This window comes from Platalea leucorodia, assembly GCF_965183815.1.
Source record: "Platalea leucorodia genome assembly, chromosome: 9".
In the NCBI taxonomy this organism is placed as follows: domain Eukaryota; kingdom Metazoa; phylum Chordata; class Aves; order Pelecaniformes; family Threskiornithidae; genus Platalea; species Platalea leucorodia.
In genome coordinates, this window is record NC_138831.1 from 51,839,077 (window position 1) to 51,908,933 (window position 69,857).

The 69,857-nt window shown below is 49.9% G+C and overlaps 2 protein-coding genes across 2 annotated transcripts; one reads left to right on the forward strand and one right to left on the reverse strand.

The window, feature by feature from the left end:
* Positions 1-2,260: 2,260 nt before the first annotated feature.
* On the forward strand, positions 2,261-47,355 carry PPIP5K1 (diphosphoinositol pentakisphosphate kinase 1; the record flags this gene model as incomplete). The annotated part of the gene is made up of 30 exons (XM_082321028.1): positions 2,261-2,407; positions 3,916-4,111; positions 4,203-4,293; positions 5,294-5,379; positions 5,616-5,770; positions 6,798-6,899; positions 7,183-7,344; positions 8,378-8,499; positions 8,957-9,058; positions 10,287-10,373; positions 10,822-10,897; positions 11,422-11,531; positions 12,519-12,604; positions 12,988-13,116; positions 16,278-16,399; positions 17,156-17,338; positions 18,258-18,399; positions 19,023-19,246; positions 20,263-20,390; positions 20,871-20,985; positions 22,433-22,540; positions 23,845-23,961; positions 24,274-24,438; positions 25,557-25,647; positions 30,852-30,974; positions 34,891-34,953; positions 37,501-37,680; positions 44,679-44,816; positions 45,250-45,363; positions 46,626-47,355. 30 exons carry the CDS (start codon positions 2,261-2,263, stop codon positions 47,318-47,320), a joined length of 4,359 nt encoding a protein of 1,452 aa, XP_082177154.1. The 3' UTR covers positions 47,321-47,355.
* An 8,962-nt stretch (positions 47,356-56,317) lies between these two features.
* On the reverse strand, positions 56,318-68,619 carry MAP1A (microtubule associated protein 1A; the record flags this gene model as incomplete). Its single annotated transcript, XM_082321505.1, has 3 exons — positions 59,904-68,619; positions 57,407-57,639; positions 56,318-56,473 (listed from the first exon to the last, which is right to left on the reverse strand). The coding sequence occupies exons 1-3, from the start codon at positions 68,602-68,604 to the stop codon at positions 56,318-56,320; spliced, it is 9,090 nt and encodes a 3,029-aa protein (XP_082177631.1). The 5' UTR covers positions 68,605-68,619.
* Between the last annotated feature and the right edge of the window lie 1,238 nt (positions 68,620-69,857).

The window sequence follows — 69,857 nt, forward strand, 5'->3', positions numbered from 1 at the left end:
ATCATGAGGCTTTCCCCGTTAACACAAGGGGATGCCTGATGCGTCAGTGGCCATCGGCTTCAGTGAGGCTCTAGGTTTTTACGTGGTTCGAGTATGGCACGTCACGGCCTCTAGAAATAGCTACCGAGCAAGGCAGAGGCTTTTTTTCTGGGATAGGAGCAGGAATGTAGAGAACTCATTGCTTTCTTAGTCCTTAGGGCAAAGGTTTTCCTGCTCCTTGATCTGTTTCTTCCAGGAGGGAGGGGAGAGCAAGGGATTGGAGAAAACAATCCTCCTCCTCTTCTTGCATGGTTTACTTCATTAAATCACCAGCCATCAAGCTGACAGTGTACTTGCTAAGGTCTCCTTCTGTGCTGGCGTGCTGAGGCGGCAGGGCACAGGAATGAAAATGGTTCCTGTGCACGTCAGGAATCCTGCTCTTGTCCTCGTGTGGAAATAGTAGGGCTATATGGAGCACAGAGTAAAATGCCTGTAGAGCCTGGTCTGCCAGCGCTGTTGCTCCCACTAGCAGAGAGCACTGGTGGGGAATTACGGCTTTAACTCTCGCTGATCGGGACGCTTTTCTGCACCGGGCGTGCGCTGTGCCTCAAGGTTTGCGCGGGAGCAGGCAGCGCTGGGCTTGGTGCGCGAGCGGAAGGCTGGCGTGAGCTGGGAGTCGGGTGGAGGAGATCGTCCTTGCTGCGGTAGGTGCAAAGTCCGGGCTTGCTGTGTCGCCCCTCTGGTTTCTTTCGGTTGGTGTCGGCTTCCCCAGTAGCTGCGGCGCTGTCGAACCAGTGCCTGGTAGTGTGGGTCTGGGACCTTGTCCGGTGCGCTTCTGCTCCAGCACTTTCTCCGAGTGCTTACATCTCCTGTCCTTTCTGGGAGCGCACAGCCTTTCTGCCTGGAGGCATGCTTTAGTTTTACCCTTATTTCCAAGGGGATTTCACAAGCAGCTGGATTGCTCTGTGTGTTTGTTTCTTTTGCCCGTTCCCAGCCTGCTGGAATGGATTAAGGCAATCTCCTTCCCTTGTTCCTGGCGAGGGGATTCTCACCTACCGTGAAACCGTGCTGGCAGCAGGCCGATGGCGTTTGGGCGTGCCTCCTCTGCTCGGTGAAGAGCTGCCAGAGGACTGGGAACTGACAGCTGTCTGTGGCAGCGTGGTCTCCTACGGTGTGCCGGCTGTAAGGGAAAGCATGCTCAAAAGAGGAGAAAATACCGTAACTCTCAGTCTGGGAATGCTGGAAATCATGTGAGCGCATGAGAAGCAGCGGTAGAGAGTGTCTCACGTCCGTTTTTAGGAAGTAATTAGTAACATGAGGTGTTCACAACATCCTCTTCTCAAGGTTGCACTTGGTTATGTGGAAGGAATGCTTTTCACCATTTTATAGTTGGGGAAAACACAGTAAAGGGCAACCGCTTGGCATTTATGTACGTGCAGCTGTGGTCAGAGGTGAACAGCTGTGTCCTTGGTGTGCACAGGTCATGCGTACTGTGTATTCAGACTGTCACTTCTGCGGCAGACAGTGCTGCTATTGTAGGTGACAGTGCAACATACTCCTTTCCTGGTGTTTATAAAGCATAGCTTGTATCCCGCTAATCGACTTCCCTGGTCACAGAGTAAATCAGAGCCAGCCTGCAAACCCAGAAGCCCTGACCTGCGACCCAAACTGTTGCTGATGCTTCCTCTGTGTCCTCTTTCCCCGCCAAAGAGTTGTCGCTTCTTCCTTTTCCCTCCTCCCTGCAAACTCATGCACGTCTCAAACTGGTCTCTCTGTTACTGTAGGTCTTCTTGAGCTGAAAGGATGAAAATTGGCGATTGGAAAGTCACCGTCCTAAGCTTCATCCTAACTTCTGGAGTCCCAGTTGATGTCTTTGGGTGTACGAGGCTGCGAGAGTGTCCACTGTCCCCTCCCATGATTTAGACAGCGGCTTGGAGCATGCATCATTGTAAGGTTTATATGATTTCAGCACTGGTGGTGACACTGTCCCTTTCCCAGTTGGTGCAAAGGGGTTAATTTAAATCAATCCCGAATCCCATCCCGGATCCAAGGGTCTCTTGGATCTCTCATCCATCCAAGGATCCAAGACCCACCCCAAGGGTCTCTTCCCGCTCCCTCCTTTTGTCCCTGGGCTCTCTCATGCCAGATCAGTCCCTGCCCTCCCCACCATCACCCACTTCCAGTAGCGCAGCCGGCCCCTGGCTCGCTCTGCGTCTGACCTTCTCTGTCCCTTTTTGCACGCTGTGATTCCAGAGCGGGATGGTCGGCCACCGAAGCTGCAATGTCGTCCCTGACGACCTCCAGTGAGGGAGAGAACTCCACTCCCCGGTTTGTTGTCGGTTCCAGGGATGATGAGACAGACTTTCTGGGATCAAACATGAAGACAGATGAAACTGATTTCTTTGAAGATGATGAAGAGGAGGAGTCGGTAAGGAAGTCCCGGCGTTCTGGGTTGGAGCATCTGGGCAGAATTCCTGGGTCTCAGCCAGGGTTTGCGCGGTTGCTGCTGAGGCCGCGGGCAGTCAGGATTTCAGGGGATATGGCACCGGGCTGTGTGGCACAGCCGTGGGGAACAGCAATGTCGTTTCTGCCAGGACATATTGCATTGTCATGCTGCCATACTCGCTGCCTCGTGCTGCAGCAAATCCTAGCCTTTTTGCTTGCAGGTCTTTTTCAGGTACGATAGCGGATTTCTTTTTCCTAGCAACTTAACCCTGACACTCCTGTAAACCTTTCTGTTTCACCAGGGAAATTGTTGAGGAAAACTCTGGGAACTGTGAAAAGGGCAAAGGTGTGTCTGCAGAAAGGAAGCATTTATTCTTTTCTGTAACCTCCAGGAGCAGGATGCAGAAAGGAGACTGATCTCCAGCTCCTGACTGCTTTTGGCCCTTGTTCAGTGTTATATTAAATGTTACATTTGCTGTCCTGCACGTGGGCCTTGGACGCTGCAGGGACATGCTGCTGGCTGTGCGAATTGCTGGGGCCCTACGCCAGCGCAGTGGTCATTTCCATTGCCTCTGCGCCCCGAGTCTCCACTGCAAGCGGGTTGTTGACCTAGGAGCCCTCATGGGCTTCCTTCAGACCCACGCAGTGTTGCGCACCTTGATGCTCAGCGAGGAGCTATTTATCAGGTGTGTTCTGAAGTCTCAGCTGAGTTTGAAGCCACAATTGCTTGTGCTGGGTAACCCGCGGTCCTGTGCGTATCGCTTCAGATGATCTCACTGTGTTTAATCTTGCTTGGGCCAGAACTAATCTGTCAGGAAAACATCCAGTCTGGGGTTTCTAGACGGTGATGGAAGGTCCACTACAAACCTTAGCCTGTTCCTCTGTTACGGTTACCGATGCTTTGTGAATGCACACCTTCTCTCTTGACTTACTCAGCTTAACTTTGTCCCACTGGATCTTGTTGTACCTTCGTCAGATATATGGAAGAGCACGTGGTACTGTTTCTTTTCTACTCGTAGCTACTTACGGTTGTAATCTCCCCTTCATTTTCTCTCAGATAAGACAAACAGAATGAGCTCCTGGACTTTTTTGTTATAAAACATTTGCGGCTCTTCTCTGAGCCTGCCTAAGTCCACCAACTGTCTTGGTGAGTTATGGGCCAGAGAACAAGATGTGGGTTTCCAGTCCCTGCTGCTTGTTCAGATGCCAGATATTTATTTCTGACCTTAGCATTAGTGCCCAGTACAAGGAGGAGGTACATACTGCCTGGCAAAGAGGCGGTTGTTTTGGGCTGCTCCTTAATGATGTCCCGCAGTGGACTCTAGGGGAAGCTGGAAGTGAGTATGGATTCGAGTCTAGCAAGAGCTGCGAGTGCGTAAGGCTGGGAGAAAATCCCTTGTTTGTTCTGCACGGCTGCGTTTCTACACTGTTATAGTTTAAATTCAGTAAAGTAGTTGTCCCTGTACTAAACTGATCTTTATCTTCCCTTAGCCACCTGAACGGCAGATTGTGGTTGGAATCTGTGCCATGACCAAAAAGTCCAAGTCAAAGCCCATGACACAGATTCTGGAGCGTCTGTGCAAGTTTGAGTATATCACAGTGGTGATTATGGGGGAAGACGTTATTCTGAATGAACCGGTGGAGAACTGGCCCTCTTGTGACTGCCTGATATCGTTCCACTCCAAAGGTAAAACGTCTGTGGCAGGCCTTAGCCTGCCTGAGATCTGGGCAAGGGAGCAGCACTCATTCTCACCCCCTGCCCCACCCCTGTGTTTCAGGATTCCCCCTGGATAAAGCAGTTGCTTATGCCAAGCTGTGCAAGCCATTTCTGATTAATGACCTTGATATGCAGTATTATATCCAGGACAGGTAGGTGCCTGTGATCCCCTAAAGCCCCTTCCCTCTTCTTCTGTCCGATTCCTCTCCTCAGCATGCTGTGCAAACTTTGTCTTCTTGGCCACAAGCAAAGCGAGGTGGGGAGGAAGGGGACCTTAGCAGTGGCTTTTAGGGGTTGTTTCTCCAAAACATGGAGAGGAATAGATTTGGGGGTAAAACCGTTGAGACTTGGCATGTTTCGTTTTCTGGTGCAAATGTCTGGTAAGGAATGGCTAGGTGAAGGAGGAAGTGGAAGAGCGCTCTCAGAACGGGACTGCCACGACTAAGACAAAAAGACTAGTCGCTGAGTAGGAGAGCCAAGGGATGGGGTTCTGGGACAGAAATTGGGAGCAAGGCCAGGTCAGATCCTGAGGAGAGTGTGTTGGTCAGACACTTCAAGAGCCTTCTCGGTCAGCTCTTGGTGGAGGCCACCAGCAGTCACGTACTTGAGTGCGCCCAGCCAGACTGCTTCGGCTGTGTGTGGGTAGGGCTCGTACCAGACCCCGGCGCTCCTGCCGTGTCTTGGGGTTGTGAGCGCTGTTCCTGCGGGTGCTGACAGGCACCCCAAGGTGTAACTCTAGTGAAAGAGTTGCGGTTTCCCCCCTGACAGAGGGTGAAAAGAGGCTCTGCTGCATCTGCCTGGCCTGGGTGTTGGGCAGCTTAGCGTGACAGGGCACCCTTCGAGAGGGCAGATCTGGGTACATGGCGTGTGCTGCGTGTGTTGCTGCGGATGGGGCATGTGCTAGTAAATGAGCATCCATGTTTAGGCCAGGTAGAGATTTTCTCTGGGACATCTCTGTCCGGAGTAGGACTGAGGCGTGCCCCATAGCCTGTAGGTCTTATCTGGAGAATGTGCTGAGAAGGGTTTGCACTCTGTCTTGAGGCTTTTTTGTGTTCATTTGACTTTGTTCTTCGTCAGTGGGAGTGAAGCCTTTCCCTTGGCATGTACTGGGGACCTTCTAGACTCTCCTGACACCGTTTCTGTCCTCTACAGGCGTGAAGTGTATCGGATCCTTCAAGAAGAGGGAATAGACTTGCCCCGCTATGCTGTGCTCAATCGAGACCCTGATAGACCAGAAGGTCAGTGTCCAGGCTCTACTGAAAGCCATTTTCACATACTGTGCTGTTTAAGATATTCTGCAGAGAACAGGCACTGATAATCAGTTTGAAGAGGCCCGATTCACAAGTCTGTTGTTTTTTGCAGACAGAGGTCCCAACAGCAAAGCTGGCTGACTGGCCGGGGCCGAAGGGCTTCGGCGCTGCACTAGGGCTGCCTCACCCTTTCCTAACACGCTGCTGCTGTGCTTTGTCTGCAGAGTGCAACTTGGTGGAAGGAGAGGACCATGTGGAAGTAAATGGAGCTGTTTTCCCAAAGCCATTTGTAGAGAAGCCAGTCAGTGCTGAAGACCATAATGTGTATATTTACTACCCGACGTCAGCAGGCGGGGGCAGCCAGCGGCTCTTTCGGAAGGTGAGGAGGGGGACTCCAGTTTTGGTGTTGGAACCAACAGATCTGTGGCTCTGAGACCCACGGGGCTTCAGGAGGGAGTGTTGGGGCCGGTGATGGGGAAAGGAAGGTTGTGTGTTGGGGAAATCTGGACCTCCTTAGAACTTCTAGTTCAACCCCATCTACCTGGGAATTGAAGACATATTTTAGTGGTAGTCTGACTTTGCCTTCCCCATCCTCTGTTTGACCTGTGTCCTGTCTAGCAGTCATGGAGAACTGTGGCCCTTATTGAATTGCATGCTGTTTTTTCCAGATCACTTCCTCAGTTTATCAAGATGATTTTTTTTTTTTTTTTAAACTTATGCTCCTGTCCTTTAACATCATTGTTGCCCTTCTCAGCTTAATGTAGCTTGCAAATGTGATAAATGCAGTATTTATTCCTAGATTCCACAGGGAATCTGCCCTTACTCACTTCCTCTGCTTTGCCAGCGAACAGTTAATAGCTGTGATATATCTTTTTTCCAACCAGTTATGCATCTGCCATTAATAATCTTAAAATGATTGTTTCCTTGGCTAACACACAGGCGTGCCACTTGAGGTTGTATCCAAAGCCTCACTAAAAGTGAAAACAACATCATCCTCTGTCCATAAGATCAGTTAGCTGTCCTAGAAGGAAGTTAAAGTGCTCTGCTTATCACTTGTCATCATTTATGTTCATTTGCTTATTAGCTAGGCTCCGTACTTTCTATATTTTTCTTTCTATACTTTTCTTTATCCACTGTTTTTTGTTCCCTATCCTTGTAGTGATTGGAGTCAACGTAATGGTCTGTAATAACTTTTCTTGTCTTTAAAGCCTGGAAAAGGACATACCTACTGTCTGTGTTTTGGAGCCTCTTTTGTCCGCCATAAATAAGTGTGCTGTAATAGCTGGGGCTTCTGAGAGGCATTCTGCTAATTCTCTACACATGGGGTGAAACTTAGGCTTTTTGTTCTTCCGTCTAAGAAAAGGAGCCCCATGCTCTCCCCTGAGGTGTTTGTTCTGTGCTTTCAGATTGGCAGCCGGAGTAGCGTGTACTCCCCAGAGAGCAGCGTGAGGAAGACAGGCTCGTACATTTATGAGGAGTTCATGCCTACAGATGGCACCGATGTAAAGGTAAGGAAAAGCCTGGAATAGCTCCTTCCTTCCCCAGGCCTGGGATGGCTGAAGGTTGGGCAGTCCTGCTTAGTCCTACTTAGATTCTGGAGTGTTTGTTTAAGCTGTGAGATGCTGACTGTGCAGCTTGGATCCCAGAGCGGGGAGCGGGCATTCTGTAGGTCGTAACAGGAGGAATGCGTGAGAGCATCTGATCTTCTCTCTGTGTCTGCAGTAGGAATACCTTCTGGGAGCTGCAGTTAATCTAGGTGGTTATCTCAGGTGTAACTGTTTCTCTTCCCAGGTGTACACTGTTGGGCCGGACTATGCCCATGCAGAGGCTCGCAAATCCCCTGCTTTGGATGGGAAGGTTGAACGGGACAGTGAAGGGAAAGAAATCCGTTACCCGGTCATGCTCACTGCCATGGAGAAGCTGGTTGCCCGGAAAGTCTGTGTAGCCTTTAAGGTCTGTTTTTTCTCTCTTATGTAAGCAGAACACTCCACAAATGTGTGATTCGAACCTCGGTCAGTGTTAAAGCTGGAGCTCTGTTACCCCAATGTGTCTCTGGTGTGGCGGTCTTCCACGCTTGATGCCAGTTGCCGTCTCTGCGGGCTGGGTGCAGCTGGTCCTGCTGGCCACGGCAGTTTACTGGTCTAAAATGGCTGGGAAGGCAGGAGGGCCTGCAGCAAATGCCCTCTGTGCTGGCAGGCGGCTGGTGTCCAGCATTTAATATCAGATTCTGAGCACGCTACTGTCCTTCTGACCTGCGCTCGTCCCACCCTTGCTGTTTCCTAGTTGTGTTTGTGTGGAAAGCTTGGTCGTCTTTTATTCTGGGGTTTGGTTTTTTTTGGTTCTGTTTTTGATCTGGCTTTGCTGCACATTTGTGTTCTATTTTACAGGTCGGTAGAGTGAGTGTGTGAGTCTAGGTATGGTTGCATGACATGTTCAGCAATGTCAGCAGAAGAAGCACTTGGCTACTTGTTCCTGCCCCCACTGCAATCTGCAACCCATGCAGTGGTGCTGATGCAGCTGTGGGCTTGTTCTGCCTTGTAGCCTTTTCCACATAGTGATGGATGTCTTTGCCTGCACCACTTATTGTCCGTACTTGCCAGTCCGGTTCAAAACGGTTGGATTTAGAGGCAAGAGCAGGAGAACCAGGAGCTGCTGGCTCTAAAGGCTCAGGAGCCTTTAGAGCTCTGGGAGGTAGGGGACGGCCCTGACGGCTTAATCCGGGGGCTTGTGAGTTGGGCCTTTTGTTGATAGAGCTGTGAGGGCGTACCTCTAAAGGGCCTGCGACTGCTGGCTAGTGGCTGTATTTTCACACTTCTTCAAGGCTCATGAGGTAGGCACAGAGTGGACGGCTGCAGCCCCAGTGGAGCCGGACTGGGCAGCGTAGGCTGGGTCTGTGTGCGCGCCCCGCTTGGCTGGGCAGCCCTGTCCCCTTGCTGCGCTCCCCCACCGCGCGCCTGAGCCCCGTGTCCTCTGCTTCCTCCTGCAGCAAACTGTGTGCGGGTTCGACCTCCTGCGGGCAAACGGCCACTCTTTTGTTTGCGATGTGAACGGCTTCAGTTTTGTGAAGAACTCTATGAAGTATTACGATGACTGTGCCAAAATCCTCGGGTATGTAAAATTAAAGTTTTGATAGCGGGTAAGGTAACGCATAGTAAAGTAAAATGACTGTGGAGTCCTGATCAGTATGTCGGAGCAGTCTGCAGGTGGTTCATATGGGGACATTTGTTCAGCAGGTGAAAGCTTGGCTCTGGGAGGAATGAGTCGATTATTTTTAGCCCCTGGAGCTCCTGCCTGCATTGGGATTAGCCGTCTCTGTCTACAGCGAGGTGTATCTTACAGGGCTTTTCACTGGATGCTAAGCCCAGCTGCGGTATTGGTGATGTGAGGGAAATTGGTGTCCCTTTGGGGTGCCCTAACTAGCCCATGGTGTGGTAGGTGTCTCTGCGAGGAAGGTGAGGAGAAGTTCTGTGGCTCTCTTCAAATCTTTTAACTGGACCACTAAGCGGGAGGTGGAGAACAAAGGGAATGGAATTTCTTGTGAGTTTTGTATTCTGATTTCTTCCAGAAATATAATAATGCGGGAATTGGCTCCCCAGTTTCATATTCCCTGGTCCATCCCAACAGAGGCAGAAGACATTCCCATTGTCCCCACAACTTCAGGCACCATGTGAGTACCTGCCATCTTCTCAAAGAATGCCGGTGATGGGACATGAGGGACAAGGTGCAAACCCTGCCCGAGGGACAGGCAATCACCCAGCAGCCTGGTGTTCTCCGGCGGCTGTGTTGGTTGCAGTCCTGAAATGCCTGTGGAAAGGCTTAGCCATGCACATGAAAGGGGTGAGGGATGGTAAATTAGTCGTGGGTTTGATGAATGCAGATGAGCAGTCATTGAAGGAATAACAGAAACTGCTCACGTGGCTTTCAGAAGGCCCAAATTCTTGGGCAGCACAAGAAGCAGGTTGGGGCATCGCCGCAGCTGGCTCACTGTTCAGTAGGCTGCTACTTGGGGAAAATGCGTCTTGAGCTGCCAGTGAAATGGGTGGAAAACAATTAGCTGAAGTATTCACGTTACCTGTACACTTGGCAGACCCTCATTTCATACTGTTGGCCTCACTCGTTTTCCACCACATAAGGCTAAAAGACCAAAGGCAAAAGTTTCTTTGTGATCCTCGGCGCACTTGTACACTTGTATGAAGTGAACAAAGTAGGTGCTACAGAAAAGGTAGATTGAGAGTAGGTATTCACCCTTGTGTTCACAGGACTGCTGGCTTCACCGACACCTTGTGGCAACGAGATGGATAGAATTGATCCCCATTTCTCTGGGATCCTCTAAGAAATAGTTGGATATTGTAGTATCTGGAAAAGCACTCATGTAGCCCTTCTGAAATTAGCCAGCCTAACTACTGGTTCCTGCAGGTGGCTGATTGCTATGGGGTCTTTCTAGGTACAGCTCTTGCTGGTTGCTCGAAGACAGGACCCCAGCTGTAAAACCATTCTTCTGAACCAAGTTGTTTTTTCCAGGTCTTTCTAAGTGGTCCTATGAGCATTACACAAGTTGGGCATGAAAACAAGCTTGGCACAATTCAAAATGCTGTTTCTGTAGATTCTGTAACATCCAGCCTGGTCCTTTCTGCTGCAGATGTGGTTCTGCCTGTCATATTATGGTACTGTGGTGCTTTTCCCTGATAGGAAGCCAGATGATCTGGTAGTGTCTGCAGCACTTTGCTTTTACAGCCTTGGCACTTGTGCCTGGTGTAGTCTGGGAGAAGTTCTGCTGCTGATGTGGAAAGCAGCTGTCAAAAGGATGGGACTGACAGAACAGTGGGAAACTACTTTCTGGTGGCAGTTCTGGAGCGTGGAGGCACATTTGTCAGGGGTATCTGGTGTTTCCCCAGGATGGAGCTTCGTTGCGTTATTGCAGTCATCCGGCATGGCGATCGCACCCCAAAGCAGAAGATGAAGATGGAAGTTAAGCATCCCCGGTAAGAGTCAAGCCAAGAAGCTGCTGTGCTGCTGGGAAGTGAGGAGGGCCCATTTTCTGAATCGAGAGGAGGAGCAGAAGGGCTGAGTGCATGGGAGGCAGTGCTTTTTCCTGGCTCCATTCAAGCAAATGCTTTCTGCCCAGTTGAGGGAGCCCCCTTTCCCCATAAGCATCCTGGCACCTTCTGTGTGAACACTGAAAGAGTGAGCAAAGGTCTGCTAGGTGCCGCAAAGGGAAGCGCCCCACTGCATGGGAAGCTAGTGGCTGCTTCCTTTTCGTACCTGTGGCTGGAAACACTTGTTTTTTTCAGAATTTCTGAAGCATAGGAAAGAGCCAGTGGGCCTGCTGGTTCTCCCTGAGGAACAGAGTATGAATGCATATGTAGGGATGACAGTTCTTGTAGCACTGAAACAGCAGAAAATGGATTGAGTTCTTTGTTGTCTGTTCAGGTTCTTTGAATTATTTGAGAAATATGATGGCTACAAGACAGGGAAGTTGAAGCTGAAGAAACCAGAGCAGCTGCAGGTGAGGGGAGTCCTCTCTGGGGTTACTGTGTGGGACATTGCAGGTAATATAGATCCCAGTGCGAGGCAATTCTTTGGGAGGGTGGAAACCCTCAAAAGGGAAGAGTCTGTTGCACAAACACTCCCTTTCTCATTCCCCACCCTGTGCACGCTCGGTTGGGTGATAGCATGAGAGCAGAATGGAAACTGTTCCTGGCTGGTGCGAAGACTGTAGGATGGGGATGACCTGATGCAGCTTGCCCATCTGCTGTGGTTGCCTCTGGTGAAAGACGGGTCCAGGCTAGGGAGTGGGCAGCTGGAGGCACCCGCTTGGTTCTGAACGGGGCTGGAGCACAGGGTGGGGGTGAAGCAAGCTGCAGTGTGAAAGTTTGTCCTGCCTGAGCTGTGTCTTATGAAATGATGTGTCTCTGATGAGTGTCTGTGCGGATCTGATAGTGGGTGAAGCTGTCTGGGGGCCTTGCAAGAGTACAGTGTTGAGTCCGAGGCAGAACCGGTGGATGCTTGAGAGTGTCTGCTCTCCCACAGGAAGTGCTGGACATTGCACGGCAGCTTGTGGTGGACCTGGGAACCCACAGCGACTGCGAGATTGAGGAGAGGAAATCCAAACTGGAACAGCTGAAGAGCGTCTTGGAGATGTAAGGGTTCATATTTCGGGGCACCGTGGGTTTGTCTCAGAGCCGCGGGTCAGCATGCGATGTAGAAACGAGCTGTGCTGCTGATGTCCTGGCCAGCTGGCTCCCCAGAGGTCAGAGTCTCCTCCACCCCCTGTTAGCAGCTGTACGTGAAAGGTGTCACGCACTTAACGTTTTCTCCTTGGCATCAAAACCGCTGCTGATTCTTGTTCCAAGTGTGCCTGGTTTTTGGCTAGACAACTTGAGGCAAAACCGAGCTTCCTATGCTGCGGGAGAGGAACTGTAGTCCTGTAGGGACCGCATAGATATGAAGCATTTTGATAAATTTGGAACAAATCTTGTTTTTAAACAAGGTTGTCCTGGTGCCAAAAGTTTAACAAAAAGGAGCCTGGAAAACATGAAAAGATGTTTGTGTCCTCTTAGGTTTCGCACAGCCGAAATACAAGACGATGGGGTGGTGTTGGCATCTTAGAAACAAAAGCCGGGTTTCTCTCAGAACTGTAGCTCACTGCGGCATTCGCAGGCAGTGTCTGCGCTCAAGCCGTGTCTGTGGAGCACAGAGGATGAATTTTTGCGATGATTCCTTCCCCTGCTCTTTCTGCTCATTAGCGATGTGGTTATCCTCAGAGCGGCTGGCGGATGGGTTTTTTTCTGTGATCTCGTTAATTCGCTTGCTAAGGATGCAGACAGAAATGAACTAAGGCTGATTAAAGCCCTGGTGGGGTATGAGCCCAGAGCGCTGCCAGCTGAAGAGCGAGCAAGTAAATGGGTCTTTGCATTTCATTTGAGGGTGGTGTTTGGCTTTTTTTGGGGTGCGTGCCAGGTCACAGGTAGATGGCAAAAGTGTTCGTGTTCCGTGGCAATTGGCGTTGCAGCAGAAAGTCTCTTGCCTGTGCTGTGTGTTTGCTGTGTGCTGCCTAGGGACCTCTGGGCAAAGGGTGAGTGGAGTTGATTTGTTCGAATTTTTGTTTCCCCCTCTCCTTGTGACAGGTATGGGCATTTTTCTGGCATCAACCGTAAGGTTCAGCTGACCTACCTGCCTCATGGACATCCGAAAGCTGCGAGTGAAGAGGAAGGTAAAGAAACCTGATGTTGCTGCCATGATCTTAAAGCCTGGTGGTCAAGAGTGCGTGCAGCTGTCCTACCTGTATAGGCCTCTGGACGTGCAAGCAAAATTAGTGACCCATAGCTTATCTTTGCTCGCATCATATGAAGGGTGGGAGTGATGCATAATGTAGTGTGCCAGTACACCCCGGATAGTGCCACAGGGCTTATGCTTCCAATTTCGTGAATGTCAGCCTGTACCTTCAAGTATATCCCCCAACCTGGGGATTTTGGGTCAGGCTTGTGTTGAGAACGCTCTGCAAGGTGCTGATGACAACCTCTTCTTCCTCCCCTCCTCTCCCCCTGCAAGCTCAGCTTTGAGGTCTGAGGTAGTGAGTACCTGTTTGTCTCCTAGACGCTCGCCGAGAGCCTTCCCCATCCCTTCTCCTGGTGCTTAAATGGGGTGGAGAGCTGACACCAGCAGGAAGAGTCCAGGCGGAAGAGCTGGGGCGAGCCTTCCGCTGTATGTACCCTGGAGGCCAAGGTAAGCTTTGCCCCTGCATCTCCGGTCCTGTCCTGTGACTGTGCCAGGCCGCCCAGCCCAGGTGACTAATGACCAGTGTGAGGGATGCTCAGACATCTGTGGGCTGTGTGCAGCCTGGGTGACTCAGGCCATCGCTGGTTTTGTTCTTTTGAGTTGACCTGGTAAGGATAAATAATTCAAGTGGGTTTTGCACCCAGAGATCCCTAAGCTGGCTGGAAATGTCTGCTGCAGTGGTTAAACTTCAGTATATCTTGGAGCACAATAGCATTCTTTCAACTAATGTGCCGGTATTCAAAAAAGAGAAGCAATTCTAATAAGATACGTTCTGATGCAGCAAATACGATTCAAAATTTATGTATGATTAACAAGGAATTTAGGTCAGATGTAGAGAACAGAGGAAATCTATCTTGAAACACAGATAATTCTGCCTTGAGGCAGGAGAATAGGAAGGTACCTTCTCCGTATTTTCTCTGCCATAATTCTGTGACTCTGAAAAGCATTTAGTACATACACAGACCAACAAGAGCCCAAAAGGGAAGAAAAAAAAAAAGGCTGAGATCGCCTTTTTCATCCAAGTAGAGAGTCAGAAATAGTACACTGCTACTGTATTGATCTGATGAGATCGGTATTGGATACTGCTTATCTTTGACTTGTATGTGTAATTAATTCAATTTAATTAAATTTCAAATTAATTAAGCTGATTTAAACTGGAGAAGATTTCCTTCTGGAATAAAGACGAGTTACCCTTGGTGGAAGAGGATCTGGTCAGGGCATACTTAAGCTAACTGGACGTACATAAGTCCACGGGCCCTGATGAGATGCACCCACGAGTGCTGAGGGAGCTGGCGGATGTCACTGCAGGGCCACTCTAGATTATCTTTGAAAGATTGTGGGGACAGGAGGAGGTGCCTGGGGACTGGAGGAGAGGAAATGTCACTCCTAGCTTCAAAAACAAGAAGGAGGACCCAGGGAACTGCAGGCTGGTCAGCCTCACCACAGTCCCTGGGAAGGTGACGGAGCAGCTAATCCTGGAAACCATTTCTGGGCACATGAAGGGTAGGAAGGTGATTAGGAGTAGTCAGCATGGATTCACGAAGGGAATTCATGCTTAATCAACCTGATAACCTTCTGCAGTGAAGTGACTGACTTGTTTAGGTGAGGGGAGAACAATGGCTATGGCCTACTTTGACTTCACTAAGGCTTTCAACACTGTCTCCGGTAACATCCTCAGAGCTGATGAAGCAGACAGTGAGGTGGATTGAAAGCTAGCTGAACAGCTGGATTCGGGGGCACAAAGTCTAGTTGGAGGCCAGGAACTAGCGGTGTAGCCTAGGGGTGAAAACTGGGTCCGATCCTCTCTAATATCTTCATTAATGATCTGGATGATGGGGCAGAGTGTACCCTCGGCAAGTTTGCAGATGGCATGAAACTGGGAGGAGTGGCTGATGCTCCAGAGGGTGGTCCTGCCATCCAGAGGGACCTCGACAGGCTGGAGAAATGGGCTGGCATTGAAAGTCCTGCCTCTGGGGAGGAACAACCCCCTGCACCAATATACGCTGGGGGCCAACCAGCTGGAAAGCAGCTTTGCAGAAATGGACCTGGGGTTGAACATGAGCCAAGAACGTGCCCTTGCCACACAGAAGGCGAATGGTATCCTGGGCTGCGTTAGGAGGAGTGTTGCCAGCAGGTCGAGGAAGGTGAGCTGTGAGGTCAGATGCTTGTGATCTCAAGAGCCCGTTTTTAGCAAATGTGAGGATAAACTTTCCAAAAGATGAGAAAACATGCTGTTGCTTACTGCAAGGTGCCAACAAGCAGAGCAGACTGTCAGTGCACAGAGACTAAAGGAGGAGGAGCAGTAGTGCACAGAGGATCTTCATGACAAGGCCTGTGTACCATTCCTGAAGATGGGAACGGTGAGTTAGAAAGGCTAAGGTTAGGTTAGGACTTGCTGGTACTGTTGTGAATCTCTGAAGCCCGGAGCTGAGAGGATCAGCCACTGACTTGGACAAGAGATTGGGGAGAGCAGAAGACAGTGTGCAGGAGAGGCAATTCCAGTGGAAGCACAGGGAGTAGATTGCAGCGTAATGAGCCAAAACCTGAGAGACGGGACCTGTCTGCAGAGCTCTGGTCAAGTGGAGCACAGTTACCAGCAAGCTGGGCTGAGCCCTAAGGTAAGGTCTATGCCAGTTCTGAACTGGCTGCTCCAGAGGTGGTGAGCACCAAGTGGCTGCCCTCCTGCTCACGGTAGAGCTCGGTCTGAGCATGTACAAAGTGACTTCAGCCCTTCTGAATCCCGGCTTTGGAGACTTCTGCTTCACGTGGTTGTTCACAGAGAGGGAGAGATCTTATTTTGCAGTGGGATGCTGTGTTCCTGGGTAGCAGTTGGTACATGGCGGCTTTGTCCAGACACACAGCTGACTTCTGGCTGGTGTCTGTCCTGGTCTAGCGGGGTGTTTCTCTTGAGTTGTGAGCTCAGAGCTGGGAGCAGTTTTCCCGTCTTCTCATGCAGTGTCACTGGGTACTGTGCAAAATCATCATGGGATTCCAGGCAGCAGCAAATTAGTCACCACTGCACTGTCTTTGGAGGATCAGACTCGAGAGCTGCATGAGTTGCTTTCTCCCATTACTGATCTGACTCCTGTGGTTGACTCAGCTGTCATAAATAAACCGGCATTTTGTGCGGCAAGATAATTGTAGCTCTGCAGGATATGCTTTGGAAGCCAGGTGCCTCCCTCCGGAATAGCTCTGCCTGCAGTTCTGATGGCAGCAGTACCTGCTCTCGTGCAGAGAACAAGTAGAAGGAGGCAATTTTTTTGTGCATCTTTGTTCTGCACAGGGGTATTCAGGGTAGCAGAACAACTGTGGACTGTTCAGAGAGGGTTGCTGCAGAATTTGGGCAGCATCAGACTTGACTGGTGAATGCTCACTTTTTTCCCCTCAAAATGAACTTTCCCAAGTTAAGCAAAGCCTGAATCAGATTTCTAGTCATCACGTATGGCTAGAACTGTCTATTTTGGAGCAGCCTAAATGCTGGCTATGAAAGTGATTAATTCTCTACATATCTTTGTTACTACAGTAAAGTCTGTTGTCTAAAGCAGCATGTTCAGCTGATAGTTTTGCAAGTGTCAGAACATTAATTTTGAGTTTGTTTTCTGTTCCAGGTGATTACGCTGGTTTCCCTGGATGTGGCTTGCTCAGGCTGCACAGCACCTACCGTCACGATCTCAAGATCTACGCCTCAGATGAGGGACGAGTTCAGATGACAGCAGCAGCTTTTGCAAAGGTCCTTCCCCTTTTTTGGGCATCTGTTAGTTCTGCTGTATTAGTCTTCAAATATGCCAGTTCTAAAGGAGAACCTCTGGTGATGAGGAAGGAGCTGTCCTAGGGGCTTCCCCGCTCTGCTGGGAGGATGGTGGTACACTAAGCTAATAGCAAGCGCGTGGGGCGGTACTGGAAATCCAGTGTAGCTGCACATGCATGTTACCTTTAGTATCCTGTCCAGGACAGGACTCTGACCGGAGAAGGAGTTATTTATGGAGTGTTGCTGGTGTTTGATGTTAGAGCACATCAGACCTGTTGCTGAGCATTAATTGCCTACAAAATGAGTGTTTCTTGGATGACTGCCCAGCTAGAGGGGTTATTCCTTGACTGCTGGATTTCAAAGGGGAATGAAATGCCTTTGGTGCAGTGTGGGATGGGGACTGGGAGGAGACAGGTTCAGCAGTTAAGGCTTGAGCCAAGGTGGTGACCTTAGCTGTTTTTCAGAGCCTCTGCTGTCTCAACATTTTCCAACAGAGTTGGCTGCTCAACAGTTGCCTGGACAAATCCGGGGCTGCTGCAGGCAGAGCTGGCCTGTTGTCTCGAATGGCTCTAGAAGCATGCCAGAGTCACTGGTGACCGTAGGTGCTGTTGCTGTAAAACTGCTCTTCAAGGACAGTTCAGATTTTGCTCAAGTTGACTGAAGGCTGGCCATGAAACTACCAGAAATGTTTGTGGCTTGGGTTGCATATAGCTGAAATCTTGTCCTGTGTTGCTTTAGGGTCTGCTGGCCCTGGAAGGAGAGCTGACCCCCATCCTGGTGCAAATGGTGAAAAGTGCCAACATGAACGGTCTCCTGGACAGTGACAGTGATTCCCTTAGCAGCTGTCAACACAGAGTGAAGGCACGACTGCATGAAATCATGCAGAAGGATGCTGAGTTCTGTGAAGAGGATTATGAAAAGGTAAAGCACCTGGGTGGCTTTAATGCTTCCTGTATCTGGAAGGAGAATAGCATTGCTCCAGCAGTTTGATGTGAAGCCTGCTGGTATGTGAACAGCAGTTTGGTTAGTCTGAGATCAGTTCAGGTCAAAATGACGGGATATAAACAGAACTTAGGGAGGGAAAGGGCAGGTTAATAGCCCCTGCCTTTCTCCAAGTGAAAATCCTCAGTGTTGCTCCACTGTCCCCTTCAAGAATCGTTATGGTACCCTCCTCTCCCTTTAGAAGTCCCAGTGCATTTTATTCTCATGGGTGTGCTAAAAGAAGGGTCCTTGTGGTTTATTGCATGCTGCCCAGAACAATCCCAGTTGCTGTGGACAGGGACTACGCCTTGCCAGAGTTTAGATCTGTGCTCTGTGCCTGTGTGAACAGATCTTTTGGATACAAACCCTTTCGTGGTCCTGTCAGTGTCTGATAACTGCAGAGTAGAGAGCGTGGGCTACATCCAGCACAGCAGCCAGTAAAAGCACTATAGCTGCTTCTCCAGCAAGTCCCTAAAACTTTTTCTCCCAGACTCTGAGATCTGATTACTGAACTGAAATCCATTACCATTAAGGAACATATTTATCACCTCAAAGAACTGCTTAAAAATTCTATGAAGCCCTTCTGCTGAAGCACAGAAGCGAAGTGAGACAAGAGTGGATGTTGTAGGCGGAGGGAGGTCTGATCTGACAGGATCACTTGTTTGCTCCCTCTGACTTTGGTCCTGAGGAAGTTTTTAAAACATGCCTAACTACCCCTAGGAATAGGCCAGCTTATTACGCTCTTCTGGGAGCACAACTTTTGTACCTAATAAGAAGGCAGTACAGCTGCAAAAGGCAGCCATTTTGTGTTCCCGGTTTGTAAAGGTACTAACTCATCTCTGCTGGTATCTCCTCTCAGCTAGCACCTACAGGCAGTGCTTCTCTGCTCAACTCCATGACGTTTATCCAGAACCCAGTAGAGGTCTGTAACCAGGTGTTCACCCTGATTGAGAATCTCACCTCCCAGATACAGAAACGTCTGGAAGACCCAAAATCTGCAGGTGAGCATCAGAACTGGGAAGTGTCTGGAGCAGATTCATTTATTGTTGCATCTTCAGAGCTCCCAAACGCCACTATGGTTTATGTTTGTCTGTAGCAAAGAATTCTAAGGTGAAATTCTGTATGTGCTGTTGATGTAGAAGGCTCCTATTCCACATTCAGCTGTTACAGAGAGGTGTAATGTAAAGGAAACGATATGTGCATCTTGGGTTTAGAGTGAATGTAAGCAGCAGCAGCATAGCCTGGAGAGGGATGCCTGATTTTTTCAAGCATTTGCTGGAGGGGAGCTCAAGACTCTAACCAGCAAGTTTTGCGGTCATGGATTTGCTCACCTCTAAGAACTTTCCTAATAACAGTGCAGAGGTTTTAAAAAGGCATCTGTGGGACATTTCACACGATTTATGGCAGACATAAGCCAACAGGCAAGCAGTTTCACTTTTCTCGAGTATTTCGGAAGTAGCTTATTGCTGCAGGTTAAAACTCCATGCAGCAGGTCCAGTGATGCCTGTGGGCGACGTAATATTCGGAGCCCTTCTGTGCTGGGAGAAGTCAGTCCTAGCTGTCACTTGAAATCTAGCAGCAGTAGTCAGGACGTGAATGTGGTTTGGTGTTCTCTGCTGTTTAGACCTGCAGCTGTACCACAGTGAGACTTTGGAACTGATGCTGCAACGCTGGAGTAAGCTGGAGCGAGATTTCCGCATGAAGAATGGGCGTTACGACATCAGCAAGATCCCCGATATCTATGACTGCATCAAGTATGATGTACAGCACAACTGTGCGCTGAAACTGGAAGGCACAGCTGAACTCTTCAAACTCTCCAAAGCCCTGGCAGATGTGATCATACCCCAGGTATAGCCTGCCTTGCCTGCGTGACGATGTCTGTGGTGTCGGTTTCTGACCCTTTCCCTCTCTGTTTTTTTCTCAATTCTCTTGCATGTTACCTCAAGGCAGCGTATCACAGGTATTTCTCAGAGATATCTCTTAGTGTTTGTATAAGGCCAAAACCATTTATGACTTAAGATGTGGCCGGGCTGGCTTCCTGGGTGAGGATTCTGACAGCGTCAGAATAATGAACAGCGGACCCAGCAGCTTGTCCCTGTTCATCGTAGTGCATTATAGCACAGCTTCGAGCCGAGCGCGTGTGCCGTAGCAACATCCCGTTCCCCACAGACGAGATTGCACAGGGGAAGAGAGATTTCTGTGTTAAAGTGAAGGCTTGTTCTGGCAAGTTTGTTATTCTTGTCAAGCTAGAACTTGTTCAGTTTGCGAAGTTGGCTTGCTTCTCAGCAAGTTTGTGCCCATGAACACGGGAGGGGAAAGGACGGCCACGTGCAACCGATCTCTGTATTCACCGCTGTTCTGTCCCGCTGCTGGCAGAAATGCTTCGTTTATATGGGATGAGCTTCTACCCACAAGGTCCAATTGCACTTGTGCCTGTGTAGAGCAGAAGTGGTCTTCTAAACTTTTTCACGTTGTTCCTGATGAGATGCAGTTTGGCTGTTTCCAGCATGGCACTTCAAGTTTTATCTTTGCAAATAGCAGTTGTTGCATTAATGCTCACGCCAGGTCAGGGTATAAGTTTGTGTGTCATGAGGGGAGGTTCCCTGATGGTATTTGTGCATCTCAGCTGTTGGAAGGATACCACAGTCATGTCTAGACAGATTGGGATTCTTGGAGGAGTCTCTGTCCTCTGTTACCCTCTGCAATATGCGGGGAAAAAAATGGTGCTGAGTGACACTTCCCTTTCTGCCCTTGCTTAAGTGCAGCGGTGCCTGTGGACAGGCCTGTTGGAGTCCAGCCTCCTTTCACGTGAGGATGTGGCAAAGAACCAGGGCTCAGGGGTATCTGTTGTTTTGTTCCTGCAGGAATATGGGATTAATAAGGAGGAGAAACTGGAGATTGCTATTGGCTTTTGTCTTCCTCTCATTAAAAAGATCCAGCTGGACCTACAGAGAACCCATGAAGATGAGTCCGTCAACAAACTACATCCCTTGTAAGGATTGTGCTGCATGCTGCTGCTGGTGGGGAGGGCAGCTTTGGAGCAGTGTGTGGGGGCCACGCCAGAAGGAGGCACTGAACATACGCTGAAGGACACACCAAGAGGGAGGCATGTTGGTGCTCCTAGAACGAGAAGGGAAATGGAAAGGCCCATTGAGACTGCTGAGCGGGAGCACGGTGCCGCAGGAGCTTAAAGCCATTGTAGTTGGATGGTGGTGCCTTCATCCCTGTCTCTGCAAGGGGCAAGTGCTGGTATGATGAGGCCACCTCTGCCCCACCCCGCATCTCCATTAGGATGCCGTAAAACTCGCTGCTCCTGTGCCCAGTGCTCTCACTGTTTGTTCTGTTCCTGCTGCTCTTTGACAGTTCCCAGTGTGGGGTTCTCTAATTCCATTAAGCGTGCAGAGATGCTGCTGTATGATAGATGGCAATTCATTAGCAGGCTGTGAGTAACACTGGGCTGATTTTGGTTTAGGTACTCAAGAGGAGTTCTGTCACCAGGTCGCCACGTTCGGACACGGCTCTACTTCACCAGTGAGAGCCACGTGCACTCTCTGCTCAGTATCTTCCGCTATGGGGGGCTCCTGGATGTAAGTGTCCCAGCAATGCTCACAGAGTAAGCCTCCCTGCTTTTTTTCGGTGGCCCTTTCCAAGGCGGACAGTGTATGTTTGTAGGTTGCCCCTGTAGCCAGCTCCCCCAGTAATGGTGTGCATCAGTGGCCTCTGGCCAACTCCGTCTCTGCTGTGTTTGCATGCTGCAGCCTCCTGCCTTTCTGGCTTGTAGGAGGATTGTTCTTCCTCAGTCCTGACACCGCCTGCCTTGCTTGTGCAGAGGCATGTTTTCTCCAAGAGCTGTCCTGCTGGTTTCAGATGAGTAGACCACTTACCTGTGTAGGAGGATAGCAGTATGAGGCAATGGGGATGAGGGAATTTCTCTCTTCCTCCTTCCTTCGACCCTTTATTTCAAGAGCTTGGCCCTGTTATTTAGTGACTTTCAGTCAATTCTAAGTCAAGAAAATCAGTTAGCAGAGGAAGTGACTTGAGGTTGCAAATGCATAGGGGGTGCTCTCTACCAGAGGGACAGATGGCACATTTTTAGGGGACTAACTCATCCAATCCAACCTTCACTTGCTCTCCTAACCTGCTTCCTGAAGCAATTGGCATGCAGACCCTGAGGAAAGCTCTGCTTTAGACTCCTCGAGAGGCTCTCAGATTGATCTTCCCATTTTTAAGCGTGGTGTTCTGAAATGCCTTGTTTGGGCTTGCTTAGCAGGCATGATTTCTGATGTCTGTGGAAGTTCAGTGTACCTACAGGCAGTGATCATGCAAGTACCTCTGAATTGCTCACTGAAGAAGATGCTCTTTATTCCCCGACTTGAGTGTCAGAGGATGCTGGGTTGCCAGCACAGGGATATTAGGCTGCATCTGGGTTCGTTTGTACCGGTGGGGTTCATTTCACGTCCATCAGGGTGGTGAGACGCTCCACAGCAGCATGGGTGGCACTGCAGGTACGGCCATTCCCTAGCAGTGCTGGGGAAGCAACGAGGGGTGGGCTGCCCGGCCTCGTGGAGCCCAGGGGTCCGGCGTGGCTCCGTAGACTTTTCATTCAGCATCGTGTAAAAGCAGCTGCACTTGGTCCCTTATTGAGCACAAGTTCATTCCTTATGCTTTTTTTGAGTTTTCTCGAAAATACTGCATTCTGTAGGCCACTTTGAGAACGACTGTGTCTGGGAGCCTGCCGTGGGCTATGCTTTTCTCCAGTCAGCATGGCACAGGGGGCTTGCAGCTGGATGTGCTCAGATCTGCACGTGGATTGTACGGGTAGCTGTAGTGTCCCTCTATGCAGTTGCTCCTTACTGTAAGCACCCCGCCCTCATTGCGAGGTCACCTCTCTTCGTGCAAGTTAAGCAAGGTGTTTTTTGTCCTGACAATGTTGTTATCTTGTGGAGAGACAACCTCTCTCAGACGCATTTCACTGAATGCTGCAAGGTGTCTGCTGTTGCTTATTCCGTGCGACTGTTTATGTGTATATATCAGGAAAACAAAGACCAGCAGTGGAAGAGAGCCATGGACTATTTGAGTGCTATCTCAGAGCTGAACTACATGACCCAGATTGTTATCATGCTCTACGAGGACAACAACAAGGTGAGGGATGTAGCCGTAGGATAAAACCCTTCCTGCCGTGGGGCAAGGCGCAGTCCCCGAGAGATGAGTTCAGCCGGGAAGTTTGTAACCTGAGCTGTCTCCGCTTGTGAATAAAGATGGACAGATCGTTAACACAACTGCTAGTTTTTATTTTTAGGTGGGAGGCAGTGACCCAGTTAATGCTTGTTACATGTAAGCAGAATGCCACCCTGAGCAGTAATGCCAAACTTAAGTAATCGATACTGTCTATTTTAAAGCATTTCTTAAAGCAAAGTAATTTGCTGCTTCTTAATCTTAATTACAAATGAACAGTAGGAAAAAATAAATAAAAAACAAATTCTATTTGGCAGTTTTTTCCAAATATTTCTAGAAAATATCCTGGAATTCCACATTCGCAAACTTTTTTTATTTTAAAAATATACTGATATAGTTAGGGAAGTATATACTGATATCTTCAGGAAGTAAGGAGAATCATTTAAAAACCAGCCAGAATGTGGAAGCTGATGGTGATGACCATAGGTAGGTTTGGCACCAAACTGCACGTACTGAATCCAGGTCCTGTGCTCGGGTCCTGTGGTGCGGGAGGCCGTAGCGGGCGAGGGGAGCAGTCCCTGTCCTCCATACACCGTAGGGTTAGGATCTTGCGTTCACAAAGCTGATGTGGGGTTTTAATGGTAGAAGTGAAATATTTCCTAGTCCTCTTTGTCAAAAACAACCCCAAAACTCTGAATGGAGCTCTTAGGAATGGTGTAAATCTGTTAGTAAGTAGAGATGGTGAAACTTTTGGGTTTACATCATTAGTGCCAGATACTGCAAAAGCTCTGGCTTCCCCTAAGAAAAACAAAATTAATAGTAGAGACAGTTACTTAAATCTTGGAACAACCAGACTAAAGGTCCAGGAGGGAACCAGTCTCTCCCTGCCCCAGTGTGTGCTGGTTTTGCAACAGGAGTGGATCAGAAGGGGCTATGTTTTAGGTTTGTGTATATGTATATGTGTGTATATATATATATACACACACACATATAGCCCAATTCTGTTTCGGTCCTCTGGTGGCTGTTGTTACAAAATAACAACAATTTGAATGCCTCAGCTGTGTGCTAATAAGGGCTGTCCTTTTGGATGAGACAAACCTAGAGCCGTTATGTTCATGGTTTCTCGTTGCTTCCGCTTTCCTTCCAAAAGGATGCGCTTGGGATGCGTGCTGCACTGGCATGGCAGGGTGGCCCCGGTCCAGACCATGGCCTATGCTGACGTGGGACTGATTTTTATTTATTTGCTTATTCCCCGTGCCTCACGTTCACAGGACCCATCTTCAGAAGAGCGTTTCCATGTGGAGCTGCATTTCAGCCCCGGCGTGAAAGGCTGCGAGGAAGACAGAAACGCGCCCACGGGGTTTGGCTTTCGGCCTGCCTCCGCGGAGGTGAGCACGCTGCCTGGGCGCAGGCTGCCCTGCTGCGGATGCGGCGAGCGCGTCGGCAGCCTTGCTGCTCTGCCAGGCTCTGCTGCCGTCCCGTCTCCAGCAGCAAAGTTTTCTCTGACCTTTCTCTTGTGGCTGCAGGCGGTTAGGGGGTGGTGTTCCCTGCCTAACTCCGAGGGTTTGTCAGGGCAGTCTTTGGGAATGCTGGTATCCTCCTGAGCTCGGCAGAGCTGGGAGGTCCAAGGCTGGAGTCAGTGCCTGGGCAGTGCTTGCAAAGGCCTCGTGCCTGTAGGTGTCAATGTTTCCCTGCTGCAGAACGAGGACAAGAAAGCAGACCAAGGCAGCCTGGAGGACCTCTCCAAAGAGAAGGGCATCGATGAGCCAGATCGTGCGCAGCAAAGGTCTCCGCAGCCTTCCGAGCCGGTCAGCATTCAGCGAAGATCACCGCTGATCAGGAACCGGAAGACAGGGTCCATGGAGGTAACGATGCGATGGCGCCCTTGTTGTTCAAATGAAGGTCTTTTGCTTGGTTTTGGTTTCCTGGCATTCCTTTTAACGTGCCAGAGTTTGAGTTGATTCTAGGAAAGGATCTGCAGAAGTTGAAGAGGGATTTTTTGGAAGGCAGACCTCCCAAACTCTTCCTCATTGAGGAAGAACAGGGGAACCGCAGGTCAGAGGAATTGATGAGGAAGAGCAAGTAAGGAAATGCCTGAGAAACACAAGAATTATTTGGATTACATGCTCTGTAGAGGCATTAACGTAGCCAGCGATGAGATTGCGTGCAACCTCTTCACCTAGCCACGGTGACATCTTTGCCTTCCCTTTAGACTCCAGCCTTTGCCTCTCACGGTTCAGCTCCACATTTCTTGTTCCAGTCTCCCATCTAAGATCTCATGCAAATCGGGGGTCCCTGCTGACTGGTGGTTTTATTGCAGAGTGTTTAAGCTGTCACGGGGTTTAGAACTGTCCCGTTCACTGATCTGCTAAAGTAACAAAGATTGATTTTACTGTTCTTACTTCTCTCCTTCGGGGCCGTATGCGTCATAAGGCTAGCTTCACAGTCAGCAGGTGGCTGGCACCTTCAAAGTGCTCTAGAAATTGCCCCTCCTTTTGGAGGGGTTTCACAGGCATTTTTACTCTCTGTTTTCTGCACCAGTGAGAGCAGAGAGTTAGGGCTTGAGGTATTTGTTAGCTGGCTTCCATCTCTATGTCACTCATGATGTAATCTTTGCATGCAGTACTCGGGGGCTCTTTGTAACAGGCACATACTGAGTTAAAGGGGATATACTTCCCTGCTGCTAAAGAGGAAGTCTGTGTCCCAATGATCCCAGCAAGAGTCTTGGGAGACAGGGAGCTCAGTACACGAGTCTCTTCATGCTTTTGAAACCTCCACTGTTCCACAACCCAACACAAACTTGAAATTATAATTGAGTGTGCACTGTCACAATCTTGGCATATATGACAACCTTTATGCTTCTTGAAAACTGTGATTTTAAGGAAGAGACGTACTTTTCCTTACCTTCAATTGATGCATAAAGGCTTTTGAGACCAGTGGGTGACGTAGAGCACGGCACTGATTATACTATCTGTCTTTGCAGGTGCTATCTGAATCTTCTTCCAAATCAGGAGGTTATCGCCTCTTCAGCACTTATTCCAGGCAGTCTTCTGAGATGAAGCAAAGTGGCTTAGGTACTGTACTTGACCTGTAACCGGCCTGCTCACCTGTACCTCTGTATGTCTGTGGGCATCTGTCTGTCTCTCCACATACACATCCGGCTTAAGATCTTTGTATGTCTCTCTGTGTGCATTATATCTTCTTTTAGTGATACTGTTTAGACCACTGTAGAGACTATCTTATTGTATTTCCTTTTGTGTATGATCTTCTCCTTCAGCTTCTAGCAACAGAAGATGCACTTTTCATCCTTTATAGTATGGGAGCAACAGAGCAAGCTGTATATTTGCAGGTTGGCCTTCTGGTTCCATGTCGTTATCATTTGTTATACCATTTCTGAACTTAGTAGGAAGAGTTGATTTTACGTGGGAACTAGCGTGCTTTCTGTTCCGCAAAACAGTAGTTTACATGCAAAGCTGCTCTTCACGTAAGACTATTACATTTCTACCCTTGCTTCATAAAGATCTCTTGTATGGAACAGATCTGTCATCCGCAGTGGCGTTTGACAGCTCTCCGATTGAGCTGGAATCCCTGATTAGCCATTCTTTGCATGGTAGCCGGCGGAAGAGAATATTTTGGGGCACTTGGTGTTCTCTGCCTGTCCTTGAGAGTACCATTCCCTGTCATCCTAACCTAAACTATGTCTTAATAGTTGAAATTCTTCCTGAAATATTTTTGCTAAAGCAAGATCTATTTGGAAACTGAAAAGCTGCCTTTTCTGTCATGAGGTTCAAAGATAGCTGGGAAACCTAGATCTTGCCGATGACTAATAAGCACCAGGAGGTGGAAATGCCCAAGTTATGCCCACTTGCTTTTTCTTTAAAGTCATTTTTGCATTATGGCACGGCCATAGACTTGCAGCAGTTCTGACTCATCAGTTCTTTACTCTGTTACGTGGACATCCTGCAGCCGAGAGATTTCTGAAAGGCCTGATCATTTCTTTGTCACTTTTGAATGAGCTGCTGCTTTGGAAGATAATTCTAATCAAGTAAAGGGAATTTTCTTCAGAGTGGTTAGGAAGTATCCCTGGAGTCTGCCAGCTATGCTCCCAGCCAGTTGGAAAAATCTAAGGAGGAATGGCTGATGCGTATTATTTTCATAAAGGCACAATAGCCTTGGCCGCACTGGATTTTGAATGTGCTGTTTCATGTGGTGCATCTACTTCGGCCTTTCACAGACCACCTGCAGGATTAAGTAAGCTGTAATAGACTGCCTTGCTTAGGCTTGAAGAAACCCATGGTTACTCGGTGAATCCATGTGAATCAATACGAGAATTTCTGAGATGGCACACAGTCAAGGACGTGCATCTGCTTGGAGAATTACTGAGTACGTCAAACGCTACATGCAAACTGTCTTCACTGTTTGGATGTCTGAGTACCAGAAGCCATGTGCTCTGGAAAGCAGATATTACAGCCTATTTACTACAGCCTTTTCCAGGTTTCTGAGGAATGTCTGCTTTGGCGATAGAGAAGACTACTACTCCACTGGACCCTTGTACAGTACTACTTTTCCTTGACAACAAAATTTGAAATGTGATCCCGGCAGGTTTAATTTCAGGTTCTTGCCTGACTTGCCTTGCTGGGAAGCCTTTGCTGGTCACTCTCCCAACTGTGAAGCTCTGCAGAGACAAAACTTTGAGTAGGAATGGATAGACCTGATCTGTGACAGTAAACCTCTAGCTGGATACTCAGCTCAGCCATCGTTCTTCTCTATAGAGCCTTGCAGCTGCAGGCACAGAAGGGTTGAGCAGGAGAGACCTGTGGTGCGACGCTAGCTTGCACAGTCCCTGGTTATTAGGATGTCCGTGTTTCTGTGAATGTCTCTTAACCTGAGAAATGTTAAGAAGAAGGATGCCTCTTTACCTGTAAAAGTCAAGCTCTTCAAGGAATCTTCATGATTCCTTTCCTGCTCGTTTTGTAGCAATCTAATTTCTTCCCACTTTAGGATCTGAAACATGCTCTCTCTGGGAGAAATAATCTAGAACTCCCGGGAGCTTGAACTTTGGCTTTAATACTTGTCTCAGCAGCTGTGCTATGAGGGGGTTCATTCAGATACTACCTGGTGTTTCTGAGCTTTTCTGAAATCGAGCCTGTCTCCTGTTGCCTGACCTGGTCAGTGGCTGGCTATCGTTATCTCTGGGAGAATGGATTCTCTGGGAGAACGTCTGTTCAGGTATAACCTCATATGTTTAGGCATGCAAGAATGGGGAGCAGGACAGAACTCCAGTAATAACCCTGCTGCCGTACCTGCCAGAATTGTGTCTTTACTGTCATTTAAAAAATGCCTTGAAATGTCTGTTTGGAAAAGGGGCGGGCTGCAGCTTGCTTTGTCTATGCACAGCGGTGCTTTGGAGTATGCCACGTTTTTCTGGGCAGGAGCAAGTGCATTATTGTGGCTTTTCTGCAATAGTGTGCATGCTTCTAGCTTGAGAAGCCTAGGGAAGTTTCAGTGCCTTTCTTTGCTTGCAAAAACACTTCAAAACGGGCTAAAATTGCTCCTTGCTCTTTGAGCAATAGAGGTGGTGTATTGCCGGTGGGCATGAAACTTTGTGCTGAGACTCACATTCCTGTAGGGAAATAAGGGATGTCCATTTTTTAAACATCTGAAACATTGAATGTACATCTGAAAATTAAATACACAAAAGAGATCCAGCACATACGTAATTTCTAGCAAATGTTGCTACATCTTAAATCCAAATGGCTCGTGTACCATTATGTTCTTTAGGATGTGTGTGTGTGTGTGTGTGTGTGTGTGTGTGTGTGTGTGTGTGTGAACTTTGGCTACAGTGGTCTCCTAGAGTTCACTGTAGACAACTGTTGTCATCCGTAGTCATCTTTGTAATTCTCTTCTGGCTTGAGGGTGCTGACAAAATGCCTCTGTCTGCTGTAGGACAGCAGAAGCACTGGGATATCCTTAGCTTAATGATTAGTGGCACGAGGTTGCTCAAGACAGAAAGTCATAAAAATCTTGTGTTCCATTTTTATCTGCCAGTAAATGAGTCTGTTGGGTTGTTTGTTTGTTTGTTTTTAAGCCATGGAAGGACGATTAGGTGCATCATCCTGGCTGCTGCTTGACAAAAGTTTGTTTGCATTCTGACAGATTCCAGTTCATGCCGAGTCAGCACTGAGCTTCAGTTTAAGGCATTAGGAGGAAATTTTCTAAGACTTGTGTATCAGTCACCTTGCAGGCAAGAGTTCTTTGTCTGTCTGCCCAAGGACACGGATGTGCGAGTCTGTCCTGTGGAAAGCTACCAGCAGTGTCACAGTGGTGGAGCAGCTTAAGTTCAGTGCATATGAGAACTCTTTCGGTCGTCCCCCGCTGTTCCCAGGAGCAGATATTGTCAGCTTAGAGCTTACGTGTGAATAACTCAAAACTCAGGATCTGTGTGTTTTCTCCAAAGAAGCTCTGGCTAAAAAGGAGCTTTACAGAGAAAGAGCTGGGGTCTTGAAGAGCAAGGAGTGGACGTGAGGCAGCGGTGTGCCCTTACACCGAGGAGGGCCAACGGCATGCTTTGCTGGGTTGGCAGGAGTACAGCCATCAGGCTGAGGGATTTGGTTCTTCCCCTCTATTCACCTCTTGTGAGACGGCGTCTGAAGCACTGCTGTCGTGTCCTGGGCTCCCTAGTGCAAGAGGGTGTGGATGGAGTGGGGGTAAGCGCATTGAGGGGCAGTGGAGGGGATGGGGGCTGAAGCACACGACCTGTGAGGAGAAGCTGAGAGAGCAGGGCTTGTTCAGATCAGAAGCTGTGGGGAGTGGAGACCTCAATGCTGTTCAGCCACCTAAATGGGAGGTTACAGAGCAGATGGAGACAGACTGCCCTCCAAGGCGCGTGGTGATGGGATGAGAACCAACAGATGCGAGTTGCAGCATGGGAAATTCCAGTTAGCTGGGAGGAACAAATTTTTCACCATGAACGTGCCAGATATTGGAACAGAGGCCCAGAGAGGTTGTGAAATCTCCTTTCTTGGAGGTATTCAAAACTTGACTGGACAAACCCTAGCAAGCTGATCCAAGTTGGCCCTGCTGGGGTGTTGGGAAAGAAGCCTCTGTAGGTTCCTTCCAACCTAAATCGTGCTATGATGCTGTATTTTAGAATCAAGAGCTGCTTGCAATATAGGCAGGATCTTTTTAACAGTAGTAACAGTTACACTGTTCTAGTTAAATACTAATAGGCAGTATGTCAGGTTTTTTGCCTTGGCAGACAAGGTGGAATAAGATCAACCTGCTTGTTTCTGGAAGCCTTTTGTATGTGGGAGTAATGTTGGTTTTAGCAGCTGGTGTTCTCAGTACAGAATGCAGCATCAAAACAGTTTAGCAGAGAATTTGTAGCCAATTGGTGGCTTTGTCTGGCCCATAATAAGGTTTTGTCTCGCTCACAATTGCTTTCCTCAGTCGAAAGAATCCTGTTTCAAACGCCCAGTGTTCCCTAAATATCACATAAAAGTCAAGTCACTCTGCAGAACACTGTGCCTTGGAGAAGCAAACACCAGCAGTTGCCAAAGCCACCGGTATTAGGTTGCCCTCCTAGGCCTGAGACCATCTTGCATGCCATATTCCTCGCCATAGGGTGAGCAAAGTTCCATGCTGTGTGCGCATCTGGTGCTTTGCAAGGGCAGTGCATGAAGCAATTGGACCTGCTCTGGAGTAGCAAGACATGACCAAGTGGATGTGACATGTCATGTGGGCAGCAGCTTGTGAAAGAAAGCTCTCTGGTGACGTTGCTCTCCGTACTACTTTACAGAGTGATTAATGCACATTTGCTGATCAACAGATCAGGCAGTCCTTTCTTCTTCTTGGTGTCCTACAGAAAAAGGAACTTTCCAAAGAGAAAGGGCAGAAGAGCAGAGAAATGAAGCCCTGTGGCATGAACATCAGTGATTTGGCATCCTGGCTTTTCTGACTTGAGTATGTAGATTTGCTGAGTAGAGGGTGTCAGGGTGTTTCTCCTAGGTCAGGGCAAGAAAGCCAAATGGAAATAAACCCCTGGACGGAGTTAAGAACTTTCCTGGTGCTGAGTTTTGGGCTACCTGTTGTGCATTTGGCACTACTGAATTTAGAATGGGGAATACTGCCTCCCTATGCTCCCTGGCATCATTTTTTTTTTTTTTTCCTGAGATTGCCTGCGAAGTGGCCAGTTCATTCCTCATTCTTTGACTAACCCTGCTTTTCTGTAGTTGCATGCAGTGGAGATATAATACTAACACCTTCCATGCCTTTCCAGGGTCACAATGCACCGGCCTGTTTAGCACCACTGTGCTGGGAGGCTCCTCCAGTGCCCCCAACCTCCAGGACTACGCACGCAGCCATGGCAAAAAGTTTGCCAGCAGCCTGACATACAAAGACGGTATGTGTGTTCCCCGTGCAGCAGGTGGTTAATGTGTGGACTTTGGTGTCTCAGGATGCTACTGAGGCAAAGACTTAGACTGCTAAGAAGAATGACAGTTGAATGTGAACGTTCGCCGCATCTACAGTAATGCATTTTATCATATCCCAAGAAATTATGATCCTTGCTAGGACAAGACAGGAGCTGACATTGTGCGAGGAGTTTTATGCTGATGTGTGGTATTGCTGGGGTCTGATTTGGGTCTGATGCTTTAATACTCCTTGCTGTTGAGGAGGAGGATTTATTGGTCTAGGTATTAAATAGGTTTGTCCTGGTATGGAAATCCAGCGCATCACATCATCTTGCTTACCTTGGTGGTCTTGCTGATGCTAAATGAAGCTTTTGTGGAGACAGTAATCCTCACCCTATGGAAGATGGAGCCATCCCAAAGGCAGAACGATATGCTTGGGGGTGGGTACGATGGGTATTAGAGTAGGGCTGGGCACACAGACGAGTCCGAGGTAGCTGTCAGAAAGCAAGTGTAATGTGCCTGAAATGCTTGTGGTAAGTGGGATGCTTGGATTAAATACTGCAAAAGGACTGGAAAGTCTAGTTATTGTGCAGTTCTGCAGAAATTGCCTTAAAGTTTGGCAAGACAGTCTGGTAAAATGTTATTTGGGTCATTAGTGTAGATGTTGCCCAGTGCACGTGGGCGAAGGGGTGTTGCCAGCCGCAGACTGATCCGCAGTTAGTACTAGTGCGTCGTGCACTGAGAAGCAGAGAGCGTGGTGCTGCTGTCAAGGAAACTGGAGCACAGGGAGAGACGGAGGTATCCCGGAGGAGCTGGAGGGGTGTAACGCACCAGTGCGAGTGTCCGTTGTGATCCCGGTAAGAAAGGCACTCGGACTCTGTAAGTACTGATTAACATACCACCTGTTGGAGCGCTGAGTTGAGCAGCATTGAACAAACCGCTCCACGGACAGGATCTGCACAGCAGGCTGTGCCCTAGCTGGACACCCACCTAATGTCGCACAACTCGGGCTTCCCAGCATCTGTGAGATTATCTATCCTCTCATTTTCCTTTTTCTCTTAGTTCTAACAAATGGTGTTTTAATCAAGACTTTACAGAGCCTGAGTGCTTTCCTTATCGGGATCATAATGAACACTAGCACTGGTGGATTACAAGGTGGGGAGATGATTAAGGCAGTAACTTGGGGCCTTTGGGGAAAACAGGAGGCTGGTTCGTTTGGATTTTTGTCCAGTTTTGAGACAAGGAAAAAGGCCTAGCAAACCAGGGTGGAAAGATGCTATCCTATTCTCAGACCTATTGGAACTTCAAGAATTGTATTGAGACCGTTATGCATACTGGCTTTCTGTGCTGCTTTTCACTGTGTAAGAGAAAACGGTGTTGCTTCTCCCCTCTTCAGGGAGCTCCCTAGCACACAGCAGGCCGTCAGTGATAGAGGGTGAACTGGGAGGGTTTGAAACCCTGCTGTACCAGTCTGAGCTGCTCACGGCAGCAAGCGCTGGCTACTCGTAGGTCCCAGAATAAGCTCATGGTGTTTGGCACGAGGCGGGGGTGTGACTACCAGGAGAGCCGCTGAAATGGCCAGCCAGGGCTCTGGCTGCTTTTCTTCCGTAACTCTGCAAGCAGCGTGAATCCAAGGCAGCACTAATTCTCGGGGAAAAGCGTCAAAGACTGCTCACTCTGCACCCAGCTGGGAACAGAACAGATTCTGCTCAGTCCTGGTGCTGTGCTGCCTTTCTCTGGAGGCTACGTAGCAGGAGTGTGCCTGCGACTGGCTACTCGCATTCCAGGTCCAGAGCAGAGTCCTGCTGCATTAGCCTAAATTCAGTGACAAGGTCTCTGCATGCTGGGACGCAGTTGTACCCTCGAGTGCTTAAAAGGCAGACTTATTTAATTAGTGTGTGACTAACAGCCCAGAATTGTTCATCTTGGTGTTACACTTCTTTTTTCATGTTTCTTAGTGTGCTATGGCACCCTGTGCTACCAGCGCCTTGCTGCAATAAGAGCAATTGTGAGGAAGAAGCGGGGGGCTTGGAAAAACAAGTAGGAGGCAGAAGGGCGTTTAGCTGCTCAGGGAGGTAGTCTGGAATGTGAAATAAGCCCTTGATCTGCATGTTCCTGCATAAATGAGCACCAATGATATGCTGAACAGTGGCATTTAAACCAAACATCACTAGAGCTGAATACAGTAAGTGACACAGCAGCTACAGCAGACTCTTGGAGTACATTTGTATCAAGGCCTTTTTCACAGTCATCAGACTAACAATGTTTAAAAACCTTCAGATTCTGGAGCACATCTTTGCATGAACTCTTTGATATTTTTTTCATGGCTGTGATGCTTCAAGGTGTGGTGCATGGCTTATAGCACTTCATCAAACACTTGCTCAAGTGAAGTTAAAATGGCCCTTATTTCTGAAGTCTTTTTCGCTTGGGGCTGGAAGAGGGCTAAGGAGCACTTCAGTGGAAAGTTGTGTCCCAACCTCAGGCTGAGGGAAGGTCCGCTGGTGGTTGTGATTTGAAGTTGGCTTGTCTGAAGCCAGGGATCCAGCAAGCTATGTTGCATTACCATTTAAATCGATGTGCTGTAAAGGCAAGGGGGAGATGTGGGGTGGAATGGAGATGGTTACCAGCTGGCTGACTGCAGCTCCAGGACTTGGACACTTCTAAGGGATTGCATGTGTGGGGAGGATTGTCATGCTCTATTTGTTGAGTTAGAGAAAGAAAACAAATTTTTAGGGCTGTTGTGCTGGTGAAGGAAATTGCAGCAAGTTTGAGAGTTGGTTTAAATGTATTATTTGGCCAAGCCAGTGGATGCAGCTAGAGGAGCACAATGGGGGGGTGGAGCCTAAATTCATACATGTATCTCCTAACCTCGGTGTAGAGGGATAGGCATACAGACCCTATTGGCTAGGTAGAATGGACACATGAAATGTGAGAGAGAAATAAAAACATTTTCTAATATTTCCTAGAAGTTCCTGAATAGCAGCAAAAGGTGTGATTGGCTGGGGTCTCACATCAAATCCTACATACAGATGGTCTGATCTAGGCCATTTTTCCCATGATAGCTGAGGAATTTCCAGAGTGGGAATAAGCTGATGTTTTCAGCCGGTTTTTTTTGGTGCATATGGAGACTAATCCATGTCTTTTAAAGCTCATCTGTTTGCACCCCATTAGATGGACAGAATCTGCCCTTGCACTGTCTTTCCGATGTGTGATTTCTATGGGAGAGCTTGGCCTGGCCTGGGACATGGCCAGGGGAAGCCCGAGGACCACTCTGACAGGCGTATCCCCAGACCTCTTCTGTACTGAAATGCTTTGAGCAACAGAACCGTAGAGGCGTGTCTTCATGGGTCTTCTGTTTGTTGCCTAGTTAGTTAGTTGGTTTAGCTTTAAACTCATAAATAGCCCCGTTTAGCTTGCATTAAGAGGATGTTTTGAGCTGCACTTACCTGTGCCAGGGCCCTTCAGTTCCTCTGCAGAACAGTTGTCGTGTTCCTCGGGCAGAGGTGAATCCTGAGAACTATCCTGCTGTGGTGCTGCTGCTTGCTTGGCCGTGTGCTCCTGCGGCTGTGAGCATGGCCTAACTGCATCTTGCGCTGGACTGAGCCTGGGTTGCTCTCAGGATGGCTGAAGTGCGGTGGGAAGGTATGAGATGCTGTCTGTGACTGAGAGCGCGGCCGAGGTCTTTGTAGTGCCGGGGGAGGCCCTGGCAGGGCAGCGGAAGGGAGCCCAGAGGTTCGGTCAGACCTGCAGGCAGAGACCGCCGGGGTGCCGCAGCAGCGCCAACGGGGGCACGTCTTATGGGGTGAGGAAGAAGGTGAATCTGGCAGGGTAGCTGCAAGCATATGAAGGTTGGGGGATCCTCAGAAGCAGGCTTTTAACTGAGATGATCTGTTTTTATTTCCTCAGAGCTCTTGTCTATGCCAGCCGTAAAACGATTTTCTGTGTCGTTTGCAAAGCATCCGACTAATGGTACGTTTGCTTCCTTGATTTGACGTTCCCTCACATTTCTAACCCCATGCTCACATTCAGTTGTCTCTGCACATATTCTCCTCTCAGCCTTCTTGTGGTTTTTTTGTGTCTGTGTATCTGGTGTCCAAACATGCTTCACCTTCCCCCATTGTCTCGTTGTGACTAACTTGTTCATTCATCCTCTGTTACTGCTTAGTGGTTCCTCTGCTGTCCCCCGAGGTATTTGTGTCCCAGGTGAAAGAGCAAGAGCGGTGGCTCTGTGAATGGACTCCTAAAGCAGCATTTAATTCCACTGCTGACATTAAGGCCTTCTTTCACGCTCCCTTTTCGGGTGGTGGGTGTCGAGGGGAGAATACTGTTGGATTTGGGGGGGGCGGATATCCACTCTGTGTTCTATAAGAGCATCAGCAGCTTAGGTCCTCAGTTTCTACAATGCAGATTTGCAGGACCAAAACAAGGGTAGCCTGAGGTACCCACGTGTCACCTGGAAGACCACGGTCTACGGTGGGAGAGAAGGAGGTGCTAACAGCATTCCCTCTGCGCGTGATATTCCTCAGCACAGTCATCTTAGGAGTACTGGTAACCTCATGGCTTCCTATTTGCAAACTTGTCTGTTAGGGTGGTCCCTTGGTTCCCCCAAGCATGGCGGTGTCGGTGGGAGCAGGCTCGCCTTTCCTGCAGACGTTATCCTGGGAATGGTGTCTCTCCAGAACTTTCACTCATCTGCTGTTGGCAGACAGTGTTTGCTCTGGCCTGCTGCCTTCCCGAGGTAGGAAGGGATCGGCACCATGCCACCCAGGGGGATGCAACCTGCTCCACTCCTGTCGTGCTAGGAGCTATGAAGAGGCTTGGTAAAGGAGGATGTCTGACAGTGCTTCTGTTGACCCACTATCTCTGCTTCATATTGCTACTAACCTAACACCTGAACTGTGAGTCTTTTGAGGCTAAGGACCATTAGCTCTGTGGTAGCAGATGCCTTGAACTAGTGTTTATTATCCGAGCCTTGCACAGAAGCTTCTGAAAAGGTTCGTTTCACAGCACCGCTCCTACCTCATGGCTCCTGCTGTTGAGACAAGTTAGAACCAAAGCAGATCACTGACAGATGTCAGGTTAAGTATTTCTGTCTTATGTGATCAAGGCTGCTTCTGCAATCTTGTTGCTTAGTAAATATGAAGAAATTGTGCTCTGCATGATCTGGAAGATGGAAGAAGTTCAGAAGACTGTTATGAAGACCAAAGTTTTGGGAAAGATGAAAGGGGAAGGGGCAGCTAAATGTGGCTTTACTGTTTCAGATATCTGAAGAGAACCTATTTTCTGTGTTTGCTTGGTTTTGTTTTTCCCTGAGTGGCCAGCTGCTCGATTTGTTTGTATGTCTGGATACCATCTGAGCTCACGTGGTGTATGTCAGCAGGATGTGTCATTCTATCTTGCCAGCAAAACTTGTACCAAGCACCAGTCTTTCCTAAGCCACACTGTAAAGCAACTGCCCCTGCCCCAAATACAATGAAGTGAAACTGGGCATCAGGTTTTTCCCCAGAACCCAGTGAATATTTCCAATGGCAAAGTGCTCCTTAATCAAGAAAACAAAGAGAGGGGTTCAGCGGGTGTGAGCTTGAAGTTAGGTATATTTGGTCTAGGCTTGGCACTGTTTTTAGCAGGAAGGATGTTTAGCCACACGAACCACTCGCCTGAGGATGCAAAAGCTATTCACAGCTCTGAATCTGGATTTTGTTTCTGAAGAGCTGCCTCTATGTGGTGAAATGGGATGGGTGAACCAGAGCAGTGGCCAAGCACAGCGTCAGGCCAGATGCTTCATGCCCTGGTCTCGTGAGTCTTGGGAGCGTGACATGAGTCCTGAGGCTGTATACGTGGAGGAGAAGACATGCCTGCGTGCTAGTATCTTGTCTGCCATGCAAGGATGTCACAGAAGATTGCACAGGGCTGTTCCGAGAGTCTAGAGGGGGAGGTCAGCACTTCTGTGCCCCCTCTGTTCTTCCACGCCCCAAGCGCTGTGCTCTGAGCCAAACCCTGCTGTCCCCCAGCGTCCCTTTCCCAGCCTCCGGTCGTTGGACGCCGGGTCGTTCGCTCTCTTCGTGTGCTGAGGTGGCTGGCTGCGTTTGGATCCAGGACTCGAATGCTCTCTTGGCAGTCTGGGTTTCTTGTCTCAGCTGGGGGAGGGCGAGTGTGGGCCTGACCTTCTTATCTGTATTGGACTTGGAACGTGTCCTAAAATTTATTCGTTTGTCAGACTTCCACTTACAAAGATGAAACCTCGCTGCTCAGGGACTGCCCCTGCGCTGGAGCTGTGTTTGGCAAAGGCTGGGCCGGGTGGGAGGCTGGCCTGCTGCAGCATGGCTGCGGGTACGTAGCTCTGAGGGTGTTCCTGACCTGCTGCTGTGGGAGGGATTGGGCTTCAGCGTGTGCCGTGGGTCTTTCCCACCCAGCGGCCCTGGTGCTGGCAGCTCCATCCCCACGTCTCCACAATTTCTCTGTCCTCAGCTGCTCCTGCCCCTCTCCTCTCACTCTTTATGGCCCCCTTTCCTCCAGATGCGTTTGAGCACCACCACGTTGCCCAGTTGCTGCGCCGTTTTTCCTCTGACTGTGCCACGAGCCGGAACATCTCCCTGGATGCCGCTCTAGCCCATCACCTCCAGCAGTGCTCCTACCACCTGCGCCTCTTCAGGAGCTGGCTGATCTCAGGGCAGGATGACTTGGAGTGTCTTTACGGTACTGCACGCTGCAGCTGCCTTGGTCCCATGCTCTTGTAGCTGAGCAGGGACCACTGTCTGCTTGAGAATGCAAAGTATGCTTTGCTTCTAAAAAGGAAAGCGTTTCCCTCACCGCATCCCTTAAATCTCTGGGCTGCTGCTGCAGCAAGCTGTGTGGGCTGTTGCACCCGGCAGTTTTGGAGCCTTAGGCAGTAGCCTTTCCACATGGAGCCGGTGCTCTTCGTGTGGCTGTAACTGTGCTCTTTCCATCTTTGGCACTTGTTCGTTGCCTCCTTCCTTTAGCCAGGGTAAGCCCTTAAGCTTCCTTCAGTTAGATGCTGAGCTCCTACCGGTGGGATGCCCTGCTGACATGATACCCCTGTGTGGGTCTCAGTGGGGTGCTGCAAGGTGTCCCGTTATTAACAGAGGAACCAAAGTGAGAAATAAGAGTACGGGAAGAAAGAAGATTAAGGAGGCGCTGCAGCTGGTCACATGCAGAGTGAACTTGCTGTGGGAATTTTGGGGAAGTGAGTGCTTGTGGGATTGTGTTGTTTCTAGAGAGACCAAGCTAAGATAGGGTAGAAACCGAGCTTCTGTGTGGCCGCATTGCATGGCATCTGTTCTGCCTGTTAGGACCTTTGCAGCGTGTCATGTCTCTGGCGGGAAGAGGCAGGCGATTTCGGTACTGAATCTAGATTTTGTAAATCAACGCTTGCTGCTGTTTCTCTGGTATTTGTCAGCCTCTGGCGCAGACGGGAAGCCTGATGCATTGAGGTCTCAGTGCTTCTAAGCCAAGTAGAAAGATTCCCCTCTGAGAGGGGCAGCTAGCTAGGGCTGGCACCATAAAACCTGCTTGGTGCATGTGGCTTGCTGAGCTGTATGGTGTGATGCATGACCTTCTTTTTCATTCAGACCCATAGGTGGAAGGGGCAGAGACAGTATAGCTGTTCATGTAGTGAAGCAACGGGATCAGAGCCTGGAAAAGGGAATTTTTCTTACACGGTCTGTTTTTTCTGGATATGGCCCTTTCTGTCAAGTAGGCAATTGGGAGATGGCAGTTACTTTTCGTGTATAATTAGGACAATCCTTTGTCTCCTAGCAACAAATACTAAAGAGGAGCAAAATTGCTTCAAGGGAAGAAATGCTGGAACACAGCAGAGTGCTCCAAAGCCAAAGCTGAGCTTCCCCTGCTGCCAACCTCAGCCATCTCCTGTGAGCTCCGGTAGGGAGAGGAAATGAACTCGGTGCCCGGGGCAGCGATATGCCAAATATTGCAGCACGGTGCTGGGTTGTGCAGCCTGCCCCGATGAAGCCAAACGTACGAGTTGCGTACCGCAGCGTAGCAGCCTTCCTGTGTGGAAATCAGATCTCTGCAATCAGTGAGTTCTTTCTTGCTGTTTTCTCAGTCTGTCGTCAAGCCCACAGTTAATTAGCGTGTTTGGGATTCCTGCTGGGGTTCTTCTCAGAGCAGACGTTTCTCTGGTCTCTGTAGCTGACAGCCCAACTTCCCCTCCTTGTGAAAACTACATACTCCTATCCTCTCTCTTGGCTTTTAACCGTACTTCTATCCAGACAAAGAAAACATGAATTAAAAGATAGAACTGGGGAGTTAAAAGTATGCAGTTGGCATCCATAGTTGGGAAGATCAACGGTGGAGCCCTGAAGCGATCTGTCTGGGAACCTGTGCTTGTCTGTGTGGTCGTGGCTGGGAAAAAGAAGAGTGTGAAGTAAGTTCATGTTGGTAATGAACTACAGTGGTGCTGAAGCCAAAGGTCAGCTGTGAAGAAACAGAGAATGACCCTGTGGTGATGAGCAAGCAGTAAAACAGCAGCTGATGTTCAGCATAAATAAATTTAAATGACAAGGGGAAACAGCCCCAAACCCATATATAAAATGGTGGGCTCTGATCTGACCATCACCGCTTGGGACAATGTGGAAAAGGTAGAAATTTTCAGTCTGGGAAAGCTGTGTGTGAGAGAGGAGAGGGGTGGTGGGGATCTGCGGTTCAGTGTTCCAGTGCAGGAGCTAGGAGGTTTCTAATGGAGTGAGTAAGGCAGCTTCAGACAAAAGTGATTTTTTTCCACGCAGAGTGAAACTCCTCACCACGGTACATGGGGGTGTTAGGAGCTTAACTGAGTTCAAGGGGAGACTGGAGAATGTGGAAGAGACGCATCAGGTTCAGAGCAGTTCTGAGCCGCAGGTCACTGGAGTCTGGGCGACCGCTTGGGGGAAGAGTCACTACGTGCTGTCTGGTCTCGTACCCCTTCAGCTGTAGCTGCTTCTGGCACTGTGGGCAGAGAGGTGCTGAACTGGGATAGACCTTCAGGCTGACCGTACAGCTTAAATATAGAAAGGCTGGTTAGCAAAAATCCTCGTTCATGTACATATCGTGTATACATATATAAATACATACAAATATGCTCTCCCAACAAAATAAGGCTGGACTGACCAAGCGTGTTGGAGAGGAACTTGCTGAGTGCGCTTTCTCCCATGCCCTTCGGAATCTGTGCTGAGACTGGGCAAGTGCTTCTTTATCCAGAAGAGCTGGCGTACGGACCTTTGGCGTACGGACCTTCTGGGGATGTGCCAGGCGCCGCTGGTCTGCCTGTTGCTTTCAGGATCTCCAGTAGGAAGGAACAGGCACCCTCTCCACTCCAACGTAGAGTTCACAACTGGAGAGCTGGGTGGTAACTCGGCAACTTCTGCTAATCACATTGTGTGTAGTAATGTTTAGAACTCTCAGACAAAAATATAATACACAAAAAGGATTGCTTTGGACCAGAAAGACTTCTCACCTGCGTCTTCCTTGGCCTCTGTCTTTGTCTGTTGGCTGACAGCAGTTCGGCTGCTCTCTACTTGCCAGCCTGCTGCAGCAGCAAGTACGTGCTCTCTTTTAACGAGCCCACTCTGTTAGTAGAGAAGCTCGCCGTGTTTGGGACCTCAGCTCAGTCTTAGTAAAGCTGAGGAATGTGCCATTTGGACTACTTGAAGGCTGCTCCTTGTCATGCCCACTAGCCAGGAAGTCTGCTGGCTCCCGGGCGTTCTGCTGAATTACCAGCTCTGAAGGATAAACACACCAACACTGATGCCATGCCGGGGGGTGTATGCGATCCATATAAACTCAACTTTCCTAACTCGTATTACACAGTAAGCTTTCTTCTTGTCTCTCTGGGACATACATAGAATTTAGGAAACTTTGTGTTACCTTGATTCAAATTAGATGCTTCCTCTTAATGAAATGGTATTGATTTCCTCTTGAGGGTTTAGACTGGGACATCTCCTGCAGTAATCAAGAAGATGCAAATGAATTCAAGGTCTTGTTTTCTCCCTTGTTCTTCCCTTTCCCCAGTATAAAAATCTGCTTATTTTAGTTCTGCTGCTAACACCTTTGGTTGAATTTTCTTTCAGACCTCAGGGTGACTGAGGGAGATAGAACTAAATGGATGAAAGTACCCGTTACATCTGCAGTGAAAGAGCGGTAGGGTAACACAGCATATAGGCTTCACTCGGAGATCTGTCATGTATTTGCTTGGCGTTCAAGCCAGGTAATCATAAAGTAGGTGCTGGCTATTTCAGAATTCATCATTGTGTAGTCCAGGTGAAAAGGTGGTGGTGCTTGACTCTTTCTTTGAGGTCATCTGCTAAGAGGTAGCTGTTCACAAGAGTTATATCTGTGTGTTCCTGCTGCCTGCTGGAGTCTCCTAGAAATCTGGGATTCTCTGGTTTAGATGGAAGACGTGAGATATGTGCAGGTCTCCATTTGCTTTATATGGCGTAGTGTGCTAGGTGATCTCTGCAAAAGGGTCCTTATACCCAAACCACCTTCTTAATATTCTTATTAAGTGTTGTGTGTCGGTACTAGGCAGCTCTGAAACAGTCTTACTCTAAGGGGAGAGTCACTCCCTCCTTGAACATCTATCTGGAAGACTTCTTCATAAACTGCGTTTACACTGAGTAGACTCTCTGACAGTGTGCAGTAAAGTGTGCCCAGGCCAAGCACGTGAATCTCTGGGGAGAAGAGCTCAAACTGGAACGTAGTTAACTCAGCTGTAACGTGGGTGGGCCTTCAGCTTTGGCATCAGCGTGCCTGGGACAGTCAAAACAGGACTTGTAATCCTTTAGCCGGATTGTACCTCAGGCGCTCTCACCTGCAGAACGGCTCTTCGGGCAGCACCGTTCTCTCTGCTGCTGCGTCAGGATGCTGCTGCGTTATCGATTCAGGCTGGAGATTCCCCCATAGCTCTCCCCCCCATCGCGCGCAGTCTCCTTGGACATCCAAAATAATACATACTCGGCAGACTCCTCTGCCTTGTGTGTCTTAAGGTCTTTTCCATAACCAAATCTTGTTTTCTTTACTTGAACAGATAATTTCTTCCTAATTTACTGAACAAAAATTTCGGAGACATAACCACGCTGTACTCCTTGCCTGGAGAAGATTACCGTTGGCTTTGGGATTCATTTTTAGCTAATATGGCCTGCAGCCCCCCGCCACGTGCCTCTCCCGGCAGGGCAGGCCTCACTGTGGAGGAAGCAGATTGCCCTCTGCACCCCTAATGCAGCTAGTGTAGTCAAACCTGAATGAAATGGAAAATCAAACTTGTTCCTCCCTGGGCTGCTGTTTGACTTTATATAAAATGAATGGAATTCTGTCTAATTTCTTGTGCTGTTGTCCGCATCACGGACTCCCGCCCTGCAGGCCCCAGGAGAAGTTTGAGGAAGCATCAGCAGCACCGAGTGGTCAGCACTGGGTGACTGTCGGGCTGGGAAGGCTCCTGTGGTTTGCACTCATGCTTTATTTTTGTTACCCCTTCCCTAAGATGTCAGTTCTTTGCTGTGTGTGGTGCCGCAGCGGTCAGAGCCTTCGCTGGGGACTCTGGCTGCTGCGATGCACGTGAGGACGATGGTCCGTAGCGGTAACTTCTGCTTTGGCTCTGCTGTGGTGGCATGAACCTGCCCTTGCTGGCCTCTCCGCAGCAGCTAAGCAGGTCAAGGGAGGTGTGCAGGGAAGCGGGCTGCCATATACAAACGAGAGGGATTCCTTGAAAATAGCAGGGCTTCACCTTGAGAAGGGGAACTTCTGCCTTTTTCTGTGCTTGCCTGACACTGGTTAAGTGACGCAGTGCTGAGCAGAGCTGTGCGAGCAGGCATTTGGCACTTTGGGGGTATAGGTGTATCGTCTCACATCCGTAGCGCTGTCAGTGTTCCATGTTTCCTTTAACACTGGACCTTTCGTATCCTCTCTTTATTAGAGGAGTGCCCAAGCACTCAGATCCCCATCAGTGCCTCCAGCGTATCTTGTAACTACGTTGCTTTGCCCTATGTTACATTCAAACTTCTTCCCTTTTTCTTCGGAGACCCCAATAGCTGAGACAACTTTGGCCCCTCTTGAACCAGATTCTGTTGTGAAATGACATTAGCCTCACGCTGTGCTGCTCCACAGCCATCTCCACGTGGCTGTTTAAGTCTTGCCCTCGCCCTTTTCCTTTAGCTCTGTCTCCCAGAATGCCTATGAGAAAATAATGAACAGATACTCTTCCTTACTCAGCACTTCCACTCTAAGGACTTCTCAGCAAGGGACAGAAAAGCACGGTGTTCTTCTGGTGTCTTACATTCGTTTGTCCTAGCCAAGGATTCGTTATCCTTCGTGTCTTGAATTGCTGTTTGTAGGCCCCTTGTGGCATAGGTAACCTCTCTGGACGGTCCGGAGGGATTTATCGCCAGTAGCTGTTATGGCAGTGAATGTCTCTGCAGCGCTGCAAACTGGTGATGATCTGGTCTGCAGCCTCCTCGTATGGCATGTGGATTCACTCTAAATACCATCTGCTGGCTCTTTGCCTCTTGCAGCACTGGGTTAGGTGAGCGGATTGGAGCAGAGACTGTCCCGGAGGTGCCTGGAACAGCAACTGCACTTAGCGGATAATCCAGGTGCTCTCGGTCTTCTCCTTAGCTGCTGCCAAGCTGCAGGGACCAATTTTAGCCTGCCAGTGTGCTGGGCAGCAACCCTGACACAGGAGTGCATCAAGAGCTGTTGTACTTTCTGCATTTCAAAGTAATTTTCCTTCTCTGTAGGAGCAAACCCCGTTCCTTCCCAGGGTCTTTTTGAGCTCCTCAGAGGGAGCTAGGGAGTCACAGAAAGGGAAGCCTGAGCTTAAGAAGTTTAGAGGCCTTTAAACTCAAGAGGTGCAGAGCAGGAGGAGGCCTCACTCCCATATGCCCAGAGACTCGTTCGTTTCTTCCTTGCTCCTCCGACAGTTTCGGGTTGGCTCGGTGCCACAAAGCTTTGCCGAGAAGCTTGGATGAGGAGGAAGATGCTTTGCCGCAATACTCCGCTGGCTTGAGTAGCAAAGAATTTATTGTGAACGGTTGTGATGCAGCTTAGCTCTGAGCAAGGGTCTGTTAAATGTTGAGATGCCTATTTCTACTAATTCTGGGTTTGCTGGCAGTGAAGTCTTGTTAAGGGGACAAATAATGCAAACGCGTGCCCAGCCCTTCCCTGGGAGTCAGTCTGTCCGGCGCGCACCGGAGGGTCTGCTGTCAGGAGGGAGGTTCTGCCGCTCCCCGCCTTTGTAGCACTGTGCCCTGCCTTGCTGATGGGGCGAGGGTGGGCTGTGTCCAGGCTGGGGTGTCGCCAGTGGTGGGAGTCCTTCCGTGGAAATTCTGTTGACTTCACTCCAATTCTGTGCAGCTTCTGTAAAGTGTGCGGCACTGTGCCAAGTTCTCCATCAGAACCATGTATTTTAGCAAAAGGGTCCCAGGCTTTGCAGCAAACGCGGCTGCTGCTAGATAGGTTTCCTCCTCTTCCCCCTCCTTCTGCGTGTGCCTGGACGCTTGCTTTCAGGTCTGTTACTGCATGTGATTGCCTAGTGGCGATTTTCTTGGCCTAGAAGAGGTGACCTTAGGCCTGAGTGTGCCTGTTGTTTGATTCTCAGACTGCCCAGCTCCTTCAGCCATGAGTGGTCCTGCATGGATTTAGGTTGCTGTTTGCTCTATTCATTTTCTGATTGGGTTTCTTTCCAGGTTTTGAAGGCTGTTCCATGGTTCCCACCATTTATCCCCTGGAGACCCTGCACAACTCCCTCTCTTTGCGACAGGTCAACGAGTTCCTGACAGCTGTGTGCAGGAGTTGCAGCGAATCGCATGTCCAGTCTACTGCAGGTACTGGTGAGGTGGGCTTGTCTCTGGGTAAGCCAGAACAGAGTCGAGGCAAGGAGACCTTTTGGCCTTTCACATTATCGGGACAGATCAGCCTGACAGGACGGGCAATAAGCTCAGTCTCTGAAACCTGTTCCAGGGTGTTCCAGCTCAGGAGCGAGCTATGGGATCCAGCTCAGAGCCATCCTAGGCCACTTACGGGAGAGACAAGTAATCGGTCAGGTCTGTCTGTGGCTGATAAGTACAGTGACGTGGATACAAACTCCAGCTTGGGAAATCTGAGCCTCAGATTCCCAGGAGCTGAGGGACAGGCATGGCTCTGAATTGGCGCTGTTGTTGAGCTCTTCCCGGCGTGCCTGCTTGTGGCTGCTGGGCTATGAGCCATTCCTTTATGTCTGTCTGAATATTACTGATCTATGTATTTTTTTTCTTGAAGCTTTGTTTGATTCAATGATTGGCAGCCAAATACCAGGAGACCCCTTTATGTCCCAGCGAATCCTGTCGTCATCCTCTTTGCCATTGCGCCAGCGTTCGGATAAGCCCCCTTGGTGTGAGTGTGCTCCCTTCTCGATCAGGGGTGAATGTGATGGTGAGGGAGGGAAGTCAAGGGTGCCAAAGGGGGGGAGCCAAGTATTGGTGCTCAGGGTTTCTATACTCTGCCCTTGAAGGAACAGAAACAGAAAGGGGAAACAAGTAAAAGGGAAAGTAGTCATATGCCTTGTGAAAAAGCTTCCAAAGAAAGATGCAAAAAGGGACCCTCTGTAGTATTGTATATCATGGGAACATCTACTGTTGGATGGATGCTGTCTCTCCAGACATCCTCTGCTTTGTGCACTGGGACATGGAGGGCCTGAATGCACTTCATTTTCATCTGAAGTTTTGTGATTCTCCATGACACATGGCCAGCTCAGTGCTGGCATGTGGAAACGCCTTCCTTTCCTAACCAGCCACGTACATGCCTCACCCAGAGCTCTGTATAGGACAGCGAGTGGTTTAGTTCTTCGCTTACAGGCTTTTCCGCAGCTCCTGGGCCTCGCCTGTCACAGTCTCTGCAGAGCTGATGACTGTTAGTTAGTCCCCTTCGCAGATCTGAGTGGCACTCGGAGGGGAAAGCATTAGCCAACGGCTGCACAGCAAGTGCCTTAATAACACAAGTCAAGGTTGCCGCTGAAGGAGCAGTCCTGCTCTTCTCCTGACTGTACGCTCCGTGTGCCAGGAGCAGCGCGTGTTTGCGTGGGCAGCAAGGTCAGGGAACTGATCTGACTGAAAACAGTTGTTTAATCTTCCCCCCTTTATCGGATTAGGTATAATCTAGATCCGTTCTCTAGTTTTGCTCATTGTACAATATAAGGCAAGAATAAGCATTAGTGGAGAAGCAATATTTCTTCTTCCAGTGGTGACTCTAGCTCAACATTCAGGGATTGTGTGTGTCAGGAACCAGGAGGAGCAAAGCTGAAGCTGAGAGCGTTCTGTAATAACGAGGGACTGAAAGAAAGGGCTTTTCAGCGCAAAGCCCAACATCACATTTCACATTTTGCTCTATAATGACAACAGAATCCCCTCTTGGCTATATGCCAACGTAGCACTGTAGGACGAGATGTAAGTGTGGGGTTTGTGCTTGGGCTTTCATCAGCTGAGCTGCCAGAAACACACCTAAGAGCAGCTGCACGCCCCTGCCAGCTTGCATGGCGTGTAGACGACCCGCACGCATTGGTTGTAGAACTGTGGGACTGCGACAGCTTGGGCCTGCCCAGGCTTTGGGCTGGGGAAATACCAGCTAAATGTTTAAGATTTTTTTCTTCCTCTTTGCAGACAGCAGCGGCCCCTCCAGTACTGTCTCCAGTGCAGGCCCATCCTCCCCAACCTCTGTGGACAACTGCGCTCGTTTCAGCTTCACTGAGAAACTTTCCATCAGTCCCCCCAAAGGCGAGGAGCAGCTGAGTAGCCAGTCCCCTGAGCAGGGGGAGAGGCAGCCTCCAGGCAGAGGGCTGGACGTGGAGGTGGGGATGTCTGGGTTGTCGGTGGCGGAGCCAAGTGCCCCAGAGCCCCTGACCTGGAATAAGGGCCCAGAGCCAGGCAGGGTCCTGGAGCTGTGCAAGAAGGAGCTGGCGGAGGAGGACTCTAACCCAGAGGAGAAGAGCGTGATGGAGCTGGATGAAGAAGAATCAGCTGGGGAAATGTTAGAGCCAGGTAACACAGGGAACCCAAAGTGTGGTGCAGGGTCTGATATAAGGCTGGCTGGGGAGAGAGTGAAGCCAGGTGAGGGGTGCACAGGGGGAATGATGGGCGTGGATCAGTCAGGGCTGTCCAAGGAGGTCTTGGTGCCCCGTGAAGAGGAGCTGCTGGGAGAGGTGTTGGACCCAGAGCATATGGGCAAGGAGCTGCTGGGGGACAGTGCTGTGTCACGCCAGCTTCTGTCTGGTCACCCGTGCCAGGTGCAGCCACTGCCTCCTGAGAAAAGCACGGAGGAGCTGCAGCCACTGTGTCGGGAGGATCAGCAGAATTAGCGGCTCGCTGGACAGCACACTGCAAGCGCTTCTAGCCCGGAGGCAGCCCAGCTTCCTGCACAGCACCTCATGCAGCTGGCTGTCCACAGCACAAGCCATGTCCCAAGGCCACAGGACTCTGGGGGGTGGAAGAGTCTGCTCTGCTCCTCCACAAGCCAGCTCTTTGCCACTCGGCAAGAGACGATGCCCCATCTGCCTTGAAGAACAAATGCAGTCTTGGTACTGGCATGGCACCTCCATGGGGCAGGGACATGGGGCTGCGTTGGTGTCCCAAGGGCTGTATGCTCACTGGGACAGCAGAGTCAGAGGACTGGTGCAGCGAAGGCTTTTGGGGTGGTCAGTCCAAAGGGGACAGATGCTCCCTTGAGATTTTTTGGCCCATAGCCTTCAGAGAAAGGCATTCTGGGCCCAAAGTAATCGGATCCATCACAACCACCAACCTCCTCTCTGTTCCTTCCTTCTTCCTCTCTCAATTCCCACCACTGGCCACCAAAACCAGGTCCAGAGAGTCCATGGCAGGAAGACTAGGAGAAGCAGCAAGCATTCTGAATGAGTGCGGGAAGGAGAGTAATGAGGGGATCAGGTTCAAGACTGCCACTTGCAAGAAAACGTCTCTTTGGCGTGGACTTGAATGTTTTCCTGCTGGGCTGGGGCAGGCAGGCGGGAGCCTGGGGATCCAGCCTGAGAGAGGTGGGCAGGGAGGACACACACGGGTTTTTTTCTAGTCCCCAAGGGTCAGGCAGGGTACAGCTCTGAAGTCTTGGTGACAGAAATTAAAAGAAACTGCTATTTGAACGAATCAGGATTATTAGAAACCAATAAGGAGAAATCTTTATTATATATAAAATGAAAAGTATTTAATACATATTTATGTAAATGACTTGTGAGCACAAGCCTGAGGGCAAGATTGACACGGGTGTCCCTGCCGCATCCTGAGTGCAGGCCAGGGCTGTGCCTCCTGCGCCTCCTGTATTTATGAACAAGTCTGTGTGTTTGTCTGTAGCTAGGATCTGTGTTTTTGTGAAGCTGTGCCCAAAGATCTCCGCGCTGTGTTGTGATGATGTGTGTTCACAGTAAACCTATGCTGTGGGTCTGGCGTCTCTCTGTCTCTGATGCTGACTTGCGCAGCAGCGTGTGTGTGCCAGAGCTTGCAGGTGCCTGGGACAGCCAGCCCTGCTCCTTCTCTGCCGTCCTGGAAGAGGAACTGTGGCTGAAGTCACGACTGAAGTGAGCGCACAGGCGTGGGGCTTTGCTCAAGGAGGCCAGACACCTCTTTTTTCCTTCGCAGAAGAACTGGTTATACTGGGGAAGAGGTCCTGGCTTCCCAGGTTGGTTTGCGGTAGAACGAAGATGCTGGGGCAGCGTGTCGGCTCCTTTCACTTGGTCTATGCCTTCTCATTAGATCCAAGCGTGTCCTGGGTACTGTGTCCTCTTCCTCGTGCCTGATGATCCCTAGCTGCCAGTTTGGGTGTTTAAGAAAGGTCACCTTTACTTGCACTTGAAATACAGCAGTCGTACAGCTGCCTCGAGTGCAGCACCGTGCTAGGAGGAAGCCTGGCTCCCTCTTCCACAGGACTGTGCCAGCCTGCTCTCGTATGGATGTGTGCGGGGGTCTGGGAGAAGGGCCTGCCTCGTGCCGCATGGCAGCACTCTGGCTTTCGCTGGCAACCCTGCATTAAAGACCTGGAGGAACGGATGCCCTGGCCAGTCCCCGTCGGGCCGAGGCTGCGGGCCTGCAGCGTGCCCCTGCCCCGAGAGCTGGCCGCAGGAATGCGGGAGGCAGAGCAGCACCAGGTCCCGCTGCGCCTACGGCAGTGCCCGCGCCCCTGATCCCGCCGTCCTGCCCGGGCCCTCCCAGGGCCAGTAGCGTGTGGCACCTGCCACCGCCAGCACCGCTGCTCCAGCAGCAGGGTCCCTGCCGGGCACCAGAGCTGCCTCCTGCCAGGATTTGCATGTTTCTGTCTGGGGGAGGCAGCGCCCACCGCGGCACCCACAGAGCGGGACCGTGGCCCAGGCCTGGGCAGGGTGGTTGCCGCGATGGACCCAGCATCACCTGCCACAAGCTCGCATTGCCATGGCTCCTTCCGCGGCGGCACGAGCCAGTCACGGAGCAGGGTCTTGTGGGGTGAGGGCCGGGCTCTCGGGTGCTCACCCCCACGCAGCTGAGCGCTCGCCTCTTCCAGGGCCCTGGAGCCTGCTGGTGGGATGGCCGGGCTGTGTACGAATGCCCGGCAGATCTCCTGCCCGGCTGCTCCCCCGGCGCTGCAAGGGAAGAGCCAGGGGAGGCTCTCAGTGCCAGCTGCCCTGCTGCCGTGCTGCGCAGGAGGCAGGCTGGGCTCGGGGTGCAGGCTGGGCTCGGGGTGCAGGGGAGCCCCGAGGGCGCTCTGTCGTCTTTCCCCCGGAGGACGCGGCTGCAGGCTGCAGCGCCCTTGTGCTTCCACGGCTTGGCCGCGGTAGCGCTGCCCAAGAGCTGCTGCCGCGGGCGTGCCACGTCATCCCAAACGTGGCCTTTCCTGCGAGGCTCTGAAGGCCGTGTTCTGCAAGAAGGGACAGGGGAGTGCTGCAGTAGTTGAATTCCTGGGCAGATGGCTGTCACTCACAAGAACCACAGTTATTTATAATGTTCCCCAACCTTCAGCCCGTTTCTTCACCTGGAAATGAAAAGGGAATGATGCTTGGGAAGCAGCTCGCAGCTGCGGCTCTGCTGTGGCTCTGCAGCCCGGTGAGAGAGCGGGCCCAGGAGAGGCCAAAAGGGTTTTTGTTGTGATGAAAAATACAAACCTCCCTATCCCTAAATTGACAATATTTCTACAAATTCTAATTAGTGTCTAATTTTGGCTTCTGAATATGTCTTTTCGTTACTGGAGTCCTCTAGCCAGTAATTATCTGGCTGCATCGGTACTTTGCATGCTGGCAATTGTGTGAAGTTTTGTTCTCCGGATAGTTTGCAGGGTCAGAGGGCTTCCTGATGCAGGGCAGAGTAACAGGGAGACAGCCTGGTTGCTTGTGGCTAGTAGTGCTTGTGCTGTGGAAGCCAATGTCCTGAACCGAAAGGCCAGTATTGTCCCGCAGGCAGCCAGGAAAGCTGGGCTGCCTGCAGCGGTGCAAGAACGGGGTTCTAGTCCGTCTGCTCTCTTGGATAGGCAGGCCAAGAAGGGACGGTGCCCTTTATTTTAAAAGAGCTGCTTAATAGCTGCCTCTGCCGAGAAGTTTGTGGTCTTTCATGATGCTCTAACGCTTCCAAATGAACACCTGCAGGGTGTTGGGAAATCTGAGCACTGACCGCCTGCTCTTATGAAGTATCTCTACCATGTTTTTCTTGGCTTAGCAGCAGCAGTGATTAACGATAAAGCCCCTTCCAAACAGAAGGGTGGTGTACGGGAGTCCTGTGAGTCACAAAGGAGGGAAAAAAGAAACGGACAATTGCACAATTTCTGGATACAATGGCAGGAGCTGATGGTTTTGGCTTGATCCTGCCAAAGCCAGTTCTGGCTCCTCAAATCTATGCTGATGCATAAGCTGCAGTTTCAAATGCTTTTGGGCTGCATAAGTAGTGCTGTGCACAAACGGCTGCTGCATGGTCCTGTGTCTCTAGCTGGGTGCAACCACAAACCTTGCCTACAGTAGCTGGGATAGTTTGGGTCAGGTTTGTCAAATCCCTGGCAGATGCCGTAAGCAAAACTCTTCCTGAATTGTTGTCACCGTGTGCAATGGGAAAGCAGTATAGAGAAATGGGTCCGGGCCGTGCGGCAGAACAGGCGGGAAATACCAACTCTATACCAAGTAGCCAGAGGATGGCAATGGCTTGTGGGGCCACTTGTGTGGCAAGTGCCAGGTCCTCTTGTCAGTCAGCATGTACGAGCAGAGTCCTTGGAGCTGGAGAAACTGTCAGGTTGTACGGCACGTGCAGGCCTTGGGCCTTTGGCGTGGTGAGGTCCAGGCAGCCCTGGTCGCTGACGCAAGACCAAACTCAGTCTCGCTGCTATTGCCTTGGACGTGCCCCTGGCTCATCGGTTTGCAAATACTGAAGGAGCTGAGGCCTTGTCGTTGCCTTACTGGGACCTGTCTTTCACTTATCTGTTCTTCTGGTTTCTCAGAGCCATGCCACTTCCCCGCAAATTACTAACCCTTATCTCCCCAAGTCCTCCGCAGCAAGTGATGGGCTCAGCCTACCAGCCGAGGACAGCTGGTTTCTGTCCTTGGTGTGAGAGTCCCATTCCCCCTCCTCCTGCAGTCCAGGACTTGGCTCCAGCGCTGCCCAGCTGATGCCTGCTCTGTTGGCGGGCCATAGGGGAACAAGAGGCCCAGGAGTTTGAAGGATTGCTGCTTGCCTCTTCTTGTTTGAGTTGACAGAAGTCCAATTTGTCGCTGAAGTGTAGCCCTGGCAAAGCCAAGGCAAAGCCTGCTCTGGAGGTCTGGGCTGATCCAGTTCCTCCTTGCAGACACCCGCCCATGGGTCAACACTGATGCCTCTATCCAGGTTCATGGGCACTTGAAAGCTCCCCAGCCGCAGCGTACTCCTGCTCATTGCCGGAGGAGCATTGCTTCCTCAGGACATGCTTGCGTGATTTACTGCACTTCCCTGCATGCTGCCGCTTGGGTTTTCTGCTACGCTAACCTGATTTTGCCTCCCTTCTCCTGCAGAACAGCCTGTAGTAGATGTGTTCACCACAGCCTGCATGGTCCATCTCAACAGCTGGCTGGGGAGCTCTGCTCTGCAGGATGGTGCTGAACAGGTCCTTAGCCTCCCAACACCGTATGCCTTTGGGAAACGCATGTACAGTCACAGCTTCTCAGTTAGCAGGAGCATGGCCATATCCCTATGCTTGTTTAGCTGGAAAGCAGCTCTGGAAATAGTTCCTGGGTTATGGTAATGGTTTGTGGTCCCTCCCCTGTCAGCAACAGCTTTGGCAGCTGCCCGAGCCTCCATTGCATGCTGCACAAGCTGTGGTACGCTCCGTGGCCATGATGGCCTCTCTTCTGCGGGTCGTAGCCCGTACCTGCTTCCCTTTTCCCTTGCATTCTGCTGTGCCGTTGCGTTTCCTCCCGAGGACACGCAGGCAGGAGCAGAGCCGGGCGTCAGCCCCTCCTGCCTGCTGCCCAGCCCGGGCAGAGCAGAGGGATGCTGTCCTGGTTTTCTGCCAGGTAGCTAAAAGAGCTGAAATAAAGCGGCTTCCCCTTCAGAGGTCGGTTTGGAGCGCTAGAGAGGTACGAAGGCCCGCTGTTGCAATAGGGATGGGCAGCGCGTGGTGCCGTGCATCTGGGACTGTACATCAGTCGCTGGGGCTGTACGTCACCCTGCTGGGGCCGAGGGGGGGGGCGGGTGTCCCAGGCAGGCGCTGTGCCCCGGCCGTGCCCGTGCCCGTCCCTCCTGGGGCCGCAGGACGCTTGAGCGGCTGCGAGCGAAGGCGTGGGGTCGGTGGAACAGCGGGGGCTCGCCTGAACCCATCGGCGCTCGCCTGAACCCATCGGCGCTCGCCTGAACCCATCGGGGCTCACCTGAACCCATCGGCGCTCGCCTGAACTCACGGGCTGGGGGCCGCTGGCCAGCGCTGGAGCGAAGGTACGGTAGCCGAGGCTGCGTGCCCCCTGCCTACAGCATGGACCCACTCAAAGAACAGTTTGAAACAGTTGGAAGTGTTCTTGTTCGCAATTAATGTGGCTTTATTATTAATGTGTCGGGCTCCTCTCTTGACAGCAGTTAGTTACAGAGTGTTTCACATGGAAATGGGCAAAAGGACAGAACTCAAGGAACTAAATTCAAATAGAAACATGATGCTGAAGAAAAGAATCAGGGCTCTGTTCTTAAAACATTTAGCATAGAAGAAGCTAGGAGCACAAGTTGCCATTTCAATACAGTTAAGACGTTCACTTTTTTTTAATTATAGGTTTAAAATAGTATTTTGTACCTATTACATACAGGAAGATTACGCGTTGTTGCCCACATGCAGAAACAAGCAAAAGCAGAGTTGAACTGTTTCTCTCTATAGTGTTGTATTACCCTGGCTCTGGATGGGGTCTGCTGGCTCCTGCAGGCCAAGCAGGGCCAGCCTCTTTACAAATTGGCATTTTTACAAGTCTCTTTCCCCGTAGTTTTTTAAGATGGGGGGGAGGGAGGACAAGGGGAGGAAGACAGAGAGGGAAGGAGAGAAGCTGAAGGCAGCAGAGACTGCCACAAAAGACTAAAAAAAAAGTGTGGAGCCTTGAGGACCGGGAAGCGAACTGGTGTAGGATAAAGCTGTCCAAGCAGCAGAGCTGCGGAGCGCGGGAGCGCAGCGGGCGGAGGGCCGGTGTCTTACCGAGCCCATGCCACCGGCCGCGCTCCTGCCTGGAGGATGCAGGCACCTTGCAAAGCCTCACTATTACTGCTGCTTAGTCAGAATTGCTTCAAGTTTAAAACTGAGAAAACATTCATGTGTGGGTCTATCTAAAGTTAGTGCATTAGCTTTTACACCTAGCCACGCTTAGGGATCCCGGGAGCCAGTCCATGAGGGTCACGCTTGTTCCTCTGGTGTCTGGCATCCTGCGGCCGCGCTGGCTGGCAGCCAGTCCCACCGGCGGCTGAGCCAGGCTCTCCCCGCAGCGCTGGAGGCAAAACCCCGGCAGCGTCCGGGGAAGCAGGAGCAGCTGTGGCACTGCCTGCAGTTGCTTGCCGTAACCAACATTCATGGACGCTGACCCCATCGGGTTACAATGACACTTATTCTTCCGGCAGACGCACCGTGAGTCCATGGTTAAAACGAGTACAGCACAGGGCAGGGATTTCCTAAATCCCTGAGGAAGCTCACGTGCCCCTAGCAAGGGCTGTGTCCAAAGGGCTGGCTGCTCCTAGGCAAGGGGCTGCTAGCCTCAGGCTTTCTCCTGCAGCTGCTGGGTTTTAGACACAGGCTTGCAGGCTGCAAGCAGAGACCCCTTCTGCTGCCAGCAAGTTCTCTATGGTCTTTTTATGTTGTTGTTGTTGTTGTTGTTTACATTGCAGCATCTAAGTATTTGTACCGAGAAACCTCTGAACTGACACTAAGAGCATATGGTGTCATGTTAACATGTATAAATTAAAATATTAAATCCACACAAAATGCAGCTTAACATAAAAAAATAAATATATAAATTAAATGCAAAATAAACCATTTCCCTAGAAACTCCATTTTAGTCCTAGGAGCAGGTTTCTAAGCAGCATTTCCCTTATGTCAGCTGCCAGAAAGCTAGCACTGCGACTGAAGCGTCCCAGGCAAGCACGACACAGGGTCCTAGGATGCTTATTATGGAGTCAGCCCTCGGCTCAGGGCCACAGCAGATGGAAATACCTTGGAGTTGTATGTCAAGCCTCGCAGCATTGCTTTCTAGCTCCCCTCTCCTTCCCCAGAGCACACCCTGCTGCCGCTCTCTCTCTCTTACAGCAAGATAAAAGCCATCTTTGTGGCAAGATCCTCTTGCAGTGCTCTCGGATGCGGCAAAGGCTCACCGGCGCTGCAGGCTCGCCTGCGCACTGACGCTCCTGGAGCTGCTCTCCCTGCAGCGGCTGGAAAGGGTTTGCACGCCAGGGAGGCCCGGGGTGAGCGTTGGTAGCAATGACGCGCTCACGGCATACGATGACACTTGTGCCAGGACGGCCAGCGAGCACGGACACGCGCCCGCCATGGGTGCGCTAGCACTGGGCTGCGAGCTGCAAGGCGTGCACAGCCCAGTTTTGACAGCACCTCACCTATGCTGGCAACAAGAGCCTGCGCGTGCCTGCCACGGCTGCGGAGGAACCGAGGGCAGCTACACGTACTAAACCCCTTTCCCCGAGTGTTTTTGGAAGGGGGTTCTCTTTCCTCACACCACAGGTTCTGTTCCCCGCACCCTGCGCACTTAGGGGGACAACAAAAAGCTTGAACACAGCCAAGAGGCCGGCATCCAGGCAGCGAGGAAACTGCTGCTGCTTGCAGAGCTGACGCACGTCAGCTACACCAGCCAGACGCTAGCCTCTCCGTGCGGCATGCGGGCTCCTCAGCTGCCTCACCGCAATCCTCAAGAAAGCCTTTGGTTTACAAGGACAGGGAGGTTTCTCGTACATCTTAGGCCAACAGAGGCCAGGGTTGTTTCAGCCCTTCTGCTTTCGAGGGGGCTGTAGTTGTGCGTTTGGATGCTCTGTGTGTGACTGGGCAGGCAACAGCCCCTCTGTGCCTCCTGCTGTCACACTGCTGACGGGCAGGAGCAAGTTGGCCACTCTGTGTGTGCAAAGCTCACAGCAGGTTTAGGAATGTGCTCCTCGCAGCAAAGAACAACAGGCTGAACCCTCCCCTCCCACCGCGGCCCCCAGACAAACGTGTCCTTCGTCCCAGCTCCTTGAGCGTAGCGAGCAGGTCTTGCAGGATGCCACAACCACACACTTGGGACAGAAACCTGCAGAGCTGGCAAATGGTGGTCCTGCCTAGTTGGAGTACAGGGCCCCTTGCTCAGAACACCACCTGTATGGTCAGGACGGGAGATGGAAGAATGACCTTCACTGTCAGGTTACAGTTGGAGGGTTTCGCCTTCCCTCATCTCCTAGGTGCATTTTCTTTGCAAATTAGTTTTCTTCTCTGCTCCCCCTGCCCCCATGCACTGTCTACATGCAGCAGCAGCACTTCAGTCCTCACCAGAAAGACGAGGTTCATGGTGCTACAAGTTAAATGGCAAGGCAGCCAGGAAGAGTCGAACAAGCTCTCACAGCAGCAAGACAGCCAAGATAGTCTACAGAAACTGTACAGGCAGCAGAATAAAGCAGGGAAAGTGGAAGTGCCCCTGGCCTGCAACTGCTCTTGCACAAACTCTTAGCTCAGTCCAGAATATTACAGAGCCCTGCACTTCTTTCTCATGGCATCCAGTGCTGAGCTAGATGGATACCCGATTGCCTGACAAATGGGAACCATGTAGAGGACTAAACCAGAGAAGAACTGGACTGTGATTAGATGGTGTCTCTGATGTTGCATCGGTGATTGGAGAGTCAATGGATGAACGCAAAGTGGGGGAGATTTAGAATTCGATCTTACAGGCTGGAAAAGATTCATCCTGCATCACAACAGTGCTGCTGCTTGCCAGTACCATGATGTTTAGCTCCTGCTGCTTCTCATGGGTCTGTTGGTACCATTCTCGTGTCACCTCAGTATCATGTGTTGGGATCAATGTCACCTGGGAAAAGAAAGCAGCAGGGGTGATTTGTCTGAGAACAACTGCAGTGACAAACAATGCCCATAGGAGCTACGGCTAAAATTTTCCATTAATTTTGGAACACTGTACCCTTGTTCTATTTAATGTCTTTCAGATGTCACGTTCTCTAAGGCAGAGCTGGTGCTTTATTTTACGCAGTACCAGCACAGTGGTGCTCCGAGCCGGCTGCAAACCGGCAGTGCTAACATATTGTCATGATGAAAACGGCTGCAGCGCAGGGAAGAGCCTCTCTCTGCGGAGCTCCAGAAACAGCCTTAGAAAGATCCCTCCGTGCGAAAAGGAACAATGCTGAGAGTGTCACTGTTAATGGCCTGATATTAGACTTCATGTGCCTATTGACCCAACGGGCAGCTCAGGGACCTTGAAATCCGAGGCTGCTTCGTCTGAAAGAACATACACGCTTTCTTGTACCTGTCTGCAGAAAGAGTGCCCGCCCAGGATGTCCTGCAAACCTGACTAAGCAAGAACTACGTGTAAGAACACTCTGGTTTAAAAGCACTAAAAAAAAGGTTGCTATCAGAAAGATGTTCAGCTAGCAACAAACGCCACTGGGCGTGGGACACCGTGATGACAATTCAGACTGGGACGGTGCTTGTTTTCACTTGAGGGTAGGCTCGTGCTGCAGCAGGTCAGGAGGAGTGTATGATCTCTAAATGCTTCCTCCCCTCAGAAGGATGTGGAAAGGACCTATCTGCTTCCACTCACACCATTTTGCAGGTGTCCTCCTCATGGGTACAAACAGTTACTCTCCTAAGGCTGCAGAGCGGGCCATGCCCAGTACCATTTGCTCCCTCTTACTGTACTCCCTCTGGGTACCTTTGTGACACCCCCCTTCTCCCCAGCACGTGTGACACCAGGAGCATCACACACCCTCCTGGCCCTTCCGTGACCTACCTGCAGGTTCTCCCCCCACTGAGCCTTCCCTTCCAGGAGCGCATCCAACACTGCACGGCTCGGTTCTCCGTTGGCTGCATCGTTCCCGCTCACAACGTAGTATGATGCTCGAACCCGCTTGAAGAACTCCGGATCTGTGTTCTTTCCACTGCAGTGGTTGGGGATGTACGCCAGGTCCACATAGACAGGTGGACCCATGGGCACAGGCAAACTGCTCTTAGGACTGCTGGAAGCTTTGGAAAAAAGAAAACAGAGGCTATCAAAACCCTTCTGGAAAGGACAAACACTCAAATTAACACTGAAGGACTTCTGAATTCCAGAAAAGTTTCTCCCTGCAGCTGCAGCCACAAAGTGAAGATTTATCCAGGCTCTGCTGCTCAGAGGTGACCTGGGTGCATTTCTGGGCCAGTGCTGTCACAGCTCTCGGGAGGGAAAGGGAGCCCTGCTCTTCTTTGGGGAGGGACTGGAAGGCTTTAGGCTCAGCAGCTTTTCCGGGGGAAGGGAATCAAAAATCTCCATTATTAGCTTTTGCAGACTTGTCGTCCCAATCAATATTTAGTCCTCATTTTTGTTGTTTAATAACCTACATTTGATAAAGAAACCTGTTCTGATGGCCTTTATATGCTATCTTAGGGTATTACAGTAGTCTTTCTGGAAGCTCCCTCCTGGCTTTCTGCCATTCCTGTGAATTGCTGCTATTCCAAGGACTCTATTGCTCTTTCCTATCAACCTTTTCTACCTCTTTTCTTCATTTGCTGCTGCTTACATTTACGAGATGAGAGATGGTCAAAGAACAGTTGTTATACTCAGCTATATACATATATATACACACACCACCCATAGAAGGACTGTCCGCTCTCCCTCCTGCTCTCTGTGGAATCACCGAGGTCTCTGTCCTCTTTTTCCTTCCACGGACTATCACTGTGTGGGCTCTTCTGTGAGCAAAAAGCCACTAACTAGTAGCTTGGACAACTCGTCGTGCTGCCTAGCTGCTACACAAACGAAAAATCCCCTACCTGTCTCAGCCAGCCTTATGGATGTCTAGTCCTCATCCCAAGTTTGATTTGGGCAAATCACAGCACTGCTCCATGCACAACCTCTACAGCCTGTATCTTTGCCTCAACCCTCCCTTCGGACGCGCACGTCCAGGCACCGCACCTTGCCAGTCCTTTCTGTGCAGCGCCTCGAGGGCAGGACGGTTCTGCGCAGACCCTGCCAACGCCCTGCTGCAGGCTCCCTCCTGGCTGTGCCCGTTTGCCTGGCAGCTGCTGGCGACGGGCAGCTGGCTCAGCCCCTCTCCAGTCCATATTCCTTTGCAGAGCCCTCCCTGGCGCTGTGACTCACTGCGCCGTCCGCTGCTTTCCCCCCACTCCCCTACACTGAGCAGCCCCTCCACAACCGCTTGGCCTGGCCATCGCCCTTGCTGTCACTGACACCAGTTTGCCTCACCTCAGCTGCGTTTGCAACACGCACAGGGCTCTTTTCAGGTTCTTCCCCTTCGGCTGCTCTCACTCAAGAGGAACTCCCCGCTGCAAGCCTTCCCCCGCTTCCCCTCCTGCACCCTCTCTTTGCCACCGTGCCTGCAACGGGCGTCCGCTGAGGCCACGGCACATCAGCTGTGTTGCAGGTTTCGCCATGCTCCCTGGCACTACCGCCTCCTGGCTCTTGTCTTACACTCGGCATCGATGCTCGGGAGCGAAGGATTAGTATTTGCTCTCTGCCTGTAAAGTGCCCGGCACCATGCCGTCTCAGCGCAGACGTGGCGATGATGCAATACTCTATCACCTAATACTGGTATCATCTGGTAGGATACCAGTAAAGGACTGGTCTCTGTGTGAACACTTAGCAAGAGGCCGTGGGCTGTACCCACACTTGAGGCTGAGTCCCTCTTTCGCACCTTTATTCAGGGAAAAGAGAAGACCTCGGTTTCCAACAGCCAGACTGCCCGTTCAGTGCCCCGAGCGCGGCACTCGAAGTGGGAGCTGTTCCCATCCCACCTCCGCTGAACACGTCAGAGGGAAGGACGCACCCGACCACGGCGGCGTCCCGTTATTCTACGTGACAGCTTTACCTCGGTCCAGTGCAATGCACTTACCCCACTCACAGGCTGAGAGGTTGCCACCTCTTTTTAAAACACACACACATATTTCGCCCTTCGATTTCTGGCCTTTCTGTGACAGCACCCACCTCCAAAACCGACTGCCCCCCCCGCAGCCTCTGGCTGGAACCGAATCTTGGCCTGCGAGGTTCTGAGTTAGGGCTCGCAGGTCCGTCTCTCTTCAGAGGTGGTTGCATTCGGCTCTACAGAGGTTGAGTTTTCCTCACGGCTTTCATCTTTTTAAGTGATTTGTGTCACAACCTCTGTACCTTATCACTGCTTATAACTTTTTATGTCTGACTGGGAAGTCCTGTTCTCTGTTCTGCTACATTTAACCCCGTGCTTTTTCTCTGTCTTGGACCTAAAGAGAACATGCACGCTTAAGGAAGAATTTCTTACCGGGGTTTGTTTTGATGCCATTGACAAGGCTCTTGCCAGGGTTGCTGTGACTACTGCGGGATAACTCATCCTCTGTGTGAGGAGGCTGCACCAGCGCACCGCGTGCTTTGGGCTTCTCTCCTCCATCTCTCTCTTTTTTGGCAGTGACAGATTTTGGAGATTTGTCCGATGGCTGTTTCACAGGAGTGGGTGATCGTTTCCCTTTCACATCTAATTTCCGGGCAGGTGAGGAAGATTTGGGTTTGCTCAAAGGCTTCCTCACACCTTTGTTCTTTTCTTTTATGTCTTTCTTGGAAATTTTATCAGTTCTGCTCACGCTTTGCTCATTTACCAACATATCAGGGTCTACCATGCAGACATCAGGGTGAGGAGGATGGGGATGGGGATCTACCATTGGAACAGGCTGAGGATCATGGCTGGACCTAGAACTGGCATGATGAGCATTCCCAACAGCTTTGTCCACTGGGAGGAAATCGGCATCTTCGTCCGAGTCCATGTTGGCATCTGCTGTGATGGACGGACATTCCTCTGTCTCGGGCGGGACGTCCGAGTCTGACTGGGAGGTTCCAGAATCACTCACTGACGTTGGAGGGGTTTCCTCCACTGTGGCACTTTGCATGGGGCTACTGCCAGCGTGGGGTGGTCTTCCTTGCACTGAAGGGTGACCGTCCTCCTGCGAGAGGTCACTGTCTTCAGAGAGCTCATGAGGGCTCGGGTTGATGAACGACGGAGAGAGCTCTCCCTTCCTCTGCTTGTATTCACATGAGGAAAATTTCTGTCCACAATCAAAACTGCCTCCTAAATGTGGCTCCATCTCATGGGAAGCATCTCCATGGTCCTCTGTTTTTCCACCCCTCTGCACACCTGGGAAAAAGGGCTGGAAACTGTGTTCAGGGGACATCAGAGAGGAAGGACGGCTCTGCCTCTCTGTGTCCTCTTTGCCTGCACACGGAGAAAAACTGCTGTCAGAATCAGGACACGTTTTTTCATCTTTTGCCTCTGCTGCATGGTATGTACTGTGGAAAGCTTGCAGACTGGTGCTCACCTCTGTTGGACCATTGGCTGTGGTTTCATCTTCATGATGAGGAAATGATGTCAACACATCAGGGAGAGACGTCAGTGTCATCAGCTGTTCTGCAAATGGTGCCTTCTGCTCTGGACTGCTTACACAGGGTTGCCGCTGTTTCTCTGCAGAGAAAGGTGTGGGCTGTGAACTCCGGCACTCCGTTCTGCACGGCGAAATGCTGTCGCCCATGCCACTTGTGAATGGAGAACCATGTTCTTCAGCAAACACAAAGTCTTTGGTTTCAGCTGTATGTGTTTTCACAGCATTATCTGGAATCTGTGGAGACACATCCCAAAGACTCCTGGTGCCTGGTTCTGCTCCCTCACCCGTGTACGTGGAAAGCATATGGGAGTAGAAACTCTCTGCTGTAGTCGATATCACAGGAGTGGTGGCTTCAGATGAAGGTTCCTCTGACAGGCTGGACGAGTCATCTTTCAGCTGCTGTTGGGGCACAGACTCTCTTTCCACAGCTTTGGAGAACAACTTATCTTCCTCATACGGACTCAGCGGTGAGAATTTAGTAAAAGACGAGTCAAGGCTGCCGATTTTCTCCGAAACCTCCAAGTACTCATCTTTCTTCCCCTGGTCTGACAGCAAAGCACAAGGAACCTTTAAAGGAAGAGAGATATCCCCCAAACGGCTTGCTGAGGTTTGCTCGTGTCTGAACACGCTGGATGTTTCACTCTTTCCTAGCAGGGAGCATTCAAATCCAGGAGAGCTATCCATCGCTCTGCCCTCTGCTGTTGGGCCCTTTCTGTATGCCTCTCCCTCTTTTCCAGACGCAGATTTCAAGTATGTGGCTTGCTCTTGGCACTCTGAGACCACCGCTGCACCTGGATAATCTGTTATGCAGAAATGTGATTCTTTTGTGGATTTTTCAGCAACCTCTCTCTTTTGTGAAGAATCTTGTCTTAAATGGCACATTTCTGAAGCCTGCTCTTCTCTGCCCGTGTCTGGCAGGTCGCTGTAACCAGCAACATATGTCCCCACAACAGCGGCCGATGCGGTTTTCCTACTTGCGTATTCCTCTTTCCACGCGGGATCAGAGGGTGAGGAGGCAGTGGAACTGGGTGAAATGGACTCCTGACGCTTGCTTTGCAGAAGGGGTTCTGATAGGTGAAACTTGTCCATTGCCGAGATGTGTGCGTAGGCTGCGCCGGCAGCTTCAGCAGGGCTGTGCAGCTTAGACTCCTTTTCAGATTTCTCCTTAGCGCCTTTTTCTAACTCTGAGTCACTCGTGCTTTCTTCCCCTCGACCTGCTTTCTCGTAGTATGTATCTTTGGGACTCGGGCTTTCAGATTTCAGGGACAGGGATATCTGCTCCTGGCTAGACAAAACGATGTTCTCATCTGGACAAGCAGCATCCATATAGGCAGCTGATTTTTCTTGATAAAACGTGTCAGTCGCGTCTGTGGGAGAGGCAGATGCTGTGCTTGCGGATGATGGGTGCAGTTCAGAGTCCAGTTCTCCTGGCAAAGCAGAAGACACCTTCAGTTTTTCCTGTCCTTCAGATATCCTAGGCTTATCTGTTTCAGACAAGGGCGAGTATCTTTCATGGATGTCTGTATAGTCAAAGGCTGAATCTGCTTTATCTTTAGGGGATGCTGGAGATGACAACTCCTTCTCAGCAGAGGTATAAAGGCAGGACTCTTCTTCCTTTGCAGAGACGTGAAAACCTTCGCCTTTCTGAGAGATCAGTGCCGTTGCTGGCACCTTGTCAGTGTGACCTGGGCTGTCTGCACCCTTGGCTGTGAAGGGGGAGGGCCCAGCTCCAGACACAATTATCTTCTCATAGATGTCAGCATACTTGAAACTTCTTTCATCAGGGTAGGGAGTTGGTTCTCTTTCTTCTTGCTCTTGTCTTGTAGAGCTGTCATCAACTCTGGGTCTGCAGACCCCTTCCTCATAGGAATAAGGCTCAGGGGAGCTCCTGGAATAGGTCTCTAGGGCAGAACCCACAGCCTCAGCATGGCCCACGGCAGCACCGCTTTTTTGACAAGGGCCTTGTCCTAGAGGGGAGTGTGCACGCTGCCCTGACGCTGCAGCACTTTCTTCTGGGGATGCTGCTATATATTCATGTTCTGCTGGTCTGGTCGATTGCAGCAGAGTAGACGCTGCTGCCATCTGCTCTTTTCTCCCTGTAGAATCGTACAGACCCTCAGTGGATTTGCAGTCATCCTCTTGCTTTCTATCTGACTTGTATTTACACTCTGATTCCTGATACAGGCCACTGATCTCTGATTTCTTCTCTGTGTCCTTCGACAGGACCTCCTCCCGTAAAGGCGGCTTGCACTCATCTAACTTGTAAGGCCTTTCCGTTTCTGGCGTTGCGTCCATCTCCTTTTCCAGAGTGGTTGCCATTACAGACAGGGGAGATGCCGTCAGTGCTTGGTCTAGTGACTTTGCATAGATATCCAGGACAGCTTTCTCCTCATCATCTAAGTAGGAGTAATCTGGTTTAGATGTCAACAACAATTCTTGCCTTTCTTTGGTTCCAGTTAATGCTTTGGCCTGACTTTCCTCGCCAGAGACATATTGAGAAGGCAGAGGAGAACTTTCCATTTGTGTTCTTGCTGGAAGAGAGATGTCAGCAGGAACGATTTCCACTTTCTCTGTTTCTGATGTAGGTTTGGCACTCTTCTGTGTGTCTTCTTTGTGATCACACGATTCCATCTTTAAACATTCTGCTTCTGCTTGCAGTAGCACAGGTTTGTCTTCAGGGTGACGAAGATCCTCATCCTCCTCACTGGGTAGCTGCCCTCCTCTGCCCGTCTCTCCTCCTTCCTGAAGATACCCATGCGCAGAGCCCCATGCTTCGCTTTCTGCTTTTCTCCAGGTGTGACTGCCAGGCACTGCAGGAGACAGGATCTCCTCCTCTCCCATTTTAGGAAGGGATTTTGTTTCATATTCTGGTACCTCATCCAAGAACGTGCTCTCTCTCTCTTTATCATATCTCTGCCGCTTGCCCTGCACAGGGATCTCCTCCACCTCTTCGGGAAACCACACTTTCTTCTCATAACTTAAATCTTTCATGTAAAAGTCTTCCATTTCTGGAGATTTTTCTTCTTGAGCTTCCTTGGACCTGCAAGATTTTACACCTTCAGCAGAAATGTGTGAAGCTGTTTTATCCTCAGTTGGGCTAGATTCTGTAAAGTGTAAGCCCTTCGCATCTGGAGATGCTTCCTGAGAGTCCAAGCCTGCAGTTCCTCCCCTAAACGGTCCCTTTTCTCCTGCAGAAAATAAACTGCTGTCATCTGGAGACATGTCTTCAGTCGAAGTATCTCTGGGTGACGTGTCTTTAACTGAGCTACTTTCTGGGCAAGGAAAAGATTTTGACACTTCTTTCGTGAGTTCTTTGGCAGAAATTTTCAGTGATGTTTCATATGTAGCTGGGCTCTGCTCTGTGAAATCCATGGATTTCACAGCTTCTGAAGGGAATTTGTCAGTAAAGTCAGACATAGTTTTTTCTTTTGCAGGTATCTCTTCTGTGAAACTAAGAGATTTGATATCTTCTGGAGAAACTCCTTTAACAAAAAGGTCTGAAGAGATTTCCTTGCTGGGACTCTCACTGAGAGAAATGGATTTGGTCTCTTCTGGAGAAATGTCTTTAATGGAAACATGAGAAGATTTTTCTTCTTCTGAAGTGTCTCCTGTGAAATACAGCAGTTTGCCTTCTTCAGTAGTCACTCCCTTAACAGAAATATCTGAGGATTTTTCTTTACCAATACTTTCTTCTGTAAAAGAAAGTGACTTGGTGTCATCTGGCGAGAACTGGGGAGATTTGTCACTTTCAGATCTGCTTTGGCTTGTGAACTGTGAAGGACCCACATCTCCCAGAGATGCTTCTGTGGTAGAGAATGGCTCAAAGGACAAGTGTTTTGAAAATCCCATTAAACTTTCTGTCATGGTTTTAGTTCCTTGCTCCTTTTCTGGCTCCAGAAACACATCTGTGCTGGGAGGGGGCAGCACGGGACGCTCCTCCTCCTCCCCTACCACCACCGTGTCCTGCTTGTGGTAGGAGAGCCAGGGCAGCTCCTCCTTCCCCACCGGCTCTTCCCGCACCTCCTCCCCAGGAGACACTGGAACGTCGCTGCCCAAGTCCAGCTTGTGCTGTACAGGTCCAGGCACTTCTTTTTCATGTCTGTATTTAGCTGCAGATAGCTCGTCTTCTCTGAGAGGTTCACCCTTGGCTCCCTTCACCACAACAGAAGTTTGGCCTTCCACCTTCTTGGCAGCAGCATCTGTTTGTTTTTCAAATAGATCTGAATCTACTGTTTCTAGTTTTTCCTCCACTGGAGACTGGTGGAAAGGTGTGTGTCCTGCACTAGTGGGGCCAGATGGGGTGGGAGAGGCCATTTTGACTGTACTATCGTCAGGACTCATGCATCGTTCTTCAGCCTCTGCAGAGTCAACCTGGGAAAACGGTGTTTCTTCAGTGGATAATGGCAGACCAGAAGTTTGCATCACTTCTGTGGGAACACTGATTAACACGTTATCAGGACAGCCTTGATGAGCAAATATGGGGGCATTGTAATGCCCCCTGAGTTTCTCGGGCATTTCAATATTGGGAGTCCCATCTTCTTCTTCCTCTTCATCTTCTGCCTCTTCATGAAGATCCTTTTTTTGAGCTTCCAGTTTTCTCTCTCCTTCTGCTAACGCATGGAAATCTTCAGGGGGTGGAGATTTAAAACATTTGTCTTCCTCCAAGGATGATGTGGGAGAGATTGTGCCAGCAGAGGGAACATAGTCGAGACCTTGGGTTGCTTCAGTCCGAGAGGAGGGCATGCTGTTTACCGTGTCTAGAAGTAAAGAGCTTTTCCCAGTCTCTTCTGTTTGTGGTGCTGTTATAGATGCAACAGATTGGTCTTCTGCTACTGAAGTTGCAAAAGATGAAAGCTTATCACATTCTGTAATGGAGGTAGCAGAGGATATATGTTCCTCCTCAGCCAGAGGTGCTGCCACAATGTTGGTGGGATATGCCAGGATTTCAGACTCCTGGCCAGCATAGCCCTTGGCGGAAAGGTCAGCAGTAGGCACGGCCTGTATTCCATGTATTGCTTCAAAAGAGCCTGGGTGGTCAGGAACAGAAATGTCATAGGCATTGACATCATACTTCAAGTGTGGGATCCTCTCTTCCTGTTCATCATGTATTTCTTCATCAGAAATGGTCTGCTCCGTTTCCGAGTAGCCTGGGATAGTTTCATCTTGGATATATGAAACATGTTCTGCTGTTGCTCCTGGTGGGACTGGCAGACTGCTCAGATACGACTCTTCCTTTGTTACATCCTTTCCAAGTAATTTGTTTTTCTCACCCATGTCACTAAATTCTTTTTCCTTTTCTGTAGTGGTAAATATTTTGTCCTCTCTCTCATCCTGATTCAGCTCATAGAAGTCTCTATTCTTTTCCACCTTCTCCTCTGCCTTCATGTGCTGTTCTTCCTTTTCTTCCAGTTCTGCCTTTTCTATCACATCTTCCCTCTTTTCCTTCTCACCCTCTTCCTGTGCCTCTGTCCCCTCAGTATACTTTTCACAAGTCTTTGTTTCTGCTTCCCTCTGCTTTCTGTCCAAAGAGATCTTCTCCTCTTCCTCCTTTTCTTCCTCTCTGAACGCTGATGACCGAACACCCTTTGCTAAGAGGTCTGTCTGTGATGGTGCCTGTTCTTTGTCTGGAAACAGCTGAACTTCCTCGTCCTGCTCAGCTCTTCCCTCGCAGTATCTCACGTCACGATTTTCATCTATTGTTCTTCTTTCATCCTCTATTTTTTCAGCATGAGCTGCTCTCAGTTCTAGCTGATGGGCTGCCTTTTCCTCTGCCGGTGATTCTTTGTCCGTATCCGTAGTAGTTATTCCCTGACCAGGAATGCTTGTTTTCAAAATCAGATCCACGTCAAGGCAAGTCTGAGCAATCATGGCAGCAGAGTCGTCTACCTCTGTTTCAGGTACTCTCATAATCTTATCACTAACCTCAGTATCAGACGTTTCTTGAGTCACCTGCAAGGCCCCTTTCTCCTCGTGCTTCAGTTCCTCAAAGTCCTTTGTAAGATCTTCTGGCGAAGACAGGACTAACCTCTGCTCAGCTAGGGAAGTCTCTCCTGGCTCCACCTGTACAGGTGCCTTCTCCATTGGTGATGTCTTCAGGTCAGCAGGTACTTCCTTTTCAGGTTTGACTTTGATCTTCTCAGTTTTGAGTCTGCCTGGAACTTTTGCCTTGTATAATGTTTTTCTTACTTCTGGGGTAAACGGTTTTAAGTCTGGTTTAGAAATTTTTTTGGGCTCTGGTTTGGTTTCTTTCTTTTTATCCTCTTTCTTTGAATCTTTTTTTTCTTCTTTCTTTCCGTCATCTTTTTTTAAGTCCTTCTTCTCCTTCTTAATCTCCTTCTTTTCTTTGTCTTTCTTCTCCTCCAGTTTGGATACTTTCTCTTTGAGATGCTTTTTTCCAACCTTGTCTTTTGCCAATTTTCTTTTCTCAGCTTTGAGAGCATCACTGGTTTCTGTCTTTATCTTTTCATGTTTAACAGGTTTCTCAGGAGTTTTCTCCGAGGGTTCTTTAACCTTTTTCTCAATTTTAGCATCCTTTATGACTTCTGGTTTTGCCTCCTTAATCCCCTCCTCAACTGCCTCTTCTTTCTTAGCTTGCTTTGTCACCGATGGCTTGGGGGAAGATTTAAGACTCTCTTTACTGTCGGTTCTCTGTTTAATTTTGGTCTGCTTCAGCACAGGTGGAGGTATTCCAGAAGTGATATCTTTCTGAGTAGCCACTGGGTACCTCAGAAAATCCAGGTGCTTGAGTTTCTCAAGACCTTCCAGGATCTTATTTTGAGGAGCATTTCCAGGAAACAAAACCCTTACAATTTTCTCTGTTGGGCTAGCTGGAAGCCACACCACTAGGGCTGTGATGGATGTGAGATAGGGAACAGAAATTTCACCTTCTTTCCCACTTGCGAGAATTATGCCAGTCTTTGCTTTACTATTACCAGCCCATTTCTGCATTAGAAACTGCATTTCTTTACTGTCCTTGACAGGATTCAGTATATACATGTCCAGCTTACCCACCCCCATTTTGTGGAAAAGCGTGATAGGTTCAATGGTACTGCTCACCACCCTGTAGAGGGGCTCTGATTTAATGCCCAGTCTGTTGAGATACTGCAGTGTCAGACAAGCTTCTTCGATGCTCCTCTTTACTTTCATGGACGATTCAGGCATCTTCAGTTTTTCAGGAACGTTAAAAAAAACCACCCCTAGCTCAGGAGAAATGAGGTTCTTCATCCAGTCACTGTAGTTGGTAGAGCCCTGGGATTGTTCCTCCTCTTGCTCAGCAACCTTCCTCTGCAGCAGCCCATTGATGCCAGGTAGGTTGTCTGCACCAATGTGGGTCAGCAGGATTGAGTCAATCCTATCCAGGTGCCTTACCAGCTTCCAGAAGCAAGATTTCCTGTCAGAGCCACCATCCACAAGGATGTTAAACCCATTGACAGCAAAGAGAGCAGAATCACCTCTTCCCCCAGGGAATATGTAGCAGCAGGGTTTAGAAAGCTTCAAAAAGCCCCCTGAGGTGGGTGGCTCCAGGAGCTCAAATGGAGACGGCACGTCAACTGTCTCAGAGACATATTCTGCAAACTCAGACACCCCATCCATTTCTGGCAGAACTGGATCAGGATTCAGTTTCAGATTAATAATTTCCTGAAATCGAGGATGCCCAAGGTTGCTCCAGTCTCCTTCTCCCGGGCACGACACAGTAAGGGAGGCCTTGATATCTGAATCAGTGTTGCTAAGAATCTGGGTGACCTAATGAGACAAGCACAGACAAATAAAGGTCAAACAGAGCTCTGAGACCAATTCAGCACTTAAAAAAAAAATAGCCAGTTAATGCAGAAATACTGAAGACGCCATGAGCGCTTTACCGGCAGGGAACACTGGGGATAGATTAAATAGTCCAAAGGCCCATTGCAAATAGATGCGTGGGGCCACGTTCTGCTCTGTTTTGAAGTCCTTGATGTTGATGGGCTGTTATGCTTCCTGGCTGCTGGGGCAGCCCAGTGACAAGACCTCAGGAAAGAAAACGAAAGCAGGAGCCACCTTGTCCTCTTTCCTTACTTCTTCCTATTTAACCTGGGATATCAGTCCCTGGCTTGGGCTCAAAAGTAGCAGTTTCTTTTTGATTTGTGAATTCTAACCCTGAGATACCCTTTTCAATGCTAAGCATCATTGTCTGACTTTATCCTTGCTCATTGGCTATGAACGACCATATAGCACTTTGTGCAGTTTTAGTGCCATGGGACCTTCTTTTTTATTCAGATTCAGTTTCTTTCCTGGGACCTATTTTGAAAGTCATGGCTCCATCTCTGATATACATACGGGGTTGGGGACATGCTACATGATTAATAAGTAGAACTAAGGTTGATATAATTTCCAAGGCTCCTTAGAGCTATGCTGAACATATCCCGAGCAATTAAACCTCAGACTTCCTAAGTATCTGGAATAAGATTAGCGCACTTCTTTACACTGTGTCCTCTTGCTTAGACAGCCCTTAATTGACTAGTTAGTGTCCAAATAAATGGGTACCAGGAAAAAATGAGAACAATCAGCCTAAAATAAATGACGGTGGGTAGACTTGCTGATGTAATTATAGAACAATGATATCAATTGTCAAAATATCACGCAGCCATTCCTGCAGCAATTGTACATTCAGTCAAACGGAGACGTTCTAAAGATCTGGCACACAATGATCAGTGCAAGTAGGGCTTATCAAAAACTGAAGCAGCCTATCTGTATTGGCAACAAGCACCAATAGAAAGAGAGTTTAAAGCCTCTGAGGAAAGCTATAGTACACCTAGCTAAGATAATTAGCATTAGAGCAGAGGTTCAGAGATGTCCTATAAGGTTTTCAA